General features: G+C 43.4%; 5 protein-coding genes across 7 annotated transcripts in view; 3 read left to right on the top strand and 2 right to left on the bottom strand.

The window, feature by feature from the left end:
• Nucleotides 1-1,823: 1,823 nt before the first annotated feature.
• nt5c2b (5'-nucleotidase, cytosolic IIb) lies at nucleotides 1,824-29,034 on the bottom strand. Of its 2 annotated transcripts, XM_079999131.1 has the most exons (18): nucleotides 28,905-29,034; nucleotides 26,719-26,838; nucleotides 20,796-20,869; nucleotides 14,330-14,447; nucleotides 13,100-13,195; nucleotides 12,585-12,676; nucleotides 11,911-11,968; nucleotides 11,157-11,250; nucleotides 9,768-9,821; nucleotides 9,548-9,631; nucleotides 9,364-9,405; nucleotides 9,164-9,271; nucleotides 8,987-9,053; nucleotides 8,638-8,808; nucleotides 6,956-7,007; nucleotides 6,540-6,600; nucleotides 5,747-5,923; nucleotides 1,824-4,967 (listed from the first exon to the last, which is right to left on the bottom strand). In XM_079999131.1, the coding sequence occupies exons 2-18, from the start codon at nucleotides 26,817-26,819 to the stop codon at nucleotides 4,728-4,730; spliced, it is 1,689 nt and encodes a 562-aa protein (XP_079855257.1). In that variant the 5' UTR covers nucleotides 26,820-26,838; nucleotides 28,905-29,034; the 3' UTR covers nucleotides 1,824-4,727. The 2 variants fall into 2 exon arrangements, with proteins under 2 accessions (XP_079855257.1, XP_079855258.1); XM_079999132.1 differs by lacking the exons at nucleotides 12,585-12,676; nucleotides 13,100-13,195; nucleotides 14,330-14,447; ... (1 more) ...; nucleotides 26,719-26,838; nucleotides 28,905-29,034 and having other exon boundaries at nucleotides 11,157-11,434; nucleotides 11,911-11,952.
• Nucleotides 29,035-31,215: 2,181 nt separating this feature from the next.
• inab (internexin neuronal intermediate filament protein, alpha b) lies at nucleotides 31,216-33,431 on the top strand (the record flags this gene model as incomplete). Its single annotated transcript, XM_079999911.1, has 3 exons — nucleotides 31,216-32,262; nucleotides 32,864-32,988; nucleotides 33,149-33,431. 3 exons carry the CDS (start codon nucleotides 31,216-31,218, stop codon nucleotides 33,429-33,431), a joined length of 1,455 nt encoding a protein of 484 aa, XP_079856037.1.
• A 17,256-nt stretch (nucleotides 33,432-50,687) lies between these two features.
• taf5 (TAF5 RNA polymerase II, TATA box binding protein (TBP)-associated factor) lies at nucleotides 50,688-55,737 on the top strand (the record flags this gene model as incomplete). The annotated part of the gene is made up of 11 exons (XM_079999910.1): nucleotides 50,688-51,117; nucleotides 51,548-51,776; nucleotides 51,905-52,220; nucleotides 52,395-52,558; nucleotides 52,710-52,845; nucleotides 53,399-53,519; nucleotides 53,665-53,794; nucleotides 53,970-54,134; nucleotides 54,220-54,397; nucleotides 54,663-54,840; nucleotides 55,069-55,737. The coding sequence occupies 11 exons, from the start codon at nucleotides 50,688-50,690 to the stop codon at nucleotides 55,281-55,283; spliced, it is 2,262 nt and encodes a 753-aa protein (XP_079856036.1). The 3' UTR covers nucleotides 55,284-55,737.
• A 145-nt stretch (nucleotides 55,738-55,882) lies between these two features.
• atp5md (ATP synthase membrane subunit k) lies at nucleotides 55,883-57,279 on the bottom strand. Its single transcript, XM_079999918.1, has 4 exons — nucleotides 57,203-57,279; nucleotides 56,319-56,423; nucleotides 56,098-56,191; nucleotides 55,883-56,009 (listed from the first exon to the last, which is right to left on the bottom strand). The coding sequence occupies exons 2-3, from the start codon at nucleotides 56,403-56,405 to the stop codon at nucleotides 56,102-56,104; spliced, it is 177 nt and encodes a 58-aa protein (XP_079856044.1). The 5' UTR covers nucleotides 56,406-56,423; nucleotides 57,203-57,279; the 3' UTR covers nucleotides 55,883-56,009; nucleotides 56,098-56,101.
• Nucleotides 57,280-57,454: 175 nt separating this feature from the next.
• The window catches only part of pdcd11 (programmed cell death 11), an 18,592-nt gene continuing 17,155 nt past the window's right edge, over nucleotides 57,455-58,891 (top strand). For both annotated transcript variants that reach the window (XM_079999908.1, XM_079999907.1), the window contains exon 1: nucleotides 57,455-57,527. The gene's annotated coding sequence lies outside the window, so the exon portion shown is untranslated. The remainder of the gene's footprint in view (nucleotides 57,528-58,891) is intronic.

Here is a 58,891-nt window from a genome sequence, read left to right as displayed (position 1 = left end):
ACATACTGTGTGTGTGTGTGTGTGTGTGTGTGTGTGTGTGTCTATAAAAGCATCTGCATGTGTCTAACACTTCATTAAATTACATCCAGGTCTTCACAACCTTAGAGAGGGTTTTATTTGTCTTTTCTGCTTTTCTGTTTTAGAACTGGCACAAACGTCTATTTACTTAGTGTAGGTTGTTCTTTTTGATTTGACAAAATGTGACTGACGCAGTGGTCAAGTGTTGACTCCGATCATAATTCTAGCTTGAATAATAGTCAATTCGGAGAGAATCTGTAATATCTCTGATATCTCTTTTTTTCATGGCTGGTACTGTAGGAAACTGTTAAAAAAAAGAGAAGTCTCAAACCACCAAGAAATTTAAAAAAAAGAAAGTTTCCACACTTGCTTAATTACCTCATATATAAAATGGAAATGTGTTTAAGGAGCTGTGCCAATGCTGGAAATATTCCTCTAGGATAAATGCATTCCTGGCATACCATACAATGAATGTTTACTTAATTGAAATTGCAGCAAGTATAACAAGTATTTCAAAAATTTCATTTTTAAAGAATAGACACTGAATATTCAGTGTCTATTCTTTAAAAAATGAAAATTTTGATTGTTAATATTATTAACAATATGTGTGTGTGTATGTATATATATATATATATATATATATATATATATATATATATATATACATGAATCATTCTTCTAAAAGGATTTGGACTACTTTTGATATTCTACTGCATTTAAATGTTATTGCATCTTGTAACCACAGGAGGTCGCTGTTTTCTGACTGTCTGTGTAAATGTGCATAGAGAAGGTGGACTGGCAGCCTCACTCACTTCAGTCATGATGGGGGTGTCCTTGTTTTATAAGTAGTGATAATAATCCACTGGCCATGTTTGCAGTTGTCCTTCCTCTAGTTTGATGTTTACTTGTAAGCGTTCCTATGCATCAGGTGAACTCTGCTCTGCAGGGACAATCATTTCAGAGATAAGCAATTAATTCTGTGTTTTATTCTTCCTGTGTACTTTGCTTCACTCTTTAGTTTTCTACCTACTGGATCTCAGTGCCTGACAATGAGAAGCAGAGAATATAATGTGGTGACATTTCAAGAAGGTCTGCATGCACAGAGGAATACGTATGTGAAAAAGCATTAAGGGTCCTTTCCGGCGGCCGGACCCTGACACCCAGGGTCGGCCCGGTACTAAACTGTGTGAAGGTCTTTTCTTGTCTGTCCCAATGCTGCTACTGTATCTGCAGGTGTGTCCATGATGCCACCGTGTCATTCTTTCAGCCTAAAATCCACATTTCCTTCCCCCAGTGGTACAATAAAAAGTGAACGATTAACAAAAGGACACTTGGCAGGATATAGATTTTTCTTTCCTTTCTAGCACCCCCTCCAAAAAAAGGCACGGGTTGTTGGATCGTTTGGTTCTGATACAGCTACAGGTTGAGCTGCCTTCATGTTCAGTTCTTCATGCGCTACTGCGAATGGATTTTATATACTAAATATAAACAGAATTTAAAAAAAGGTGCCGAGACAAGAATAGGAGCAGGGAATCCAAATCATGGCCCGGGGCCTGTGGAAATAGGTCTGGCGCAGCGATTAGAAAGATGACACTGATTCTGTCAGGCTTTCCAACGTGTAAGAGGTCCAGCTTCAACCAATTATGAAAATCTAAAGGTAATCTTGAGAAACAATGGATTGCAAGCTTAATTTAATTCAGCCACATACTGTATACTTTCCATGTGAATCATCAGGCCTTATTGACGTATTAATAGAATATACCACAATATATGTAGTAAAAAAAATCTACCACATACAATACACCTTTATGTAAAATTAACTTTATTATTCCATTTTATTATAATCTCAGAATAAACATACTGTTGAACAAGTCTGTTAAAAAGAAAAAGAAAATCATATGATGTGCACAACACAAGATGTCACCGTAATTACAACAACTCAAATCATAAGCGTTTTGGCACTCCTGTCAATATGGATGGATTTGGGCATCAGCGTCATGGGAAACACACCTATCTGTCCCTGGGTCTATTCATCTTTCTATCTTTCTGTTTCGCTCGGTCCTGTGTTACCCCAAAAGAAACAAGTAAACGGTATGCTGGAAAAAAAAAGAACACGGAGAGGATTTTTTTTTTTCTTTCGTCGTAGAAAAAGTGAAACCAACACCATGGCTGGTGTGTGTTACATGCTCTTCACCTTTCTCTCAACTTTACAGTATTTGCTCCGTGCGTCCCCCCCCGCCCCCGCACCGTTTTGCGGTGAAGGGGACGCGTTCTGGTGAAGGTGGTCTCCAACGGACCCACTTGGCTTCTTGCATTAGTCGGGCTCTGGAACTCGGACGTGCATACACAACGCGCTCGGTTGCAAAAATAAAGAGGAGTTGGACATTCACGTGGAGGAATCTCAAACCTTTTTACACTTTAAATTTTTTTTTATAAAATATGATTTAAAAAAAACACACACACACACTAAACATTTATTCATTAGGACAGCTAGTCACATAATCATATGTATGTATGTATATATACTGTATATACAACGTGTGTAGAAATAATTGATATAAGCAAAAATAACTATTCTGAACCGTTATAATATCTACTAGATACCACTGATTAAATGAGCATTCTCTCAATCTTCTTGGAAAGTCAAACCAAAATAATGTTTTCCACAGTGGACGTTGTTTTTTTTTTGTTTTTTTTTCTTCCCTTTTTAGGCCTAACGTCGAAAAAATCATTTGAACATCTGCATGACAGAATCACAACAAAACAGGAAAGTGAGTAATAAAAAAAAACTTCGAATGATTATCTATGAGAATGATCAAAATCATGGTAAAATTATGCAAACGCTGGATAATCTGAAAAGGAAACACAAAGAAAACAAAAAAAATAACCATAAGGTTTCAACTATAGTTTCTGGCAGTTCTCTTGTCCTACAATATTGATATTTTAACACGCACGCAGGCAGGCACGCACACACACACACACACACACACACACACACACACACACACACACACACACACACACACACACACACACACACACACACACACACACACACGTGTCTGGACGAGCTGCGATCCATTCAAGCCTCATTAAGCCTCTAAATTCTCCGTGTGCAGAGCCGCTCAAACCACGTAGAACCAAAACAGTGGCGATCTGTCACCGTCAAAGCTCCGACACGTCACACATCCTTCTTCCATCCCTCCATCCTTCCATCCCTCCATCCTTCCATCCCTCCACCCTTCCATTCCTCACTCCAGCTTCACCAGCCCCTCAGGCCAAAGTCAGTCTGGGTCCTCAACACATAAAAACATACCAGACGATTTCGGCCTCAACTGAGGCTTCGACTGGAAGAACATCTGGCTCATGTCGCAGCTGTATTGGTGTATTTTACGGAGATGTCCTGAAAAACATTCACCGTAAAATGCAAGAACACATCGCGCTTATGTCAAAATAATCACAATCACAATCGTCTACTTTGCAAAACGAGGCCACGGGGGTTTTCCTTTAACCATCCCGTTGTGAAATAAATTAAAGAAATGATGGTAATAAAATGGAAACCTCTGACTGGTCCAACTGCGCACATCTTGGAATCCCAGATGTCGCCTGAGCTGACATGAATAAAATATCCCAAAATGTAAAAAAAAACAAACCCAAAACAAACAAAAAGACCCCAAAACAAACAAAAAAAACCCTACAGTATATGGTTTAAAATTTCAGGATACAAAGCGCGATGGATGCATGTGAGCTGCGCACGGCGGAGGAAGCGTTGGTATCTAATTTGGCAAAGGTTGACGTCATGAAAGGCGCGCGATGCTATTTACAGTAACAGCACTGTACTTCCAGGTTGCCGTGGAGACGATCGGCACAGCGTTGCCTAGCAACAACAGTCCGGTCGTCCACGCTCCGACTTGTGCTTGGCGGAACTCGCTGTGCTTTTCTCAGAAAGGGATCCTCAACGCACTCGGCAGTTCTTCCGGATGCTGGAGGGTTTAACTTTGGCGGAGAGCCGACACACACAACGCGCGTGGAGCTGCTGAGGCCGGCAGGAGCGAAGTCAAGCCTCCGCTCTGATGAGGAAGCAAAATAAAATGGGAGAACGGGGCTGCGTTTCCCACGGGGCGAGACAAATCAACCGCTTGTTCCCGTGTGCATTCGGCGCCGGGGCGGAAAAAACTCTTGAGAAGCGTTTGTCACCACGAAAGCGGTAACATATGGTGTTGGATTTCGACATCCAAACTACAGTATAAACCGAAAGAATCTGTGAGAAAAAAACAAAAAACAAAAAAAAAAAAAAAAAAAAAAACTGAGAAATGAAATGTTGAACCCGAGTTGCTGATTGTGCAGAGCTGAAGAGAAGTCCTGAACGACGACGTGCAACATTTCATTCTGCATGTCGGGGAGAAGAAACCAAAACCATAAGAATGTAGCAGGAAACATCATTTTTACCCTCTCCCCCCAAAAAAAAAAATAATAAAAAAAATCGAATAAAACCATTTTGCATAAGGATGATGGTTTGGGCGGGACAGGAGGGCGGATGCAGTTCATCATGCAAACAGTAGAGCAGTTGGTCCTTGGTCCGTCTTTATCTTCAGGGGAACAGTAATTATTTTCATTTGAACCACATTACCCCCCAAACCCGCGTCGTCTCCTATTTTCAAACTTTGCATCTCGGAGACGGGAACCCGGTGACGTCCCTGCGTTTCGGCTCACTCCTCCTCCTCCTCCTCCTCCTCCTCGTCGTCGTCCTCGTCGTGGCAGTGGGTGATCTCCTGTGGCGTGTGGGGGAACAGGTTGGGGGGCTTGATCTCGCTGATGGAGCGCGTCAGCTGGCTGCGCTTGCTCTCCAGGTCCTTGCAGTCGCTGCACTGGCTGCGGTTCCGGGTGGCGAGCGGCGACTCGGTGTCGATGTCCACGTGGGAGTGTTCCACTGTGGACTCATGGGGCATCTGGGAGGGGGGGGGGGACAGGGGTGGAGCGGCTGAGTCGTTTATTTACACTAAAGCTAAGATCTGATCCCAGACAGATGATTGTTGACAGTTTTCTCTTAAACTCTTTGTTTTTCTTCTGCACCCTGCTGCAATGCTCCGGTGAATTCAGAAAAGCAGATTCTGTCCCAGGCAGCATCGGGCGGTAAGTAAAAATATCACTTTCGAATAACTAATGAAAATGTATTACAGTAATAATATTACGGTTACCCCCCGAAAAAACCTGAATCGTCACGTGACGTTCACACTGTTAAAGCTCAGTTTGACCAGAGGACCTGGTCTCTGAGAAGGATATCCAGAGACTCGACCTAACCGCACGAGCTCAATATTTACTGCAGGCACCACTATATACTACACACACGCAGGGGCACATGCAAAGTCTGGATTTTTAGGAGAAAGTACGCAATTACCAATTATGTGGGAGGTAACGGAAAAGTAATATAACAAGTAGTGTAACCAATTACTGTTGGCAGGGCGTAATAAGTTAAGTAATAATATTACAACTTGTGAAAAGAGTAACAAGTAATGAGTGATAAATTACATTTTTTGAGTAACGAGCCCAACACTGGTCCCAGCAGAAGGTAAAGGTTTTGCTGTTTGATTCAATATGAACTAACAACTGCATCCGTTCCTCCGTGTTAAATTGTTATACGGAAACGGTTCCTTCATACGCAGGGACGTGAGTCTATTTTCCAAATCAGCGGGCGATAAAAAACTCTGCGGAGACGGCGGGTACTGACCAGGACGTGCGCGGCCCTGAAGAGGTAGCTGAAGGGGTAGTACAGCAGGTTGATGAAGGAGGCGGCGTACAGGTCGGCGTATCTCATCACCTGGGAGGCGAACAGCGTCTGGCGGGAGCCGCTGCGGAACAGGCTTCCCATCATGCCGTAGCACATGTCCATGTCGTGGGTCACTTTCTGAGAGCGAAGCAGACGGGGGGAGGTTGACCAGAGTGAGGATAATAAACACCGGATCGTCTCGGTGGAGGTTAGGGTTAGGGTTTTTTTTTTTGTTTGTCAGCGCCATCAAGTCTTGATGTGCTTTGATGATTAACAGCATGTCATGCTATAGTCAGGGTATGTTCACATATCAGTCATATTTAAAACCTTAAGACCTTTTTGAGACACATTTTGACAAAGTTTAGGACCGATTTTTGGACAAATTATGGCTCTCTTCTTCAGTAAAGCCTTTCAGGTAAGAGGGCAGGTTATGAACGAGATGGTTGTATACAGTATGTAAACTGACTTTAGGTCAAATAGCAATAAATCCAACCATTCAGGTTCATCTAGAGTGGAGCAGGTAAGTATGAAGGCAAGTATTAGCTTAGGGCTTATAACATCAGAAATCAGAAAAAAGACTCATTTAGAATGCAGAATAACTAACTTTAACAAAAATAAATATATGGATACATAGAGATCTGACAATATGTTGATGTTGAAATAAAGGCATTACAATTCATGGCTATTTAATGACTTTTAAGGACCCTGCAGACACCCTGTACATTAAGGGAGAGGCCATGACACTAGACCACACCTTCACTCTCCTCTGGATCGCGCTGATGTCTGGCCTCTCGTTGCTGCTGCTGTCCAGATGCCTGGGGGAGGGGGCGGGTCATCAGTGTTATTAAAAGGAATCAGTGGGAGAGACAGTGACCGGGCCAAAGTATAAATAGGTCCCTTTGAACCCGGTTATCAGGCGTCCTACGGGATAAAGTCCTTTAGACTTTACCACAAAATACACACACACACACACACACACACACACACACACACACACACACACACACACACACACACACACACACACACACACACACACACACACACACATACACACACACACACAGATGCACATACACACACACACACTGCTGACACAGCAGAGGGAGGGGGGGGTGGAGGTCCGTGGTCCGTGGTGGGATCTAGCGTGAACATACTGAACGTACTCACTTGTAAAGCTCGGCTAGAAAAATGTCCAGGCCCTGCAGCTCCTCAAACAAAGCTGAAAGAGAGAAGGAAGAACAGGGTGAATCTCTGAGCGAGAGTGTGTGGTTCACAACCTCCATTACCGAATATATACACACATATATATACACATACTACGATATATATACATATATTATATATATGTATATATACTGTACACACACACACACACACACACACACACACACACACACACACACACACACACACACTGATCAGCCACAACACTAACACCACTGACAGGTGAAGTGAATAACATTGCTCATCTCGTTCCAATGGCATCTGTCAAGGGGTGGGATATATTAGGCAGCAAGTGAACAGTCAGTTCTTGAAGTTGATGTGTTGGAAACAGGAAAAATGGACAAGCGTAAGGATCTGAGCCACTCTGACAAGGGCCAAATTGTGATGGCTAGACGACTGGGTCAGAGCATCTCCTAAACGGCAGGTCTTGTGGAGTGTTCCCGTTATGCAGTGGTTAGTACTGACCAATAGTGGTCCAAGGAAGGACAACCGGTGAACCAGCGACAGGATCATGGGCGCCCAAGGCTCATTGATGAGCGTGGGGAGCGAAGTCCAGCCCGTTGCGTCCAATTTGCTGAAAAGTGTTGGCTATGATAGAAAGGTGTCAGAACACAGTGCATCATAGCTTGCTGCAAATGGGGCTGCGTAGCCGCAGACAGGTAAAAATGACCTCTGACCCTTGTCAACCACCGAAAACGCCTACAATGGGCATGTGAGTGTCACAACTACACCATGGAGCAATGGAAGAAGGTGGCCTGGTCTGATGAAACATGTTTTCTTTTACATCATGTGTATGGCCGGGTGTGTGTGCGTTGTTTACCTGGGGAAGAGATGACACCAGGATGCACGATGGGAAGAAAGCAGTGGAGGCAGTGTGATGCTCTGGGCAATGTTTTGCTGGGAAACCTTGGGTCCTGGCATTCATGTGGATGTTACTTTGACCCGGACCACCTACATAAACATTGTTGCAGACCAAGTACACCCTTTCATGGCAATGGTATTCCCTGATGACAGTGGCCTCTTTCAGCAGGATAATGCTCCCTGCCACACTGCAAAAATAGTTCAGCAATAGTTTGAGGAACATGACAAAGAGTTCAAGGTGTTGACCTGTCCTCCAAATTCCCCAGTCCCAATCCGATGGAGCATCTGTGGGATGTGCTGGAACAACGAGCCCTATTCATACGGGCCCCACTTTGCAACTTACAGGACTTAAGGGATCTGCTGCTGACACCATGGTGCCAGATACCACAGGACACCTTCAAAGGTCTTGTGGAGTCCGTTCCTCCACGGGTCAGAGCTGTTTTGGTGGCACGAGGGAGAGCTATATGTGTGGGGGTGGTGTAGTTTAAGCAGCCACACCTGTCTTGGGTGTAGGTAATGTAGGCCCGTGATCAGGGTGGCTGTATGTCTGTTGCACGTTAGCGCAATCAACAAGCAACAGGTAACCACCCATTCCCACACACACACACACAGGTAGAGCCTTTGTCATGACAATGTGCCATCTGCTCTCCGCTTGTTACATCTTGCCCACTCTCTACAATAAACTGGTGTGTTTGCAACATCTCTGCCTGCCTCGCTGTGTCGGCCACACACACACATGCACACACACAGGCATCCAGCCTCACAGCTCTTGTCCGTCCAGACGTGCAGCTCCTGGGCCAGCTCAGGGATCACCAGGAAGGTCCTCCAGCCCTGACGCTTCTTGGACTTGAGGATGTCTCCAAAGATGTGGTCCCCGATGTAGACAATGTCCTTCCCCTTGGCCCCGAGTAGGTCACACACGATGTCCGATGAACCTGGAGACGGGTTCTATTGTACTTTGATCTGTTTGTGCTTGGGTTTTGTCTTTATTTTTTATGTGTATCTCTGTACGAAAATGTGCTTATAAATACATTTATTATTATTATTATTATTATTATTATTATTATTATTGTTAATTATCCTATAAAGATAAATGATGGGCACCAGCCTCACCTCCAGAGTAGACGATCCCGTGCTGCAGAGGTCCTGTGTAGGTTCCAATCTTCAGACGTCCAGTCGTCTGAAATATTGAAGCAAAGCTTATAATTGCATGGGGGTTTTTCCAGAGGCAGCAAATAACCTTTGACATAAATGATTACTTTCCTGTAAATGTCTTCCGTTTCTACTCACCGTATCGACTTGTCTGAGCACCGTGCCCTCACCAAAGAACAGCGGCTTCCTGGCATCGACCAGAATCAGGTCAAAGTACGACTGCCACGGTCGATGGGGGGTGCCGTGCTGCCACAGGAAGAAAGACACAGGAGACATTTGACTTTTGCCAATTCGACAAACTGAAAATGACAAACAAGCCAAGTGAACGGCTGAAATACCTTTGGGCCGTGGTGAAAGTCAAACAGGTAGGTCATGATTTTCTGCGTAAAGATGTCAAAGGTTAGCGGAAAGGTTCAACTTATCTCGGCTGAAATACCTCAGGATTTGAAGAACTACACTGTTGAGTACAACTGTATATCCAAATGTAGTCTATAGATAACGAGTCAGGGCATAAATACCCACATCAGTATATTTGTAGTCGCTGTTGGTAGCTAAGAACACTTTGGCTACTTCATTCATTCGGCTGAGGAGGAGTGGCAGTTTTCCCTGTATGATGGAGAAAGACAGTTTAAATGGTCGAGCGTAACTTCTTGATACAGTAAGTCCTGAGCTGCTAAATAATAAAGACAAAAGCTAAGCAGAGACACAAGCGCATCAGTGTGGTAATCCATGAGGTACTTACATCTCTCACTACATACTTCTCAAGGTTCTCTACAGTCTTCTCCTTCAGTGTGCCCTGTTTAAAAACACAAAGACACAAAAAAAACAGGAAAATCACACAATAGTAACAAGCTTCTGATAGTAGCCTGATTCAGCTACGTTGAGCTGCAGATGCCTTGTGTACCTCTATGAACTTTGATGACTCTCACCGTGCGTATTTTGTGTCAGCAGTATGCTATTTTATGCTATAGGCTAATTGTTATGCTGTTTCACTTATTACGACTTCCATTCTTTAAATATATGCTCATTCTGCCCAAATGCGCATCCTGCCAGTTTGGAAGGGGAAACTCGCTTACGTGTCCCTTATTTGGAAGATTTTCCTTGCCCATCTTGAGGGTTACCTTTAGGCAGTGCCACCAAACTGTCCTTTGAATGCAAAGCCCTTTGAGACTGCAATTGTGACAAAGGGGCAAATTCACAAAAGGATTCCCAATCGGCACTAAGGGGGAGCTTGCTGGTCCTATAGCCCAGTCAGGATTTGACGCAGCGCCAGCGCAGCACCCCCAGCGCAGCACCCCCAGCGCAGCACCGCCAGCGCAGCACCCCCAAGGATTTCCTTACAATTTTACATTTTCATTTAACACTTTAAAGTACACAGAAGCTTTAAATAACTACTGTCTGACAATTATTTTCAGTTTTATATTTATTTAGGACTGATAATTCATTAAACAGGCAAGTCTAGAGCAGTGGTATAGCAAATGTGTAATGGAGACTCTTCATTAAGCATTGACTGCCCGTGCCCGCTTCCCGTTTCTCCAAGTAAAAGCAATGTGTCATTATTATTTTAGATGTATTTATTTTACTCCTTTTCCTAATTGGACGAAACAAAAAAAGAATGTCTCCTGTCAGACTCCGCGGAGCCATTGACCCCGCCCCCCCCGATGCACAGATTATTTACTTTGCCAAATGGATCATTGCGATCAGATGCAGAGCAAAGGCAAATTGCACTCAGCAGCAAAACTTTTTGGCCGTGTTTGCACGTGCACGTTTCAACAGCGGAATCCGCCACCGCCATTGCACACAATCATCTATGCCCTGTGGCTGTGGGGAGAACGAAATTCTGCCCTCCAAAAGGTGGGGTCAACGGCATGAACGTTTGCAATATTTAATATGAAAGTGATGTGATGAAATTATTTGATGTTATTATTTCTGCCATTTCTGACATGGTCGCACTGTGTCTCTTTAAGGCTAATTCAGTGAACTAGGCTACGAACGATATAGGAATTTGAATTGAAATTAAATTGAATCGTCAATGGGCCCAAGCCTAGTACACAAGTATAAATCAGGCCATTATTCAGAAGGAGTCAGCACGCTCTGAGTAAGTAAATTGGTTATATTCAACGGCATCTACCTTGAAGTGGACCCAGTCCACGGCGTCCCGGACATCCTGGAACATGCTCTTGAAGGACATGAAGAGGTCGCCATCCTTGAAGCCCGTCTCACAGCTGGAGGAGAGGAGGGAAGACACAGACACACAGACACACACAGCCGTCGGACAGGCCACATCTTTACAAAAAGGGTAGCCATTGTTTTTTTCAAACATGACATTTTGTTTTTTTGTTTGCTTTTAAATGGGATAGCCTTCCCTTGTTGGAGGGGTCCCCAGCCAAACAGGAAAGCATTCTCCCCCTAAAAGACCAACAACCAGGTTCAGAGGACAAAAGGGACATGCAGCCATTCCAGATTACAAAGCAACAAAATGTAACAGGATATTATATCTCCTCAGAGTAATACTAAAGAGATTACATCAGAAAGAGTATAATAATCACTTCATGTTCTGTGATTAGTCTGTAAATAATCATGTGTCGTCCTATCATAGCAAACTCATGCGTATTTAATATAATTAGTTGGAGGATATGAATTAAACGTCATCAAAGGGCAAGGTGAATTAAAATGGTTCTATGATCGAACTGATGTTCATCAGGAATACACTCCATTTCCTTTCATGTTATATTAGCTAAGATTATTGCTGAGACCGTCGGACCCTCCCATGCCGCAGGGCTGGCTCTTGGTCCTGTTCGGTTTTTAAACTGACGACAGGTCACCATGCCGGAGTCCAAAACTTTGTTAGGCAGTGCGGGCAGTGTGGCTGCGGGGTTCCTTACCTAGCATATCTGTCACAGTTGGAGAAGAAATCCACCAAGCAGGCAAAGAGGTAGGTCTCTGTGGTAAAAAACAAGAAAAATAATAAATCAATCAACTCATTTGGGTCTGCTGAAAATAGACAGCTGTACCTGACTATAATCACCCAGCTAACCCAAATAGAACCTAGTGTGTTTCTTTTGTTTTCTGGGTTTTTTTTACTTATCAAGACTGCCATTTGGCGCCACTTAATCCAAAAGATAATCAAGATTTTGTTAAAATAAACCATGTCATCATTAATTTTTAGCAATATCATCAAATCAAACAACAAAAAACGTATAAAATGATATCTAAAATGAAATGAATGGACGAAGAATTGAAAATCATAATGCAAAAATCCTGGTTGGATCTCCTAAGTCCAACCCCTACTGCTCAGAGACACACTCAATCAGCTATTTAAAAGAGAGGAAAAGCAATTTGTGAGGCGCTGTTGAGTCACGTTCAAGAGTTAACGTCAGTTCAATTGACAAGGGGCATGTTTTACACTCACATCACTCATTCCTACACCTGAACAGCAGAACCCCACCCACTTTCCGAGCATTTTTTTTTTTTTTTTTTTTTTTTTACGAATCAAAGAGGAGGCTGGAGAAACTGAATCTTCCGCGTCGAGATGTGTTTTTAAATGCACTGGCATTACCTGGCAGGTTAAAGAGGGTGTTGAGGATATAGAAGCGCTCCGTATCGTCTCGCTGGATGAACTTGTTTGGGTAGAGCTCGCGGATCTCAGGGCTGGGGAGAGAGAAAATTATATAAGATAATCTTGGGGCCAAGAACAAGAAAAACAAAGGATGAATATAACTTCAAGCTGTGGCTGGGTAACAGCTTTGCTGTGCAAACAATGAAGTTCCGTGAAATAAAATGGTGAAAGGTTAGGCATACTTAATTATAAATTATGAAAAGAAAAAAAACAGTGATAGACTTTAACATCATCATCATCATCATCATGATCAACCTTTGTTTTACCACACAAGTTAAGAACAAATTCTGTTCCAATTTTGTTCATGGGAAAAAGAAGATCAATTACCCAAACAATGGGATACAATTACACACACACATATATATATATAATGTAATAGATATATGAATACAAACATGTAAACATAATAAATATAAATATTGAATGTGCATTAGGAAGTTACTGCTGACACTCACCCTCGAAGGAAGTTGAAGCCATGGACACAGACTAGGATGTTGCCGTAGGCATCGACCTTCAGAAGGTTCCCGTACATGGTATCAAACACAAGGCCCCTGAACACAGGAAAGAGGAATATGACAATGCTTCTCAGAAAATGATTTTGTTGATTTATTATGAACAAAAATAAAATGTCAACAAACTTTCACTTCTTCTATTCTTGACTTAAAGGTGCAGTGTGCAGAATTTACGGAACGGACTTGGCAGCAATAGAATTGTATGTTCATAAGTATGTTTCAATTAGCGTTGATTCCCATGAAAATAAGAATCGTTGTGTTTTGGTTTCCTTAGAATGAGCCGTTTCTATTTAAATAGGGAGAGGGAACGCTTCAACGGAGGCCGCCATGTTGCACTGCCATGTTTCTATAGTAGCCCAGAACGGACAAACCAAACACTGGCTCCAGAGAGGGCTTTTGGGCTTTTTCGCAAGTTTTTCCCCCACTGTCTATTCTTCCGCCGCCATGTGGCACTGCCATGTTGCACCGCCATGGGGAGGGGTATTCAGTTGGTTGAGATCTGCGACCTCACCGCTAGATGCCACTAAATTCTACACACTGCACCTATAATATCAGGATTTTTCATTTGGACAGAAGAGCATTCCCATCCATTGCAGAAGATATTTCAGCGTGATAAAAATTCCTTCTGAATTTCTTCCTCAGTCTTTGGACGTACACAATATGAAGTTTGCTCCCGAATCGAACGTCTTCACTTGGATTTTGAAGGCCGCAGAGATGAAGGGGTTTAACTGTTGACAAGGCATCGATGCATAATTTTAAGAGGGGAAAGCTATGATCACATCCAAGAGGTGGATGAAGACCTCTCAAGTGTGGCCATCTCCATCTCTTCACTCATTTTTGTTTGCAAGTTAACGTTGGACTTTTTGTCTTCGTGTACGAAGGAAGTGTACATCCACGTGTTGTTTTGGGTTTTGGTTTATCAGTGATGTTACGTAAGTTAACAGCTGCACACTGATTTAATCAGCAACCAACAAAATCTATTCTCTGCCGATACAAATGATCCAGTCCAGGGGTACCCAAACTTTTTTTTCTTGCAAGCGCCCCCGTCAGTGGTACAGAAAATAAATAAATAAATACTATGTTATCATCATCATGATCATCATCACCATCATCGTCATCATCATCATCATCAAGAAGTTTCTGTGGCCTCGTTTGTTTTCCAGTCGATCTGACCTGGTGGGGAAGGACGGGTCATAGACGAAGCTGAGCAGTTCCTCGGGGTATCCGATGGAGACCAGACGTTCCACCGTCAGCTCAAAGCCCAGAGACTCGTACTCTGGTGACTTGTACACTGTATACAAAAAAACACACACACACACACACACACACACACACACACACACACACACACACACACACACACACACACACACACACACACACACACACACACACACACACACACACACACACACACACACACACAGAAAGCAGAGCAGTATTACAATGCGTACATGTACAGTATGGTAATAAACAGCATTTAATTATGACACATTTGACATAACACATTAGCACTTTGTGCTTCAATGACAGTTTTATTAGTGCCTACGCTTTCGACTTTGTCCCTCCGAAATGATGAGTCTTATACAAAGCATCATGGCCAACAGTTGGGGTTAAGATTCATCCATAGCAGTTATGCTTAAACTGGCCTGTATACAATGCACCCTCATCTGAAAAGGTATGGATAAATCCCTCCCCTTTAAATCTAAACTTGACAGCGCACTTCAACCCATATCCACGCTAACGCCCTCATCCCAATCCTCCGAGCTATCAACAAGGATCGGAATGTCCGTTGAGGTAATCCACAGAGAAACCGGATCCAGTGTGAGAAACATAGACATTGCTCAACTTTCAACTGCAGCTCTAATGAGCCCTGCTGAGACGAAAGATATTTCAGCAACAAAGGGCCAGCCGACCACAGCCAACTGATTCAAAACTCAGTAAGACAGACACTCTGTGAATATGTCAGATGTTATTAATACAAACATAGAATGTGGAATGTAGTTGTTGCACATGTTCTACATACATGGTGGGGTGGAGGCAGACCTTTGGGGGGAAAAAAACATTGATGCTGCTCTGAGAGAGGGCAGTTGGAGCGGGAACAGCGCTGGAGGACACACAGAGGAGTCTCTGCTGTGCTGAAGTGTTGTACTCTTGGAGCCATAAATAAGATCACCTTGTGTGCACCTTGTGTGTTAAATTGTCGTGTGCAGGGTGTGTACAGTATGGTCCAGTCCAAGATACAGTATGTGTGTATGTATACAGTGTGTGTGTGTACTGCGGGTCTTTTGCTAGGATATATCCCAGACAACGTTGAGCCAACAAAAGTGTTTAGGTTGTTTATAGCGTAGTGCTGTACAAGGTTGGCCTAAATGGCTAAAGATAGATGTTTGTATGTCCAGGATGGCGCAACCATTAAAGCCTGGGCCTATTTCTGCACAATGATCACGTCTCTCTTACTGGTTAAACCCTTGTAGTCCCCCTGCAAGCTGGCAGGAGGCTTGGGCAACATGCCCAGAGGAGAAGCATGAACCAACCAGATTCCTTCATTCACATATTCCTCCCTCCTCCTTCTTTTCTCCTTATGCCCTGCTAAACTCTGAGCTGCTACAAAGCAGCCTCTTTCAAGAGCAATTTTCCCTCAGTCATTTCGGCTATCATCGCTTTCTCCTTTGTATGGCTTGTTGGGAAACTCTAACCACATGTTGACTTTGATGGTCCACCCCCTGGCCCCTATACTGGTGCACAGACGCACAAAATTATAATCAGACAATTATAATTGACAGTGCCAACCCAGGTGCGATCGGCACGCCAAAACAGTGTGTTTTTATTTTAGATGTAGATAATTTCATTTCACTCCGTTTCCTTGTGGAATGACACAAGCACTGTGCGCAATGGTGACACGGGAACGGGATAACGGCACTTTCTGAACGGCACGGGGGGAGCGAGGGTGAGGTACGACGGCAAAACGAAAAAAGCGTAATGATATGCTGCTACGGTGATGTAAAAAGACTGCAATAAAATATATTTAACTAAACTATTGTGTGTCTGTTGTTATATATAAAAATTTATAGAAGTAATAACCTGGAGTAGCAACTTCATCACCGGACCGACCGCGCCACGTGTTACCATCTTGTCCTTTTATATCAAGCCACTGTTTTTATTTAAGCCATTTAACTGTGATATTCCAGAGATAACAGCATCTACCGGCTACCGTAAACTCTGGAAGCCGAAGCAGACATGCACAGTAGAGCTGGCTCCTCCCTTTCTCCGTGTCTCTAATGTAGCTACGAAACATCCGGCTGTAATTCCATCATGTAGGAGGGCAAAAATTGTATTATTTTAACTTTGATTATTGATTGATTATTTTGACTTTATTGCTTTTCTAATCGCTTTTACACTTACATTTAATTTAAGTTTTCCAAAAATAACTTTTGTTTGGCTATGTCCGTAGTGAAGCATTCTTCATATTGAGTAGATAAATGTATGGCAGGATAAAAGGCTTTTGTTATGTTTTACAAAAATAATCTTTGTTGTGTGAAAGAAGGTAATATTAAAGGTTGTTTCACACATTTGTATCATTGAATTTGTGCTCATTGAAAGATAGTGTAATGAAAGGCTGAAAGACTTTACGACAGTTCAGTTATTTTTTTATAATGAAGATTTCTTTGTCTCCCTGGCACAAAAGGGCGAATTTGTAACAAAAGAAAACTAAATAAACAAATCTAACATCGGTATCCGGGCAGGATTTCACAATCAGTGCATCCCTCACTCTAACCAAAAACCGCAAAACTCATTAAATTGACTTCCAGACGACACTGTTAGGCTGTTCAGCAAATTTAACTACTAAACTACTTGAAACAAAGAATCAAAATATTCATTCAGTCACATATCTAAAAAACATTTTAGATACGTGACAGTAATTTAAGTTAGGCCTTTCACAGGTGATTCTATACATTTATAGAGCAAGAGAGTGCAGGGCGGTAGATTGAGGTCTATAATTGTTCAAAGTGACAAATGCCATGACAAGGCATGGGTGTTATGTGAGTCATCTAGACAATGTTAAGTTTCAGCGTCGCTTGGCAAGTGCCTTGGCTTTGTATTATATTGGAGAACTTGCTTTGCGACGATATAATTATTCTGTCACTATTGGACCCAATTAATATGCACACTCAAACACACACACACACCATCTCTCTTCGTAACTAAACAGGCAACAACTCAAGCTTCAAGGATCACTTATACCATATCTGTGACAAGTCTGTTGTCAAATCATTGTACTCCTACAGGCCTAACAGCTCGGGTTATGGCTTGATGTGACTGAGTGGATAATTTATGGCTCAAGTCACCTTAGCAACCAATGCGACGCAACCCCTGCACCACAAGGGAAACAACCCCCTCTCCCTGTTGACAGGATAGTAAATCTAGTTCAATGTCCCACATACTGTATACGAGCACACCAAGCGTTTGAGGGTCTTTTTCTAAAATATATCACACAGCTATCTCTAATAGAATCCCTCATCTTACAGGTCCTAATTTATTGGTAGCTGCCAATGTAGGTCTTCCATCAGATTGGAAACCATCAAGCACATTGAAAGTGAACTAAAAAAACAGTACAGCCCCTCCTGGGTCCCTAAATACTGGCAAAAGTTTTACAGAAAACTAGGACAAAACTGTGTGTTATCTCTCAATGCTATCTAAAAGTAAATGAACGTTTGAGCAATGTGATATGTGGGTTAGTGTGGGCTCCCTTTCAAAACGATATGTCAATGTTTCCTCATTGCAGTATGAACTTTCGTACAGTATCATTGATGTGTGTGAGCTGTGAGCAGCACCTGAGTACCAGAGAAATATTAAGAACGTGCACCAACCATTGAGCTTACAGAAGCCCTCATCATAATCGTAGTACATCACGTAATAAAGGAAAATAATAATAATATACAGTTATATAATATAAAAGATAAAAGATAAAAGAACACTGATAAAAACATGATAACCTGCTTGCAATGACGTACATCGCTATAATTAATTTACAGATAAAATTACAAGTTTTCATAAACGCTGATTATGCTGTTACTAGGGGAATAACACATTTTTGGAAGACGAATGTAATGATTATGTACACACAAAACATAATGTACACATAAAGCATTACATTTTTTAAATTAAATTAATCTGTGTTTCCTTGGACTCTCCAGTTGCATACACACACCGGCATCGCCAAGTAATTCCATAATAAGGAGAATATTCTATGCACTTGCTTTTCAGTTTTTATTTTATCAATTCTCAGAATCACCCTAGCCCATACATACATAACATAAAAGGCTTTAAATATAACAGAAATAGTAAATATAACAACAACAATAATAACAATATGAAATTTTACATTTCATTTCAAGAACTGAAACCAACAATGGAAGAAAGGATTGAGTCCTTTTCGGTGACATTTTAGCTCCCGACGACAATAAGTGGTTGCCACTGAGGTTAAAACCCACACACAGTGCAAAGAGACACAGCCACGCTAGCCACGCCTTTTTGTAAATATTAACACTTGGTTATGAGCAGCCATAAAGAGAGATATGTCAACAGCTGAGCGTCCTTGACATCTCCTGTGCCAGGACTGTAGGCGGAGGGCCAGAGGGGGACTATGGGGAATCGCTGTCTCTAGGGATTTATCAGTCGTGAATGCGACAAAAAGGCCGGACAGATCAGACATGACCCACTTCTCAGAGAAGAGAAGCCGTTTTCATGAGTGATGATGACCTTTGAGCTACAGTAGGTTGTAAAGATCACAATCATGATTTGTCCTTTATGTGTCAGTCGGGGAAAAATAAAATAAATATGCAACAAAATTTGGCTCCAAAAAAGCTATGCTTACAAACAATGTGTTTATCTCCCAGTAAATTGAAGCAACACTATGTAAATTCTTTACCTTAAAATAACAGCTTCAAAATCATTTCGAAGATATGCTGACTTGTAATATGGAGAATGGTACCTCTTTCATTCCCACCCCCACGAATGCCTGTATTTTGCACTATGTAACTTTGGTGTTCGGGTTCAAAACCGTGGGAAAAGTATGTTACGCTTTATGGCACTACGTCACTTGCTTGATGTTTGGCTCTGGTAATTATCGTTTTTTTGCCCAGTAAAATCCATAAAAAAATAACTAAAAATTATAAACTTGCCGGTAAAAATGTCCGGCAAAAATACAAAACATATCCGTTTCACCTCCCCGACGGTGCGGATGGCGGGCCAGTGATGCTTTCATCACCTGTGCACATCAGCCCTCACTTTCATTGCGCCTCAGGGTTTGTTTGACCCTCTGACTCGCACTTGCGAGCCGATCTGCCAGGCCGAGCACACCTGGTACCTACACCGGTAGCAGGGCTCCAGGGGAGCCGCAGAGTGCTCTGAGTGCTCACTGAAGCGGCGAGGTCAGGAACATAGACTGTTATTGAAACATGACCGATAAGGTTCAAATTAGTCCAGTAAAATAAACTATTTTCAGACACCAGACCGGGTTTTACGACAGCGGTGTAAAAGTGCAATTGCACTCAGAAACTGTAGGGGCTCTGTGGTGTGGGGATGGTGTGGTTTGAGCAGCCACACCTGGACCTGGATCTAGGTAATTGGGGACCCAGGATTAGAGTAGCTGCACACCTGTTGGTTGGTCTAACGAGCAACAGGTAAAACCCCCATCCCCACACACATTGAGGAGAGAGGAGCCCTTGTCATGACACATCTCTATCTGCTCCTGGGCTAATACCAACTCGCCCTTCTCTCTACAATAAACTGGTGTGTATTTTCTACCCCTTCGTCTATGTCTCTGTGTCGGAGTTCCCTGAAAATGCCACTTGGGTAGCGCGTGGTAGGTGAAAATGCCACAGGCTCCAAATCCCAAATACCAAAAGTTACATAGTACTGCTTTAGAGCAGCATCTGCGGCGCGGTCAGTGGAAGAAAATGCTTATGAATACTTCTGAGATTATGTGTGTGCACATTTCCACGCTCCTCCGCAGGATCGAGCACTCTTGTCACCTCCCTGCTCTCTGCGGCTCTGCGTGGAGGATCACACTAAAACTGACATGGTTCTTCCTCTCCCTGAATGGGAGCTGACAGGATAAAATCAATAACAAGGGCTGAGAATCCATCCACCCTCCCCTCCTACTCGCGCCGTCCCCTGGCGATTGGATCACGTATCGGGGACCTCGAGTAGCCACGATTGGACGATATGAAAATAGCAACGATTGCCCAACCCTAATGATAACAAGCTGCAGCCATATACAGAGTAATGTAGAAAGCCAATACCGTCGTTTTTACAACCAAAAGCATACATGTGAAGTCAAATGCTTTTTAACACCCAAGACTGTGTTTTCCAATTTGAAAAGATGACTTATTAGTAACTAAATACAGCCCTCCTTAAACCTAAATATGTCCTGCCATTCACAGAATGTGTTTTCTTCTTCACCTGATGGACGGATCCACTTTTCATTTGGCATTCAAGACATCACCCTGGATTTATCAAGTGACATACGATTCTTTATTGGCTGTCCTGTATTATCAACACCACGAAATGTGGGAAAATCCATCTGGGCTAAGCACACTGCCATTCTGGGGTGGTTGATACATGAACCACTTACCTGCTAGAGTGTAATCCATATCAAAGCCGAAGCACTTAATCTTCTCCATGGCCAAGCTCCTGTTGACAAACACCCTGGAGAAAGAACAAAATATTTACAGTCAATCACAGTTAAGGATAAGAAATTTCTGTATCAGTTCAATTTATAGAAGGACTATAGAAACTAAAGCTAGTTTCTATAGACTTTAACCTCCTGCGCACCTCTGCCTCATACAAGGACACTGATTTTGGCTTTACTGTGGCCTCTCCTAATTTCAAATGACTTAAAATTGTATCCTCAATTGAAAACTTCATGTCGGCATCAGGTGTTATAAGTCCCATCATCTGCAGTAATTTGCGACAACGAGGTGGCATCAATCGCTGTAAAATCCTTTTTTAGTAGAAATCCAGCCTAAAGTCGACATACTAAAAAACTGCATCAAGTTTTGACATTTAAATTTGTATATTTATAATTTGTGAGATTTGTTGTTTGGTCTGACGTATTTGTTTGGACACTTTTTAGTGATAATCAAGAACCAGCACTGCCATTTATCCCGCAGTGCTCATACAAGGACAATCGTGACGCCATTCCCATGACGTTTTGCATAGGGTGTAATAACACGCCCAGGGATAACAGGAAAGTTTCCGCTTCACATCAGACGGTCAACCTGAACAATCAAATGCATTGAGATAAAGGCTGCACTGGCGGATCGTGCATACACTGTATGGAATGCAACATCTATCTGTACAAAGTGAATGCAGCAATTCACACTAGTTTCACACTAGTTCAATTGTTAGGGAGGACATTTTAGTGACTGACTATGAGAACTCAGATAAAACAAGCAGGTGATACACACAGGTGACTTTCTTGTGCTTAGCAATGGAAGGTGATCTGAAAATGTTATGTGAAGATAAACACATTGTGCTCATAGGCAGCCGCCACTTTTTTACCACAAACCACTTCCTGTTTAAAGACAACGCATAATTTCATAGTTTCCGGTGTCACTAGTTACAAGTGGCATGGTGTGGGGATGTGTGCAATTAGTCGACTAGTTCCTCGCTAGTCGGCACCAGAAATACTAGGCGGTTAACTTATAAGGCCCTATTATTATTTTATAAATGTACAAATTTAATTTACATATTGACAAAATTTGCGCTGTGGTGGACAATGTGGTGGACAATGTGGTGTACAGAAGATCATTTTCCCGGTGTCTGCGTTCCCTCATTAGGGCCCGCTTGTCAGACGCATTTACCAGTGCGCGAGTGCAATATACCCCAAAGATGGTGAACGAATGCTGCTGCCTGACATTAAAAATACTATTTGAGTATTGAAGAATGTGATTAATGGTTTTAAATGGCTATTATAATATACGCAATTTTTTTCATAATATATGCAATATTTTCTATAATATACATAATATTTTTAAATAATATACGCAATGTTTTCATAATATACGCAATATCTTTTTCTGACTTTTAGATTAGTCGACCCTCTAAGTTTAAACTTCCGTTTAAATGTCAGGGAAATTAGTCAGGGAGGAAATAATAGCCAGGACTTCTACTGTTCTACAATTAATTCTATTATATTATTATAGAACCCAGAATCGCGATTGTGGCGCCGCCCCCTGCGGCCGCCTGTGCGAGCACCTTGTGTCGATCACACACATCTACAATTTTTAGAGCTTAAAGAGCATATTCTGCGTAATCACCAGGTGTAATGACATTTCACTACATATATGTATGACAGTATGTATATGTATGTGACAAATAATCTCTTGAACTTGAACTTGAATAAAACAACTTAAAACAATATAGTCTGGGTCTTAGTAAGTAAAGTAAGCGGAGCTTTTCTAGGTTTTAAGATAAATACATGCTATCAGCCACTCATAAGATAATATTTCGATTTTCTTATTGACATATTTATACCAAATAAATAAAATGTTATACATGCCAGTATTCTATAGTTATTTTTGATATGATTAATTCTGATACATTGGAGAACTAAAAAGACCGATTAGACTACAATACTTCAGAATCCGGTGCTGCTGTCTGGTACTTTCTAACGCCCAAGAATGCTCAGAGAACCAGTGTTATAGAAGCGACCCCACTGTCTTGTCTCATATATCAGCCTGGGTGCTTGGGGACCAGCATGCAGGGGCTGGCAATGTTTATATCCTACCGAACACTTCCTGGGAACCAATAGCACTCTGCTTCCGTCTTTTGGACCGAATGCTTTGTTAGGCCTCTCTATGTTAGCTTCACTCATTTTCATTGTAGCTGGGTTAGAGCTGGTAGATATGCTTAACAGCCAAAACAACACATCTGTTTCAATCACCGACCCTAAAACACGAAAAAACAACAAATACAACATTTTTTCTACTGCACTTTTCTGATTCAGAAATCCCAAAAATAATTTGCAAATACCTTGCCGCGGGTCCATAGTGAACGAGTTCCCATTTGGATCTTTGCCCAGTGAAGGTTTGGCGATGCATTATGAGTGCGATTAACCCAAATTTGACTTGCTGTTGATCTTAGCTTGCTCCAGTAGCACATAGCAGCCGTGAACCAAAGTGAAGCCCCACAGCTCTCTTTGCTTACTTGCTATTCAAAACATTTTCTGAATTGTTGCAAAAAATGATTGTGGCCATTCTGCGTCATTCTCTGTTGTTGTCTTTTGTCAGTCAGAGTTGTTGTTTTGTAGAGTGTTGTTTGCGAGCTCTCAAAGACATCCAGAACAATCACAAGTCAGGTAGAATCACACCAGCCCTAGTCCTAAGCTAACGTATGGTATCTATCATTCCCAATAAAATGATTCGTCTTTGTAAGGATCTCATCACTCGAGTACACACACCATCCAAATACATATTTACATGGAAGACCATAACATAAATAATTAATCCTCGTTAAAAATCATTACAGAATCACAACTAGCAAGTTTTACAGTGCAAAGGCCATTTTCCGGGTGTGCAGATATTTTATTAAAAAGGAGCCATAAATGTTACTCAAGTAATATCATGCCTTCCCTTGTCCCTCTGGTATTGACTAAGAGGGTGGAGGGGTTTGGTAGGGTGGTGGTTGTGATAGTCAACCTTGACTTTGGCCCTACTGACAACTGTACTGCCTCAAATAGCTGACATGGGTCAGCCCAAGCCTACAATATAGTTCCTATACAGCTTAGTTCAACTGTGCACATCTGTGAAACAATCTGGCAGATTTTTTCCACTCGCCTGTTGTCTTTTTGAAACAGCTTATGTGGCCTCTTACAGTGAAAGCCCATTGAGCTCTTACTATGGGACAAAATGGTCTCAACTGTCTTTTAGTGGTGCCGGTGGCTTGAGAAGTCAAAATAAAATTTACAATAAAGTAAGAATTTTGAAGATAATTGTGGTAGTAGGGAGTGGTTTTGGCACCATCTGCAGGTGGGGAGAGCCAGTTCTGGCAACAGGATGGGGACGCAGCTGCAGGAGATTGAGGTAATCATGAGAATCTTGAAAAGCTGCTGTGGTTTCACCGCTCCCTCTCCTGACAGCGAGGCTGGCTTCCATTCCAGAGCTTGACTTTGTTTGAAAAGATACTTCTGTGAAATAAATGCCCAGAAAAGGCTGGTTTTCATTCGACCTGCCTTCTGGTCAGTGTGCTCAAAAAGTGTCATTTATTACTGATTACTTGTTACATCCCGCAAAATTGGTAATTGCGTCCTTTCTCCTCAAATTTCACTTTGAGGACTTCTGTGTGAATGTCAGGGTAATCGCTGTGGTCTATGGCAATATTTTACATCATCACAGTGCTTTACGTTATTTGCACGCGGCAGAGAGCGTAAGCAAACATGGATGGAGGAACGTGGCGCTTCGGGAAATTGCACATTGGATGGATCATGGATTATTACAACATTTGTCCGTCTGCTACCGCTCCACTATAACATAAGGTGAGTGTTGATGGCCGAGCCGAACCCAAGCAGATTTTTGTTTGCCGATCGCATTTTAGTACATGTAGAAGACACAGGTAGCGTCAGTACAACTTAATTTGCCTTTTACTACCAGATTTTGCCTCTGGCAAAAATAACATTGTTTTATTTTCACAATAAGAGCGATTAGCTCCTTTTACTGTCTTTTAGGCAACTTCCGATATTGCTGATTCTGACCATCCGATCATGACTATTTGGGTACATTATTACTGTAAGGCGCTGCCCAACACTGCTCCTGGTCCATCTATGTACCCCGCAAAGGGCAAGAGACGTGTCACAATAACCTGAACACGTAGATGTTTTGGAGAAATAGCACAGGCCTTACAAATAGGCCTTTGCATTCATTTGAAATTAAAGTATAAAACAAATACTTTATCAATGACAGTTCAATGATGCTTTGTGTGATGGTATACACAAGGGAGAAGCTGGTACCACACTGTGTAAAGGACGTGTCCATGCAGTGGACAAGGACAAAGGCTGAGTGACCGGCTCGCAGCTGTTGTTAACCTGGGGGCACGTTATGTAATGGTGGGGTATTATAGAAATTCCCTGCATACACAAACTTGAAAGATTGCACAACAACAGTCCATTTATCACACTCACGTGGATATCTCTTCATCAACCATTAGCCAGCACCACCATTGGGCTTTTCCTATCAGTAGATAAAGGCATGACAGTGCAACACGTAACAAGTGCATTGTGGAAAATGTAATCCAAGAAGAAAAACTGGTTACATCAACAGAAATTTACTTGCCCAAGTGACATTGTATACAGCCAATATCTCCAATGGCTTGGTAAAGTGAAAAGGTAATACTTTGATAATTCATGAAAGGGGACCTATTATGCAAAACTCACTTTTTCAGTGCGTGTGCACACAAATTTGATGGGCCTCTGATGGGCCTACTAACACACAAACTGTGAAATAAGACAATCTAGTCAGTTTTTTGTGAGCTGTCTGTTTCAGAAAAGATGTCCTAAAACGAGCCGTACAGCTTTGTGTCCCAGGACTACCTAGCATTGATACACATTCGAATTTGAACCTCCCCCCATCTAACTCCACCCACGGCTGGAGCGCGACCAGAACCACTAGGTCCTGGTCCCAAAGGCTGAGAATTAAGCATGGGAAGTCCTCTGTTGTTGGCTGCACAGATCAGCACAAATCTTTTAAAAAGAAAGAGGAATTACTACCAACTGTCCGTGACAAAATTGCAGTCAATTGCATTGTATTTAAAGTACTTAAAAATGTATTCTGGTGTGTGTTTCTTTCTACGTGTGTGTGTGTGTGTCCACATTAAGTTGACTGTACTGTAGGCTGTGGTGCAAGATCTGCTCTGGGTTTTTCCAAACAAAACCATAGATGTATTTATTTTATTTTCTGGCGTTTCTGTAATTAAATGAAACAAAAAAGCCCCAAGCCCCGCTGTAATCTCCGCACTGCTCTGGACACTGTGGTGAAAGTCAGAACAAACTTTTGAATGAGGCCTTGTAGAGCTAATATGAGTGAAGATTCAGCAACTGGGTTGCTTATTTCTGCTCAAATTTGTTCAGAAACAGATTTTAGTGAACTGATAAGGTGAAATCAGTGAAAGTTTACCGAGTAAATAAAACAGAGCCCGGGGTAAAGCTCAAACCCCATTGGCTCACAGAACCCAGAACTTGTACTCAAACTCCATTGACTCAGAACTACGGGCTTGGCTGCTCATTAACAATTAAAGCTATGAACACAGAAAACTGCCTGTTTTGGAACACTATGGTATAAAGGTACATTAGAGTGGCTAGAATGCATAATCTCAGTGGTATTTTCAGCAAAAACTTCAGAAGATGTTTTGGGAACCTAAACTTGCGTAAAAAGGAGCATAATAGGTCCTCTTTAAAGATATAATACAAAGTGGTCTAAATAGCTGTGGCTACAGGAAATCACCAAAATGACCTTTGTACCAGTTCTTTCACGAAAGGCCCAAATTTGTGTCTTAATCCTTACCTATGGTACGGCTCTCTTCTGTACTTCTTCATCGCCAGTCCGTCCATGTTGGCAGGCAGGTCTGCATAGTTCTGCAATCTGTCACTCCATGAGGTGGTCATGATTGCAAAGTCTCAAAGCCTGAGAGGGGGACAAGATATGCACATAGACAGGAGCTGAGTTTAGAAATAAATTACAACCACACATTCCACCAAATACTATTAACTACTACTAACAATTGAGCAACTAAACAACAAATATAACGTAGTTGGATCATGTTTTCACTCTACAGAGCACAGCAATCTGATATCCCACAAACACCAATTTAGATTCCAAATCCCAGCAGAATTTGGAGAGTGGGGCCACTGGGGTAAGCAACGAGGTCAGCCTAGGACACTCGGTTCATACAAGAATACAAAAGTAGAAGAAAAAAAAAATCACCCTGCTGCCTCCCTGTGAAATAAGCTAACAAAAAATAAAATACATAAATATATAGGATAAAGAATATGTAAAATGTGTCAAAATAAAGGTCAGATGCAAGACTAAAATATAAAAGGAAAAACCTGCAATTCACTGCCACAATATTTAACATGTGTGTTGCAAATGGAAATGAAGTTGTTTTTGTTTTTTCTTGCCACAGTCTGCTTTTTTTTTTTTTACCACCCACATTGACATTTTGGGTTTTTTTCCACTTCTAGCTTAATGTTGTTAGTTTGGTATTATTATATAGTAATGGATGGTTGTGACATATGGACCGAATATATCATTAATATCATGGTAAATTTTGACACCACCAATACTGTTCTTTGTCAATTGTAATCAGAATATGTAATAAGAAAGGGTACAATAGCACAAGGCTGTAACGTATTATAGCCAAGTATTTAACTGTCAATAATTTTCATACATTTTGCGGCAAACATATATACATATTTACTCCAGTAGAAATGACAATGTGGTAATTTCACTTTTACGAGACTCCTTTTGTGTCAGTGTATTTGCACTTTCACTTGGACAATTCCTGAGCGCTTCTTCCAGCCAACAAAATCCGGTGATCAGGTACTGACTGCAAGGTGTGTCAAAACAACATTATCTTGTTTAAACGCATTTGCATCTGAAGACGTGTCACTGAGGACCAGCTGGGCCGGCGGAAACAGACTCTGACTCTACCACTGCTGCAATGGCTTGACCTGGGTGACCCAAGCCACACAGGGGGATGTTGAAACTTCCACCTGATTACAATACTGTACACACAGCATTATACTATTATAACCATTTTGTTTTACACCCTGGCACACACATATGTACCGATTTGTTTTACACAAATATATTATAGCATATTTTATTACAATATTGTTTTTCTTTTTTTTTCCGGTTCATTTTTGAGTTGATGGTATAAAGCCATTTTTAAATTTTAAGCTAAAAAAAATGATGTTTTTGTATATTGCCAAATTTTTTTTGTCCATTTTTAGGTTTATTTCTATTGCCAATTTCTTTATACTGTATTTGTATTCTTATTACTTGATTATTATTACTGCCTAATGTTTTGACATGGGCTTCTGTTACATCTGTCTCTGTCTGTCTGTCTGTCTATCTATCTATCTACCTGTCTATCTGTCTATATAACATCTATCTGTCTACCTATCTGTCTACCTGTCTATCTATCTGTCTGTCTGTCTGTCTATCTACCTGTCTATCTATCTGTCTACCTGTTTGTCTATCTGTCCATCTATATGTCTACCTGTCCATCCATCTATCTATCTGTCTATATGTCTACCTATCTACCTGTCTGTATATCTATCTATCTACCTGTCTGTCTGTCTGTCTGTCTGTCTGTCTGTCTGTCTGTCTGTCGGTCTGTTTATCACAACGTAGTATTCCACCGTGCCTGATCTTAACAGAATAAACACCTTGTTTACAGTTTAAAGTCTTCTCCTCAGTCTAGAGACCTGAGGGTCGTTCACCAACAAGCGCCTTGTTGGCACAGGAGGCTTGCTAGCATTCTGTCATTCTGCCATTCCTCCCTCCTGCTCACAAAGCTCTCCCCTCGGCTTCCCCGACGTTCCCCCGGAGGAAAGCCAGGCGGCATCAACCGCGTTGGGCCAGACGGACGGCTTTCTTCATTTTCGGCGATGTCTGCTGTCAGGCAGGGAACAAAGCGGAGTTCTCCTTCACATTTCAGTGGCTGTAGCTAACAGGACTGTACTCACCCGCTGGTCTCTGGATGGGATGAAGTGCACCGTGGAAACGGGGCGAAGCGGGACGGGGAAAAAAAAAAAATCAGGGGAAAGTAAGTTGTCGGGGAGGCGGGGGAGGAGAGTGAGGAGCGGCGCAGCTGCGGCGGGAGCGGAGTGGAGCAGCGGCCGCGGATCTTCGTTTTGTCTGCGCCCCGACGCCTCGTCGCGCTGGCTGTCTGTGGGCTTCGCTGATTGGCCGTTCCTCCTGTCCGTCTAGGCTCGGGGGGGGCGGGACCCGACCGTCCCCTGCCAGGGGAGACTTGCGTCGTTGCGTCACGCGAAGAGAACGTTCCCCGAGGCCAGCGATTGTTTTGGGAATTTGGCTTTTTTTTTTTTTTTTTTTTGTTAACTTTTTTTTCTTTTTTTTTTCAATTGTGATTCAAGCCAGGTGAACCTTTTTTTTAATTTTTTTTTTTTAAGTTTTTCATCCTTGTATGACTTTTGCGGTCGCGCAGGGTTTTGAGTTCTGCCTGTCTGTCATGTTGCAGGGGGGCGGGGCTAAGTACCATAGTCGACATCGAGAGATTTGTGTCGTTTTTTTATGGATAATGTTTCGAATAATTTTACTTTATTTTAGAGATACAGTACGTATTTCTTTTTTTTTATCGTAACTTATGCCTAGTGAACCACCTTTTGTTTAATTAATTTCACGATATATTACATGTTTATGGCGAAATTATTCCTACATAAATTAAATACAGTAGATATTCATCAACTATTTTGAATTCTACTAACCAAAAAAATCTACGAAATGTTGAATAGTGTAAAATATTTCTGTAATATCGAGCCCCTCACTGTTCTGTTTGTGTATTGTTATGTGCTCCGCTTCATTTGATTCAGGCCATTCACATACAGAACTATTCCGGCATAAAAAATAGAATAAATGGGATCTGCTGGTTAAGTGACAGAAACGTGTTCAGTAGCGGTAGGGGTATGAAAGTAGGATTAAGTGTTTACTATAAGAGGCCACGATAGGTTTCCTTGGAATGGCATTGTTCTCTCAGCATGGCTCTTTGTAACAAATATGGGGATCGTTGTGACAGTGGTATTGTTCTTTTATGCTAATGTGTGATTTGTGTGAAGAGAATAATAAACAATTTACACAATAATATTTACATACATACATACATACATACATACATACATACATGCATACATAAAATTATCTATCTGTGAAATATTTACAGTATATATGCATTATTCTAATGTACCAACAGAGGGCAGCATCAGCCTGTTATCACGATGCTTTTCGGGGCTATGACAGCCTTTAGTCTTTTCCTTAATACCTGTGGACATATTATATATTATATAGTATACATCACATTTCATATTCTGTTGAATAGTTAAAAAAAAAATTATGATCCACTTTCAGACTGCTTTCGAGTGTCAGACAAGATCTTGAAAGGAGTTCTCTCCCTCTTTTACATCTTCATCGTGTTACTTTTATTAATGCGACGTCAACTATCGCGTGTCAACACTAATTTTGTGCATTGTTTGCTTCAAACGCCGGATGACTTTAAAAACTCAAATCAAAATCTCATGAAGAAAGCAACAATGCCAATACATTGCAGCCAATGTGGTCGATTCGTTTATTTAATCAGCAAAAATAACAACTCCTCGCGTATTAGACTTCGCAGCATTACAATGTTAACAAAACATGTTTTAGTGTTGCGGGAAAGGCCCGATTTCTTTCGATACGGCAAATATCTTGTCAGCCAATCTATTATCGTATTACTACATCTAGTTTTCAGGGAAATAAATGATAGGGACAAACCAACCATCGAATAAGTCGACATTTGTAAAGAAACACGATTAGCGTTCTTCTCAATATCACAATTAAAGGTTTGATGTTGTTGTTGTTTTGCGTTTTTATTTTTGTGGGGGTTTTTTTTGTTTGTTTGTTTGTTTGGTTTGTTTGGTTTTTTTTTGCAGCAGCAGCAGGTGACATTGGCACTGTGGCTCAAACAGCCGTTGAACGTGTTTATCTGTTGACGCGTCAGCACTGCGCCAAACGGACAGTTCCAAGAGGCGCACCGTGGACGGGGACTCGCCTACAACTCCACTTTTGGAGGTTTGGAAACTTTATCCTGCGTTTAGATGAGCAACACAGATTTATAACTGAGCATAATTATTTATTAAGCTTGCCTTCGCCGCAATAGATCCTATGCAGGCTGGAAACTGCGCTCCGAACGCCACCACCAGGAATTAATTATTGATCGTGACGGTCCCCCTATAAAAAGCCGGCACACCCTGCGCACGGCTCCCTCTCCTGAAACCAGCCAAGATGAGCTACGGATCTGACCTCTACTCCGCCTCCTCCTACCGAAAGATATTTGGGGACTCTCCCCGCTATTCCTCCTCTCCATCCCGGATGATGACCAACGTGTCCTCCCGCAGCGGGTACCGCTCCCACTCCCAGTCCCGGAGCGGCGCCTCCTCCATGGGCTCCTTCACCAGGAGGTCCGGCCGCTCCTTCTCGGCCATGCCGCTGGACAACTTCGACCTGACCCAAAGCAGCGTCCTCACCAACGAGTTCAAGATCGTCCGCACCAACGAGAAGGAGCAGATGCAGGGTCTCAACGACCGCTTCGCCATGTTCATCGAGAAGGTCCGCAACCTGGAGCAGCAGAACAAGGTGCTGGAGACCGAGCTGGTGGCTCTCCGCCAGCGGCAGGCGGAGCCCTCCCGCCTGGCGGAGCTCTACCAGCAGGAGATCCGAGAGCTGCGCTCCCAGCTGGAGGAGGTGAACGGGGAGAAGTCCCAGATGATGATGGAGCGGGACAGCATCGAGGAGGACCTGCAGAAGCTCCGGGGCAAGTACGAGGACGAGTTCCGCGCCCGCGAGGAGGCGGAGGCCACCCTGAAGGCGTACAGGAAGGACGTGGACGACGCCACCATGGTGCGCCTGGACCTGGAGAAGAAGGTGGAATCTCTCCTGGACGAGATCAACTTCCTGAGGAAGGTCCACGAGGAGGAGGTCGCCGAGCTGATGGACATGATCCAGGCCGCCCAGGTGTCCGTGGAGGTGGAGGTGGCCAAGCCCGACCTCACCTCGGCCCTGAAGGAGATCCGCGGACAGTACGAGTCGATGGCGTCCAAGAACCTGCACTCCGCGGAGGAGTGGTACAAGTCCAAGTTCGCCGACCTGACGGAGCAAGCCAGCCGGAGCAGCGAGGCGATCCGCACCAGCCGAGAAGAGATGAACGAGTTCAGGAGGCAGCTGCAGTCCAAGACCATCGAGATCGAGAGTCTGAGGGGAACGAACGAGTCGCTGGAACGGCAGATCCGAGAGATGGAGGACAGGCACAATGCGGAGATTGGAAATTACCAGGTAGAGCACATTCTCTTTTTTTTTTTTTTTTTTAAACAAGTCACACCTGTAGAAAATTGAAGATGCTCATTTGAAAAGGAAATAAAGTCTATCCTTCTGTTCTGCATAGAGTCGTATGAGATTTAAAGTAAACGAATATCCATCACTAAACTCTATTCTAAAAGTGAGGGTTAAAAATAGAAACCGTGTGTGATCATCAGGCCCTTTCCAGGGTCCTGAAACTGATGTTGCAGCTGTGACAACGCCCAGTCACGAATTGGAGAAATACATTTGTTAGTCGAAGCCTTAGCCCCTTGAAGCTACAAATATACATTTTTGTGCTTCGGTAACCCTCACTGAAGATTTTTCATCCCTTTCGTTTAGTGCTGAATTACGACAGCACATACAGCCTGTGATTTGCATCAAAGGTCTATTATGTACAGCGACATGTGAAATATCTCAGTTGCTCATTTATCTTCGTGGCTTCTGCTAAACTAACCACACTCCTGTTTTGTATGCAAAATGTCACTGACAAGCCATGAAGTCAAAATTTGAGCTATTTGCCTCTGTGAGCGTTTTGGTTTTCTGAACGCTGGCATTGCATTGTGTCCTTGAATCTTAGGACAACATGGCCCAGCTGGAGAACGAGCTGAGGACCACCAAGAGTGAGATGGCTCGTCACTTGAGGGAATACCAGGATCTGCTGAATGTAAAGATGGCACTGGATATCGAAATTGCTGCTTACAGGTAGGCCTCTCTCTCCCCCTCCCTCTCTCTCCTTTTAACATGCACTGCGACATGGGATGAAGACTTAATGTTAACTTTCTCTTCCTCATTAATCCCTTTTTTTTGGTCATCTCCATCTCCTTATTTTTGCTGGCTTTCCTTATCTTTCCCCTCTTGATAGGAAACTGCTGGAAGGGGAGGAGACCCGCATCAGCACCGGGATTGCCTACTCCACCCCGAACATCGGCGGCGGCGGCGGGCATAGCTACAACTACCAGGCCCATATCTACTCCGGCTCCGGAAAGGGCTCCAAGAAGGAGGGCAAGGATGAGGAGCAGGAGCGGCAGATCAAGGCCGGGGGGAAGGTCTCCCAGCGTGAGATGTATGAGGAGACAGTGGTCACCACCAAGAAGGTGGAGAAGCAGCAGGAGTCCGGTGACATCCCCACCAACCAGAAAAACTAGGAAGTCCACACTCACCACTGAGCCACTGTAACTCCCACTCACCCTGCAAACGTCCGTCCCTCTCCTGCCAAAGCAAACCCTGGGCCTCAAGGTTGATACTCTATGGTGTGTGAAAACAGTCTGGGAATCAATTGAGATTGGCCTTGAAAGGTTTTCCAGTATTTGCAAGGTATTGCCCATTAGATATTAACAGTTAGAGTCAACTGCATAGAGTCAGAGGCTGCAGAGGTTTGTTTTGCGTCCATCCAACCCCCTCTCCGCCCCCCGCCTCCCCGCTCCTCTGCAGGGTTGCTTGACTTAACATGGATTCGATTCCTTCAGCCATGTTAACTCTGCTATCATTATCACCATATAACAAACCACGTCACCCTTTTCTCTCTCTTTCTCTCTCTCTGGTGCACTCCTCGTCAAACAATAACAGGCACTTCTTCTGCATTCTCACGGTGTTAAAAGTACACTATTCAACAAGTCCTTCCACCAATGGTGTGCTTTTCGCTCTAAAAAGGGAGAACGTGTTTGTGAGTTTCATTGTTCATAATAACAGGATAATACGACAAGATATAATTAATGGAAATCACCCAATTACATTTAACTGTACCAGCACTTCTACCACATAAACATAAGCACTCTTCCTAATGTGAAACTAATAGTCACATACTGAACAGGGCACTGCTTTTGACCCGGAGACAGGAGTTCATGCAGAGCGATTATATTTCATCAAACTCCGCAACAGCACGTCGAGCGTTACTTCCAGGTCCATTAACGGGAAAAAAGTGGTTTTCGACCCAAATTTTCCTTTGGCCTGGAAGTCGTCTCACACGGTTTGTCACAATTCGCATCCGTAGGTGTTTGGCTGTCATCCACTGAGCCCTGCCTTGCCAGACAGATACTTGAATCAAAATCATGGAATTGTTCATCCCAACCTGCATGGTGTGTGACTGTGATAGCGAGGCGGCCGAGCGGCGACTCGACGGGCCCCGTACGGTAGTTCGTCTAGATGGATGCCGTAGAATGGCTGTAGCCACCGCATCTTTTTCCTTCTCTTTTTTTTTTTGACATTATTCCACGGAAGGCATTACTTGCGTTAGAGTGGTATGTGCATGCTAGGCGGTAGGCTCCATTTGAGACTTTGTGCTATTACTTACTGTAATCTTAGAACGTGACTTTGACGCGGCGGAGATCGCCGATGTCGGCGATATCGTTGTGACCATAGCTAAAAGAGGAGGGAGTTAAGCGGGAACTGTGGGGAATTTAAGAAGAAAAAAAAAAAAAAAAAAAAACACAGGCGAGAAGGAGAGAAGATGATTACGAGTTTAAAGATCTCTGATACGTTTTGATCGGTGAGCCCGAGGCTGCTTCCGTAAATGACGTTTTTTTTAAGCACAAAAGCATTGGCCGACGACCGAGCCGCGTGGGAGGGAGGGGCTGTGCGCCTGCGTGACATCCATTCTAGTGTGCCATCTGCGATGCCTTAAGCACATTCGAACGCCGGACTCCTGCGTCGAAACTTCATGTCAACAACGTTGAAAACGACTCAAAGCTTCGACGGACACACACGCGCGCGCGCTCACATCAGCCTGCAATGCATTCCAAACAGTGGAACTTGTTTCTCCAACTGTGGCCATGACTGAATAAAACGTCTGTTGTAGACCTCACTGCTAGGAACTCTTTTTTTTTTTCCCCCGCCCGTGTGCACTGCCAGTTTGAACACACCTTTCTTAATCTTCTCGTTTGCATGTTGTCCGGGCCGGCCGCCCGGACGCTGACTAGCTGTTTCTCGCATAAAAGTAACGATGATTGTCGGGCAGAATGTCTTGGGAGTTCTTGGAGTTCTTTTACTTGGGGCTTGTTATCTATATTTTAGAAGTGTAGTACGTGTATGTTTATATCCAATACACAGTGGCCTATCATAGCGTTGGGAATGCACAAGCGGGAAGACGCGGGGCAAGTCTGGAAATTTGTCCTTTGTTTATCTGTATTCTTGAATTTCAGCAGCATAAAGGAAAGTTGTGGATGTTTCGTAAAAGTACAAGTTGAGGTAGAACTAAGGACAAGTACGACAAAAAGTTGTTTATAGTTAAAGACTGCAAAGCGGGGCCTTTCGCCTTTTCCACTGTTCACCGTACGCAGAGTTTTCAGGAGAGAACGGAAAACAAAAGAAAAACAAAACAAAGCAAAGCAAAAATGTCATAGCACAATGTTACGGAAAAACAATCCTCACGAAAAAAAAAAAAAACCCGTTACGACTGCAGCACTGCCAACATGTACTTCACTCGTTCAAAAGTCAGGAAAAAAAAAAAGTTTCAAACCGTGAAATTAATGCTGTAGGTTGGTGAATGCCTTACAAAAAGACTTTTCTTCTTTTCCGGCTGTGTGTAAAGTACATGTTTCTGTTCAAAAGTGTGTTTTCTCGTCACCACTCAAGCATAGAAACTGAATGTTGCTATATTCTCTTTATTCTATATTTTACTGCTGTATGACACCGTTCCAATAAAGACTTGACATAAAGATTTAACATCCATTTCTCTCCGCCTTTTTGTGAACCACAATATTCATACGCAGGGTTATTGACATTGACATGACATTGACTTCATTTTCAATACCTCGGACAATCTCAGTGAAACATTTTTCAAATTCTTAATTTCTCTCTTCATTCACTCGGTCAATGTGATTTTGACCATGATGGCATTCGTTAGAGTCAGTATGACCATTTTCATCACAATGAATAAATGCGATGTCCGTTACCCTGTTATATGTTTGAATGAAAGTTTTCAGTCAAAAATGATTCTCTTCAGAAACCACACGCTATGAGTCAACTCCAATTTCCTTGATATTCATTTTAGCACTAATTCACAAATTAGTGAACTAATTCAACTAAAAGTGTGTTGAGTTGACCAAACCATGAAAGGGAAAAAAAAACAAAGATGACTGGTACTGGTATTTCAGGGACAGAATATTACAAGTGAGAATTCTGTGTAATTATATGTGTTGGTCAAGGTGCAGCACAAACAGGAACCAAAGAGCTTCAGAAGTGCACTTTTGTGGCAACTCACCAGAACGCCTGATTCATTTGACACAAAGGCTGATACGGGACTTTCATTCTGGGCAACATGAGTAGAGTTTTTTGGGGTTTTTTTTGCCTTTATTTCCGTATAGAGGTAGATGGTATAGATTCAACCAAGATAAATCAAAGCAACCATGACCCAATTCTTTCATGGCCGAGGTGTAGATGTTTCTCGAAGCGTTATGATAAATTGCCTGCTGTGTTGCCCTTGAATCTCCTTGACATCACGGCACGCACACACGCACCCACACACACACACACACACACACACACACACACACATCCGTGCAGAGGCTCCTCCAGCGGGCCATGGTTCTTGGTGGATCATCTCGCGTGAGCCCACCAGGCGGGCGGGTCAACCTCGGTTCTGCTCGGCGCTGGCGTGACGCAGGTTGCAGTTCGTCAAAGATTTATACCCCTGCAATGCTGTTAAGGGAAGGGTGTGGTGAGAAACTTCCAGGGACACGGCAACGCAAGAGCCCGGTTATGAAATAGCCCTCCCTCCCTTAGCTTGCCATTTGAAGTTTCTCCATGGAAACCCTGTGCCCAGTCATTTCCAGTCGAACATAAGGGAGCGTGTGATGGGGGCTTTAAAAGCATGGGAGGGACAACGGCATCTGTTTTTTTTTTGGGTTTTTTTTTTATCGACAAGCATATTGAAAGGGAGGAGCCACTTGAAATGGAATTCCACTACGACCGAGATCAAATCATGGTCTTTAAACATATTCAGCGTACAGGCATCAACACGAGAAGAATTATCACAATAACAATGATTACCCCCAAAGACCAAACATCGCAAGTGCGCCAGTCAAAAATAGTTCTGAACCTCAAAGTCCCGAGACACTCGTATGCTGATACGGCAGAGGAAGCATGGAGCATAAATGGAGCGGTCATGAATATGTGAGCACAACGTCTCCTTTATAACGACCTTTTGATCTGAGCTTGATCTTGTTTCTCATTTCACAAATTTCATCTTCCCCACACACACACACACACACACACACACACACACACACGGTCCGCCATTCCTCAGATGACTTCAGGTGATGAGGGATGCCGTGTCAGAGGATAATCACAATAATATTTCATGTCTCCTCTGGACTGTAATTGCGGGAAGCAAGAAGCAGGCTGCAAGTGGGTCACGGCTCTTAAACTCCATCAAGTCGTCACTAACCCAAGGATCAGATCGATCGATGCCTTGCTCATTGGTAGTGGGCGGGGAGCTGCGGAAAACCACCCAATGTGCGTAGTTACACTTGTAAATGCAAAGATAGTACCAGTGTGTGCGATTTTCACGTTGCTATGGCGCCTTGCAACCTGCGGAGTCTCACCGGGAAATCTTGAACTAATCTCATACCGTCTTGACTTTGACCTTGAGGTTTTTAACTGGACCTCCATCACCATTCTTGCTACAACAGCCTATTTGCTCTATTTGCAGACAAAGAAACATGAGAATCTATTTATGAAACACAATGTAATGGCGCAGGATGTTTATCCGTTTTGCAGCAATCAGGCGCAATCATGATGTGAGAGGGCGCTGTGGGTAAAGCGAATGATTGGACACACACACACACACAGACACGCGCGCACGCACGCACACACACACACACACACACACGCACACACACAGAAGCTTCCACCACAGCAATATTCAGAGGCTCACCCTCTGACCCAAGGTCATCTATCACCAACTTAAGATGGATAGGGTGCTGGGGGGAAAGACAGCGTGATGTTTTACAGCTTTTAATATCGCAGAGCTACACGTTGAAATGATGTCACGCAAGGATCAGCGCAACTAAGTGTCCGGTTGTCAATGTCATGCAAGCAAGATCAGAGGTTAAATAGTTTTGAGTAAATTTATCAAGCATATCATCACGCATTCAACCTCTTAGACGATGTTGTGAAAGCTCCATGATCCCCGAAGAGCTGCTGACCTTATCAGCCCATTGAAGGAATGAAGGACCATCTACATATTTCAGGGTTTATCCCTTCCGATATTTGACTCGGCAACATGTAAACCAGACTTTCTACGACAGAGGTTAATTGGTCCGTGATCTCCTCCCGTTCCTGTCAGAATCTGTTGCTAATTCCCTACAGAGCTGCAGCAGCAGCCATGGGGAATGACCTCCCTCACATATCGATTCTTTTTGTCAGCCAGAGGAGCTTCGAAATAGGTTTGATTAGAAGGGCAATTAATGAAATACTCAGAAGAGAACGGGATCATAAAGAAACAATATGCAGAGAACAGAGATTCGGGGTTTTTTTGTTATTTTTGTTTGTCGGATTTTGCATTTGTTTTTTCCAAATGTCCACCAAATCATCTTCCAGGGTCACCTTGAGACACAGGACCTCTGGGAACGAGCCGTCTTTCTCGTCACTTCTACATCATCGTTTGCCGGCCCCCGTTTATTTGGAGCGCTCCCCTGGGAAATTGTGTCGGGAAGTCATGGAAACAGCACGAAGCGGCCGGATTAAGGAGAACGGCAGAATTAGTCTCAGCAGCAACAATAGCTCAGGATGGTCCACCGAATGTCTGAGGAAAGACTCCTGCCTTTCCCCCTGGATGCATCGCCGAACACTCACCTTGGAGAAAGTGCTGTGTCACCGTTGGCGGGTGTGTGCGATGCTGAGCAGGAAAACTGTGTTTCTTCCGATGCTAATAATAGCAGAAACAGAAGCAGGGGGCAGGCAGAAAGGCAAAAACACTGATTTAAGGTGACGTGACCACATTGAATGTCTAACTAACAACTGATAACCCCATTGATCTAACCCCCATTCTGAATGGCTGGATTTCTTATGAAGCATACACATTTTGAGCATTCACCCAATTTGCATTACCAGTACTGACATTTTTATTTAATGGTAATGAATTGGATTAAATGAATTCACTAATTATAAAATGTGTGATTTTTTAAATTTTATTTATAATGGTCATGTATTGTTCTGTATTTATGTAATTCCAACAAATTTAACAAAGAATTTATGAAATGCAGATGTGTTTTCATGGTTACTTAAGGCAAGCTTGCTATGTCAGTGTCAATTTTACCAATTTTTATGTCATGTTTTCAGTAATGACTAATGACACTGACACAGGGGCCCCATAGCACCAAAGTTATCATATTATGACATGACATTTTTGGTTTTCAGAATATGAATATTAGATGACTTCGACTATATTAGATGAGGACTTTGCGTCCTTGGCAACTTGAATTTCGCAGCACCCCAGCTTACAGCCAGCCAGCTGGACAGTGTAAAACATAAAGTACTGGATTGGACATACTTTTGAATAAAAAAGGAGAGTACATATTTTCCTTCCCCTTTCATGAGGCAGCGAAAATTTGATTCTTCACTTTCCTCCTCTAATGTAATATCTAGCAAAAAAAAAAGGAATCTGCTCTGCATAGAGAAATGTAAGAAAATGCTCATTCTTTTAGGAAGGCATTAGGTCTGCAGTGAGGCTTCTGCGTGTGAGAAAAATAACAATTTGATCAACTATTTTGGGCATCTCCAACAGTGTCTTCCCCAGAAGACAAAAATAAAAAGAAGAAAAAAAGAAAACCTGGATCAAAGTGAAAGACAACAATTGTTGTTCTTGGGGCAATATTGTTACAGCAGATCCACTAATCCAATAAGGTGTATTCATGACCACTAAAAGTTTTAAAACCACTTAAAATGTTGTGATTGTGCTTGTTTTGTTTTAAAAAATCTGCTTCATATTGGTTCTGCAATTTCCCACAGGGGTGAATAAAGTATCTAGCTATCCCTCTATCTATCTATCCCTCTATCTATCTATCCCTCTATCTATCTATCTATCTATCTATCTATCTATCTATCTATCTATCTATCTATCTATCCATCTATCTATCTATCTATCCATCTATCTATCCATCTCTGTATCTTAAAGCAAAATAACTATATACAGTACATTTAGGGTTAGTTATTTCCATCAATGCCATACATATCAGTTTTCATGTATGCATTCATTCTGTACATTTCCAGATACCTAATCCAAAGGCTCCTAAAAGGCCGTAACTCATAGATCATTCTGTAGTCTAGTAAGACTGCTGCAGAAAATGATTAATAATTATAATGAATAAAAGATAAGCTGGTGTTAAAGGCTGGCACCGTTCTCATATCCGCAAGGCGGCTGCTGTGGGGCCAGAGAATCAGGGACGGAGACGGGCGGTTACATCCTCATTCAGATGGGGCTCGTTGCCATGGAGCGCTCGGGAGGGAGCAGTGCAGCAGCAAAACAAGCTCGACCCGCGGGGACGTGTCTGAAAGGGTATTATTTTGGTTAAGAGCGCGACGCCTGACAGTACCAACAAACGCAATAATGAATGAAGACACATTAAGTTTGTAATGTCTTGACAGCGAATCTCCTAATGAGGGCCTTCCTCTTCCTCTGCTAATTCTACACATCCACATATTAAAAAAAAAAAATTGACCATGCAAAACTATGGGTGGTTGATGGACATTTCTGTGGAATAGACGACTCTGAAGGACAGTAAGGGCATCCTTCTAAACTGAGTTCCTCCAGCTACCGATGCGTAATCTTTTAGAGGCAGCGCAAAGCCATCCAAGATTCAAGACCGTGCATCTAACTTCCAGTCTGTTAACCATGACACAGCATTCTGAGACAGAGCGGGGGGGAGAAACAAACCAAAAAAAATACAAAACGGATCAAAACTGAATTGAAATCTCACCCGGTCCGACCTCATCCAAATCCGGATTAACATGCGCATGGACTTTCCCTGGTTTATGATGTCACGTCCCTCTGCTGCGCGCTGCATCCCGCTCCCGCTTGAAAGCGCAGAAGGCCAAAAGCTTGTGATAACCGCCACTGACCATTTTGAGTCTATTTTTCTTCGAGAAGCTTCTCGAATTCTCTGCCTGATGCAGAAGACTCAGAATTTCATCTGCTGTAACACGGACAACTTGTGTTACAAGGGCTTGATGATGAGTAGCATTATTTCATGATCAATTGAATAAAATAGAATGGAAGAAGAAGAAGAAGAAAAAAAAACTGAAAACTAAAAATTTCAGAAGCTATTCAATATTCCACTTCACAAAGGGAGAATTATGTGGAAGTTATTAATAACGAATACATTCTCTGCGCACAAGAAAGATTGCCGGGATGCAGCCTTTGAAATGCTGGGAGGTGCATTTCCCTAATTCCTCAGGAGCGAGGCGAGTGGATCCCCTCTGCAGCCTTGCACAGTTGGTGTTCATCATGGTACTGGACACACAGGGATGAAATTGGTATCGACACCGGAGAATCGAGAGAGTATCCGGGAGGAAGGACCTTTGTTTTGCCGCAGTCGTTTCTGATATGATTGGCTGTAAAAAAAAAATGTTTTTAAAAGGGTTTTGTTGCCACCCCTCCATAGTTGGCTCGTTGCCTACCATCGCTATCATGAACTTCACAGCTGTTACAGGGTAATTGTTTTGTAAGTAGATCGGCGGTGATAAACGATGGAACACTGCGGTGACGGCCGTCGTATTTCTCCTCCGTGTCCGGCTGAACGGCAGTGTCTACCTCGACCTTGAATCACAGAAATCCGGAAATCCCATAAAGGCGGAGGGCCTCGTGGGGCCCCCATAAAAGAATCACACAAAAGACACTTTGTCAGAAAGGGAGGGGTTGAAACTCACCTGCTAAGTCGCGGGCGAGCACAGAATAACGGTGAGATCTTTTTTTTTAATAGCACAGGGCAAGCCATGAACAATCTTACGGTGTTATCATTTCCCCGGATTGCTGTGCCGTGGAACAGCTAGAGTTGGGTGGAGGTTAATGGAACAATAACTGTCTTACCGTAAGCCATTCATCATAAAAATATTGCCATAAGGTCTTCTCCATCGCTCAAATGTCATCAATAACACTCCATACTCTATAATATAGTTGTTTGCACTGACCTGAGAAACTTTCAGTGCAACAATCACAGATTAATGATAATTAAATAATAAATATATATATTAGATTCAACTAATTGTCATTGCGCAGACTACAAGTACTGAGGCAACGAAATGCATTACTCTGCATTTTACCATCCTAGTAACTGAGGTATCGAGGAGCAGTGGGCTGCCATAGAGCGGCGCCCGGGGAGCAGTTAGGCGGTTAAGTGTCTTGCTCAAGGACACATCAGCACGCTACCAAGAGGAGCCGGGGATCCAACCGGCAATCTTCCGATTACTAGACGACTCGCGCTATATATATATATATATATATATATAAAATAATTAATTATGAAATACTATGAATAAATAATAGAATGTTCAGTAGCATCTCAAACTGTGGTCAAACTCTCTTGCTGCTTCACACGTTGACACACTGTATGGAAATAAAGATTCCTTCCCCTCTCTCTCCTGATTCCACCTTCGTCACCCTATCTCTGTCCATTTATTCATGCCCTCGCAGCAACAGTCGGCTTTCAAATCAAAAAATACCTGACTTATCCACACTTCAACACCCGAAGCGCCGCCTGTTTGTACGTGTGCACAAACTTGGCATGTCCCTTAGCCAAGCCAACAGAGCTGAGTGGCCCCGCCCACCTACCGAGCGCACGCGCACACACACACACACACACACACACACACACACACACACACACACACACACACACACGCGCACACACACACACACGTACACGTACCCTCTCCTTCCTCGTTCTCTCACATCGCCGAAAGTGCTGACTGGACGGATTCCCAAGCAGCTGGCCGTCTGCCCGGGAGCCAGTGATAGAGCACTCACTGTACACACATAAACAGGTATTGATCAGAAACCTAAGACCCAGGCATTCCATTATCGCAGTAAAGCCATAATTAAAAATGTCCAATCATTTTCTAACCTGGGGGGGCTTGAGGATAAACACCCACTTCAGCCTTTACAGACTCTTCCTGATTGGATACTAAAATATTTAACACTTGCAGAAAATAGAATGCATTAGGTTGTTTGGTGTGGTGTGGAGCTGTGCACGCGTACATGACTTGGTGCATTTACTATGCTGGTGTGTGTAGCACTGTGTGTAAGCCTGTGTGCATTCGATTCTTTATGCATGCGTCTGTGTGTGTGTGTGTGTGTGTGTGTGTGTGTGTGTGTGTCTGTGTTTGTGTGTGTGTGTGTGTGTGTCTGTGTCTGTATGTGTGCTTACGCGTTGGGGTGGGGTTGCTGATCTGCTCGTGCCCTATAATTAGAGAGCAGATCAATCAAGCGAGACCTGCTTGTAATGAATGACATGTTTAGGGCTCGTTCCGTGGACTGGTGGGCCAAATGAGAGACTGTGCATCACCCGGTCTGCTTATGTCTGTCTACCTTCTGTGTTGGTTTAACTGATCTATTCTACCAGTGTTTTTGTGACTTTCTTGAGAATTTGACAGTGAATGTCTTCATTCACTGAGGCCGCCCCACAATTTCCACCTGTTTTGCACTGGATTTTGCTGCAGGCTGGACTGTTACACTACTACTTACTCTTATGTTTACACACTTACTTTACTGTACTGCTATGTATAATGTTGTGCATTATACTAATGCCGTAAGAACGTAACTGCTACTTTCATTACTTTTATTACCTATATTATTATTATTTTTGCATTATTGCATTTTGTGTGTTCATTTGTAATTGTATTTGGTATTTGGGATTATTACCTATTATGCACCTATTTCCTCTTGTGTATTTCTCCAAAAAAAATTGTTTTATCACATCTTTGAATTGATGAATTGGATTTCCTCTTCACTCCTACTACACATTGGCACTTGTTACAGCTACAAAATTTTAAATGAATATGATAGTATAGAATGATAGTGTTTTCATATGTTTTTGTATTACACATACATTTACATTTATTCGTTTGGCTTTTGTCCAAACCTTGAGAGGCTGGAAACGATCAAACCATCCACCATTGGAGCAACCTGGAATTGAAGTGCCCGAGTACCTGTTTCTAAATCCAACCACATGCAAGTGCAAGATATCTGTAAGGAATCAGAATAAAAGTTGTGTTATTAGTGACTTGTATTTATTTATTTATTTATTTGTTTGTTTGTTTGTTTGTTTATTTATTTATTTATTTATTAGAAGTGCTATTCAAGAAAAAAATAAATATCACAAACTTTTTCTTCAATCAAGCTGTTGGTTTTGAAATCTCGATTGAATCCGACGGGTTTCTCGTCTAAATTCACAAGTCGAGCTTGAAGTCAAAACATCAGGGAACGCCTCCCACACCGAATCTATTCGCGCTCGCCGAGCTCGCTGAGGTGTGATTCCGCAATTAACACGCCTCCTCGTGTTAATTGCAAAAAAAAAAAAGAAGAAAAAAAAAGAAATAGCAAATAGGATTTTGTCTTGACAAGTTGTTCATAACGGGCAGAGAGAAACGGGCAGCTTCTCGCGTCGGAAATGTGACGGAAGGGTCCCAAGAACCCCTCAAACAGCGCTTTAAAAGCAGATCATCACAGACTGTATAACACAGGTATAACTCAAAAGGCTCCATCTCTTGATGGAAGAGAATCGTGGCAAGGAGGCGTTCATTGTGTCATAGAAAAAAAAACGAAAAAAAAACGCTACATACAAAGGAATACATATGATGATGAAACATCTGTCTTTACTTTCTCCTCATCGTGGATTAAGCCTTTTCCTCAGGAATATACATAAAGAGCAGGAATCTGACCTTTCACCCTGTCATTCCAAAGGCCATCTTTTATCTCGCCTTCACAGCGGCTGTCAGTCTGTGTGTGTGTGTGTGTGTGTGTGTGCTCGCGCGTGTGTGCGCGCGTGTGCATATGCGTTATCTGTGGGCCGCACGAGCGTATGCATACATGCATGTGTGAGCAGGTGTGCCCCTTTGTGTTTGTGTCCTAATCTGAAAGCATGATCACTGGAGCGCGGAGTGGGATAATTTGGAGGGGAAGTCATTTAAAGAGGTTGTGATTGTCCGGGACAGAAGTGATTCCCGCTGGATGATGTCGCTTGTAAAAAAACAAAAAAGCTGCATTGTACAACGTCTCACTCAGTGTGGCGTTTATGGCTTGGAAGTCGCGCACTGGGCTTATTCGCGTGATGGCGATGGAAACGCGTCTCGCTTCTGGAGGATTGGTGAGGAAACACGCTGCGAGAACCCTGAGCGACAGAAACAAGCGGCGAAACGCACCAAAGCAGCCGTTAGGGTGTCTCGCCGAGGTTCCCGTGAGTTGAGTTGTGTGCGCTCAACCTTGCCGTGAGGTCCTGTCTTCGTTTTAGACGGGGCTTGAAATATTCATAGTCACAGAGAAGCTGCGGGTTATAACAGTGTTCTCCTGGAGGACCTGCAGTGTGTGTGTGTGTGTGGGGGGGGTGTCTAGCTGAGTTCTTTGTTAGACCTCTGCTGACTGAAAACTTGTGAAGGGAAATAATGCAAAACAGGCAGGCAGAGAAACAAAAACCAGGTATGCTGCTTTAAATGAGTTAGTCTTGATTTACGTTTTTTATTTAATTTATACCCCAAACAGTTTTGCATGCAGTCTCTCTATAAACCGAGTTCAACCAAATATGTTAAGAAAGAACCCACTGAACGTCCGGTCGTCCAGTAATCAGAGGGTTCCTGGCTCGACCCCCGTACCTCCTGGCAGCACGTCGAAGTGTCCTTGAGCAAGACACTGGACCCTGAAGTGCTCTCGATGAGCTGGTGTGCACCTTGCACGGTTGCAGCTGCCATCGGGTGGATGTGAGGCGTGTGTTGTAAAGGGCTCTGAGTGGTCGCAAGACTGGAAAAGCGGCATATAAGATGCAGTCCATTTACCATTTTAGGACAACACGCTCGTCTTTCGAGGTGCCGGTGGTTCTTTCCTCCTAAAACTACTTCCAAGCTTCCGTTGACCCGTTCCCAGTGCCGGTGTAGTCGGCTGCCGCATGCAGACGTGGCTCCAGCTAAGTCGGGATGGTGAATAATGCAAACCCAACATTTCCCTTCTCCAAAGAGAGGGGGGGATCTGAAGTCCCTCTGCTCTGCCTTCACAGCCATTATCACGCCCGACTGGCCAAAATGCACTGACTGGGCCGCACGCAAGCTCGCAGGCACGCACTCACACACACACACACACACACACACACACACACACACACACACACACACACACACACACACACACACACACACACACACACACACACACACACACACACAGGCACTCAAGATAAGAGCTGCCAATGAGGGAGGAAAAAAGCGCAGGGCAGGAGCTCCCCGTCCAAACTGAGCTCAAGTTGGACGGGGAGCTATCAATGTGGGGGCTTAATGGAATGCGCATAACTATTTTTGACTTCTCATATCAATTTTGCAATAAATGAGTTGGGGAAAGGATCCTTTAAACGATTGTAGAGCCCGTGCAAGTTGCCTTAAAGCCAAGAAGGCAGAGGGCAGAGTGTGTGTGTGTGTGTGCGCGCGTGTGTGTGTGTGTGTGTGTATGGGTATTTAATGTTAATAGGTGCTGGATGAGATTTGCTTAAGCCTGGCAGCGAAGGTCCTGCGGGGAATTTCCTTCTCTCCTTCCGTCCAATTTCCTTCATTTCCTTCGCCTCCACTGCCTGCACTATACACAGTATGCGTCTAATCTCGCTCTTCTACCCAAGCTCCACTTGGCTTGTTCCGTTCGCACTCACATTTTCCTTTACTTTTTTAATTTCCACCTCCCCACTCTCACCTTTGCGCATCTCCCCTCACCTTCTCTCTCTCCGTCTCTCGTTTCCTCCCCGCCCACCATTTTCCTGTCAACTAGACAAGACAGGCAAGCTGTAAGTGCCTCCCTCCTAACTCGCCGCCCGGCCCCCGTTCCTGTTGCACACACCCCGCCTTTTTCCCCACCTTCTCTCTCTCTCTCTCTCTCTCTCTCTCTCTCTCTCTCTCTCTCTCTCTCTCTCTCTCTCTCTCTCTCTCTCTCTCTCTCTCTCTCTCTCTCTCTCTCTCCCCTCCCAAACATCTCTGGGGGCATTTTCCGCTTCATCTGCGAGTCTCGCCCCATGAATTATTGAGGTTGTGCATCTCAGAGGGGGATATTCCTTCGTTCTCTCACCATTTACCGCTCGAAGACGGTGCTCAGCAGTGCCCTGGCATCCTTGCCGGGCGGAACAGAACTCTATTAAATGCTCAGGTAAGCACAACGCGGTAAACTCTGACTCTTTTGACGGTCACACGAGAGTCTTTCCCGGAAAAGCAGCAGAGTCATGGAAGAGAAAGAACATTTGTTTCAACAGTTTTTCTTTCTAGATTAGTAGATTAGCACACCACAGGGTACACAACAATGGAATCCAAGGTTTAAAAGAAAAAACAACACACACACACACACACACACAGTTAATTTGCTTCATTATATGGTCAACGATTTGATGTTTAAAGTGTTGGCCAACATTAACTTCACAAAAACAGAACGTTTCATTTCGCCACACGCACATGAGGGTGGGTTGCCGCATTGTTGTCAACAAGGCCCAGCGAGATTGTTTCAGAGAGATTGTTTTTCTTCAACTCTCAAAGCTGTTGTCCCTTGTCCTGCCCCTGCAAAGCTCTCTCTGTTTGCAGGAGCCACACCCAGTGACCCCCTGAGAGGGAGACACGCAGGACGAAACCTGCAGGGCGGTGGGGGTGGCCAGATGGGGAGACAGAGAGAGGGAGGGAGAGAGAGCGAGAGAGAACCAGGTACCGGAGCACTGGGTGGCTCACGTCCTCACGAACACGAGGACGGATGTAAAAGCAAGCGTCTCATGAACCTTCTCGACAGTTTTGCACCAAACACTCAAAAGTCCACACCCGTCCAGCCAGTCACCGGCACAGTACATCTGCATGGAAGACAGACATACAATCTTGTCACCTGGTAGATACATAACATAATGTTTCAGAGAACTGCCGAGAAAATCTGTGGGTGTGGATTGAATGAATAATTATATCCCTCGCTGATATTCTCCTGTGAAGAACAGCCCCCCCGGCGTGTATATTCCAGCTGTTGCAGTGGTGCTGCAGCCTCCACCACATATATCACAATAAATGGTTTGCTGAAAATGAACAAATGAGTTTACAAATTGAAAAAAAAAAAATAGAAATAAGATAGTCGCTTATGTGTTTAATTTAGCGAAGAGGGTGGCACATGGGCTGACACAGTCTGTTCCTCACAACCTGTCTGAGATGTTATCGCTCAATTCTATCACGTCTGAGCGACCCAGTGCCAGTAAGCTTCTTTTCCTTTTTGTCCACTTCATTTGAGTGCAATGTCACCTACTTTCACATCTATTTTCTGACAGGAAAAAATAAATAAAAAAGGTGCCCCTTAGAGATAAACCTTCAGACAAATCACACAGGTCTTGCGAAATGCAAGCTCATTAGTTCAGCTGTAATGTGCTTTACTTGCCTTTAACATCGCAAACATCCATCTGGGGAAGCAGCTTGTATGAATTAGGCTACAAGCGATTTCTTGGTTAAGTTTTGTTTTAAGTCCAAACCAAACAACGACTAATCTTAATTAATCCTAAAATCAATAACCTTCCATGTGTTTTCCTTCGCGCTCACAGATCTTAACTGGAACAGCTATTGGTTCAGGGAATACGCAAACGCAACACCACTCGAACATATATTTCCTTTATAGATGTAATTATTATTATATTTTATTTTTTCAATATATCATTTATTTTATTACATTATCGTAATCAACACTATACGAGTACATCCTATTTCACGTAGAGAATAAAATCCCAACTTAAAAAATACATTGTAAATATAAGCATATTATAAGAGTGGCTTTTGATTTATTGCCACACCAATAAATCAACCTGATTACCTCGTAGTGGAGCATTACAAAAAATAAAAAAAATGTTCCACCCCTCTCAATGAGCGCCTACCTTTTTTTTTTTCTCCCCCCCCCCCCCCCCCAGTGCGTGTAAAGTGTAACAACGAGTGCGCACAAAGGGGCCGCACCCCGAGCTGGGGACGTTGACGCGCGCCTCCTCTCGGCCGCCGACCCCCGTCCCCGCCGCCGTGCCGCCTCCCCGCCGCCGCGGCCTCCCCGCTGCCGTGCCGCCTTGCTGCAATGTCAGAGGACGCGCGCAGCAACGGTCGTTTGCTCTCTCTCTCTCTCTCTCTCTCTCTCTCTCTCTCTCTCTCTCTCTCTCTCTCTCTCTCTCTCTCTCTCTCTCTCTCTCTCTCTCTCTCTCTCTCTCTCTCTCTCTCTCTCTCTCTCTCTCTCTCTGGAATGGAATGCATTCCATTCTTTATAAAGTAGCTTTTTGTGAATCTATTTATCTCCCTCGATTTAAAATCTAGCATCCTCAGCGTGAGAGGGTGATTATGAAGGCTTGAAAAAACAAAGCTTTTTCCTTATATCGATATGAAAGAAAAAAAAAGAACCATGCCCCCCCCCCACCTGGTACATGCGTTTTCATGAATTAGTGACAACACTGTTGTATGAAGAGTGTCAGGGCGTGGCTGGTAAAAAGCAGGCCATAAATAGCGATATATAATCACACAGCTCCTTCATATATTCAATATACATGTCTTATATAAATGGCCAAGCTCCGCAAACTGCATTGCAATATTATGACATTGGAAGAATATAAGTACAATATATCAGGATCAACAAAAAAACACACAGAAATCTCTCACACACTATTTCGTTTTAGTACCTATTGTGCATAATCTCCGGGTGCGTTGCAAAGACATTTCACTGTATGAACGTATGTATATGTATGTAACAAATAAACCTCTTGAATATATATATATATATATATATATATATATATATATATATATATATATATATATACACACACACATATACACACACACACACATATATACACTGTATATGCTGCACACACACACACACACACACAACCACACTCACATTATTACACTGGGTTTTATAATATGAGCGTTTGTGTTTGACCAAAGCGCCACCATCTGGTAGACCGTGGCAAGTTCACTTGAATGAGTGTGATGACATTTCATATTTACAACAGTAAAACTTTCAGAGCAAAGCATCCATTTTACAGTGTTATTTTTTTTAATTTAAAAATGCATTGAAATGACTCAAGTGACATTGAAAATAAAACAGTTTTGTGTTTTGTAAGGCTATTCCGGTTCCCACTACGGTGCAGTGAACTACTCTCCACCAATCAGATCGCCTCGTCTTGCGCGGTAGCCATTGTTTAATTTCCTACGCGCATGCGCAATTCATTTCAAAAATGGCGGCCGTACAAAGTGGTCCGATGGACACGAACGAAGAAAAGGAAATAAAAACAGAAGAGCCGAACGATAGTTCCAGAAATAATAACGCAAACGATGTTAGACCGCTTTCCGTGTCCCCCGGGACGACCTCTTCGGGCGGATGCACCAAACCTGTGGCGGGAACGACGGAGGAGCAGCAGACGCTGCTTGCGGTCCTACGGTTCCTCAAGAAGAACAACCTCTCCGAGTCCGTTGACATCCTGCGTCGGGAAGCGTGTTTATCGGAAGAAACAGAAGATTCGAAGGGCGGCGAGCTCGGCGGGGCGGGTGCGGGTGGCGGTGCCGGGAGTACCGACAATGGAGGCGGCGATACGAGCTCTCTCCTTAGCCGGGTGTCCGTCGCACCGACCGCCGGATCGACCAGTGTGGCTCCAGCGCCATCCAAAGGTCCCAAAAAGTGCCGCTTTATGACCAGTTGATTTACGTAATAATGTATATGTGAAGAACTTCAGCCGAAATATGGATAGTGTTCTTGTATAATTAATACAAATGAAGTAATTATGATTATTAATAATAATAATAATAATAATAATAATAATTGTAATAATGCATGTATATAACACCTTTCATTCGTGAAATACAGTTTGAAGTGCTTCATATTGACAAGGGAAAACAAAGAAACTATTTCTGAGGTGGTTGATAAAATACGGTTTAAAATGATATCAATTCCAAGATACTTTTCTTTGTCACATCATTGTCCGAAGTTGACCGTAGTTCCCCCTCATCAGATCTTAGGAACGACTGCGATCAGAGCTACCAGCTCAGTGTTTGTGCCGATGTTCTCTACACGGGTGTTGTTGTTTCCTTCCACTTGCAGGAGCTGGAGATGATCAACCGGACGTCAACGTGGTGCTGTCCGCGTACAGCCAGCAGGGAGACCCGCTCCTCTACGACGTTTACTACAACAGCCTGAAGAGGTTCATTGAGTCGGTGCTGGACTGCCATCGGGCGGAGCTCTCCCAGGTCTTCTACCCACTCTTCGTTCACATGTACCTTGAACTGGTCTACAACAACCATGAAAATGTGGCGAAAGCATTCTTTGAAAAGTAAGTGTATCCATTTTTTTCCCCCACATAATAATATAACAATATGCTATGAAAAATGTGTAAGAATAGTGATTGGTAGAAGTTAAGCTATATTTTTGATAATAACAGTACATCCCTCCCAAATTTAGATTCAGCGGGGACCAGGAGTGCTACTATGCGGAGGACCTCCGCATTTTGTCAGGCCTGACCAAGAAAGAGCACATGAGGGGCAACGAGACGCTGCTGGACTTCCGCACCAGCAAGTTCGTCCTGCGCATCTCGCGCGACTCGTACCAGCTCTTGAAGAGGCACCTTCAGGAGCGTCAAAACAACCAAATCTGGAATATCATTCAGGAGCACCTCTACATCGACATATTTGATGGGATGCCTCGCAGCAAGTCCCAGATTGATGCCATGTCGGGCAGCCTGGCTGGTGAGGCCAAGCGAGAGGCCAATAAGGCTAAGGTATGTTTATTATTGTGTGTGTGTGTGTGTGTGTGTGTGTGTGTGTGTGTGTCAGTGTGTGTGTGTGTCTGCCCTAAATTCTTTTTCATCCTCATTGTTGTGATCAAGACCCCGGGGCTCGATCAAGTCTGTATGAGACGTTGTCATTTCTCCCCGACCTTCTTGTCGCGGTAGGTGTTTTATGGGCTGCTGAAGGAACCCGAGATTGAGGTGCCTCTCGATGACGAGGACGAGGAGGCGGAGAACGAGGAGGGCAAACCCAAGAAGAAGAAACCCAAGAAGGACAGCATGGGCTCAAAGAGCAAGAAGCAGGACCCAAACGCACCTCAGCAAAACAGGTGTGGCCTTAGCACACATGAATATCTTCAGGGAAGAACTCTTTTTGGGTTCCCGATTTGCAGCTCAACCTTGGTGCTCCGGATGTGGAGAGACTGGGAATTACCGTGAATGAAGTGTGATGTTGATGGCTTCATTGTGTCTCGTCCGCAGGATGCCTCTTCCGGAGTTAAAGGATTCCGACAAGCTGGACAAGATCATGTACATGAAGGAGGCCACCAAGAGGATTCGCCTGGGACCAGAAAACCTTCCTTCCATCTGCTTCTACTCCTTTCTCAATGCGTACCAGGTGAAGCCCAGGTGTAATGTTATTGGCAGAATCCTAAATGGATACAAGTGGGTAACAACATATAAAAGAGAGTGACACAACTAAAAATACATCACCTTTTTAAAATGTAAACATACATAATTAATCATTTGTGTGCATTTTATTATGTCTGCTAAACTAGCAAATGGTGCCATCAACAGAATTCAAAATATAATGGCCCTGTTAAGAAATGTGGTCGGTGCTTAAAGAGATGGTTAGATATGGTGGGCAAATATAAATGTTATTCATTGAATATTTTTCTGTGCCTATATTGAGTATTGCCGTTATACCTTTTGGAAAAATGCAGCCTTTGAAGAACAACCACACTGCAAATATTTTCATCATTAATAATGAAATCAAAAATATCCAAGTTATTTTTATTTATTTATTTATTTTAGTTCTGTTGTTTTGTTTTATCTGAGCCGTTTAACTGAGAAGTGTTTCTTTCCAGTTCAAGGCTGGCTGCCTTTCTTGTTTTTTTTAGTCTGCATATAAAGCCAGAATCCTATTAAATTGTGTTCTGGTGGAACTGTAGGGCTTGACAGCAGTGGACTTCACAGACGACTCCAGCCTGATTGCCGGAGGCTTTGCAGATTCAACCGTACGAGTGTGGAGTGTCACACCCAAAAAGCTCCGCAAGGTCAAGTCTGCCGCAGGTACTGAGACCCAATGTTGACCACTCGTGTTTGGCCACGACCACAAAAAAACGTAGTCATCCTAATGCACATCATGTTAGACAAACACAGTTGTATCATATATAACCTGCATGACAGTTGCCCTTTTCTCTCCCCCACTATCAAGACCTCAGTCTTATTGACAAAGAATCTGATGATGTACTGGAGAGAATAATGGATGAGAAGACGGCGAGTGAGTCAAAGATCCTCTACGGACACAGTGGCCCAGTGTACGGCATCAGCTTCAGCCCAGACAGGTAGGGCAGCCGCGCTGCTTATCAAATGCTGCATCACACCCAGTGTTGCATAAGTCACACACTATTATCTTGTAATATTTGCAATGGCGGACCAGTCAATTTTTCTGTATCTTCAATATACATATAATTTCCTTCAGAAAATTATCACTAATTATCCATCTTTCTCATGCTGCAGGAACTACCTTTTGTCTAGTTCAGAGGACGGCACAGTCAGGCTGTGGAGTCTGCACACATTTACTTGTCTCGTAGGCTACAAGGGCCATAACTACCCAGTGTGGGACACTCACTTTTCCCCTTACGGATACTACTTCATCTCTGGGGGACACGACCGTGTTGCGCGGTAAGAGTCTGCAATGCCCACTTGAGTGCATATTCATACTGAGACATTGTGACTTTAAATGGGCTCCTCTCCGTCTACACAACAGTCTTTGGGCGACGGATCACTACCAGCCTTTACGTATGTTCGCTGGTCACCTGGCCGACGTGACCTGCACCCGCTTCCATCCCAACTCCAACTACGTAGCCACAGGCTCATCCGACCGCACCATCCGTCTCTGGGACATCATCAACGGGAACTGTGTCCGCATCTTCACTGGTCACAAGGTAAGTTGAGTCGAGTGACCTTTCTATCATTTGGCCACTCGAGATATATATTTGTCTTTAGTTAAACATTCAATCAATTCTCTTCGCTTGGCATCCTACAGTGTAGGCTGTGAAGTGCATTTTTGGTCATGTTCTATATGTCTAGTTGCTTTAACATTGCACTATTAACACCTGAAGGGCACAATAAAGACACGATCAAATTTGCATATAGAGGAACTGCAGCACACCTTAACCATTCTCTTTTTTTTTTTTCCTCCACTCACAGGGCCCTATCCACGCTCTTGCCTTCTCCCCCAACGGCAAATTCCTTGCTTCAGGGGCTACTGATGGCAGGGTTCTTCTTTGGGAAATTGGTCATGGTATAATGATCAGAGAGCTGAAAGGCCACACAGATACGATCTACTCCCTCAAGTTCAGCAGGGATGGGGAGATTCTCGCATCTGGTGGGTGGACCACAAAGTCCCAATAGCAACCTGAAAACTATTATAGCGAAGTTAACAAACTTAACTATAACAATATTAAGCTCTGCCATTCTGGCTCTAACAGGACAGGAATTTCTATGTTTAATGATTATATTTTTGTCTAAAATACATGAAGAGTGAGAGTGTTGTTGGCTGTTGCTGTTATATGAGAAGCCAGCAAGATCACATCCATCCTTTTTCTTCCTCTAGGCTCCATGGACAACACAGTTCGTTTGTGGGACGCGCTGAAAGCCTTTGACGATCTGGAGACTGACGACTTCACAGCGACTACAGGGCACATCCATCTACCAGAGAACTCCCAGGAGCTTTTGCTTGGCACTTACATGACAAAGTCGACGCCGGTTATACACCTGCACTTCACCCGGAGGAACCTGCTGCTGGCCGCTGGGGCCTACAATCCATGAAGACGGTTTTTTAAAAGAAGTCATCCGCCAAGACCCTCTCAGGCTAGACGGACATGAGGCGTCGGGAACGACAATTGCTTAGTTTTACCCTCTGAATTATGACATTTTGAAAGACTACATATGACGGAACGTGTAGCATGTCAGAATGTAACCACACGCGACAAGTTCAGCGATGTCAACTTCCTTCCCGATCTCCACGGTCCTCTCGGTCACTGTTGCGGAGCAGTGTCTGACAACCAAGAGTCGAGCTGATCGTCCAGTTTGACTTTTATTTCAAGTTTCAAACAAAGTGTCGCCCTGTAACTTTGACATACAAAATGTTTGCTCCTGGAGCTCGACGAGTCTACAACCACCTGTGGGAATGTATCTTTGGATAATGGTTCAAATTCGAGAAAGATAATATCTGGCAAAGTGACATCACTCTGAGGGTCTGTTAAGATGCAGAGCCCAAGCAACTTTGTCGGACGGACTTGCCTAAAGGAGTGCCATTTATAATCCTTAACCTTGTTTGTCACTGCCATGAGTTCAGCTGTATTCAGCTCATAGCTGTAATGTATTATAGTCATTTTATACCGGTGCAAAGTGTAAATAAAATGGGGTTTTTTTTAATTGATTTTGACAAATCTTTATTGTTGTTTACATGGGGACACCAAACAAATGTTCACACTACAAGCACATCCAGCTTCCTCCACTCTCCGCTAGGATAAGTTATGGACAAGGGCACGCCTAGTAAAAAGACAGAAAAAGGGTCTGTAAGTTAATTGTACCAAATAAAAATCCAAACAATATTATTACAGCAAATGTTATCACTTACATCATCACTTTTCTGTGATGGCAGCCTGTTTCTTGGGCTTCAGTTTGAAGAAGAGAGCAATGGCTGCTATGGTGGCGTACGTGGCCAATACACACTAAAGGAACAAAAGATTGGATGTCATGAAACAGGTTGTATGATCACACTGGTATCAGGCTTCACACTTAGATGATTCAGACCAAATTAAAGAAGGTGAGTTAAAAGCGAATCCTTTCCACACTCACGTTTCTCCTTCCTGTGATTGTGTAGGAATTGAAGTACTTGGCAATCCCAGTAAACTGGTGCTGGGATCCGGCATCGTGTCCTCCCATGATGGATTGTAAGTGGTCCTAAAGAGGAGAACATTTTTAGCCTATTAATGTTGACTAGTGGGCAACGTTTGGACAATTCAAGGTTAAGAAGCAGTTGAGAAATATCGTTAAATAAATACAAATTGAAAAAGATGAATGACCACTTTAGAATTTGGTTTGCGGAGGGGGGTTGGTGTGAAAACACGGAGTGCATTCGATTTTTTCTTTACCATAAAAAATTGTGTGTGTATATATATATATATATATATATATATTTTTTTTTTTTTCTTAACTTGTATTTTTTCTATACAAGTTGTGACAGAAGCCTCCCATATATCAGTAACCCAATTTACATTACGGTTATTCTATGAAACAATATTAAGACTATTAATGACGCTCCACCATAACAGATACAAGCTACGGCCAAACGATAATACTCAAATTGGGGACATGCTGTCACATTTGGAGTTTTTTAGAATGCCACCTTGGTTTACACTGATTTGTTCTTGTATGTTTACACGCTCGATACAACATGTTTGCCCCCGTTATAATAATATGTTGCTCGTGGTCGAACAAGTTTACATGCACTCATTCATTCATTGATTCAACACGGACACTAAACTCAAGCAGCCGCTGGTTATCATTAGCTTGTTAGCTAAAAGGACCTAGCTAGCCGTTCGAGCGGCCCAAGTCACTTGCACAGCTGAAATAAAGCCGTTTTGGAGACCGCGAGGATAGTAACTGGGATGCACGCAGTTCGCTCGAACCACTGTTGTTGTAGCTGCTGTTGTTGTTTTTAATCCACTGCGCCGTCTTACCTCTAACACCCGAACCCGGCGAATACAACGAGACGAGTGCCCTTCAACGGAGTCCGCGACGCCAAATGTGCCCGGAAAATCCCGCCCTTCCCGGAAGTGCGGGGCACCGGCGACACCCATAGGCCTATATTAAGTGTCAATCGAATTTCCAGTCGCTGACTCGTCGAAGCACGCGTCGGTCATCCGCGGCGGCGAGCGATTGGACGGGCTTCGGAACGCCCCGCCCCCACGCGACTCCCTCTTCCGGTTTCCAACCATGGCACGCTAGAGGGGTCGACACGTGAGTTTGGGCGTCAACATACCCGTAAGAACACTGGCAGTACGGGTATGTATCCCGTACGAGTGCGCCGATGTTTTCACGGGCTGCGCGGAGCCTCTAAGCCGATGTTTGGTTTTGCTCCTTTTCTGTGGTTTGTCTGGCTCCTCTCCATTTGGCCTCGCTGACTAACCTCTCGCCGCAGCAATTTCGCCGGATCTCTTTTACGGCATTCGCGAACTAACTCGGAAACTTGGTGTTATAACGTTATCATTTAGATAACACATGTGAATTACTGTCGACTGCTAGATAAATACAATCCACGTGTAGGTATTTGTTGTAAAAACACCGAGCAGCGCGGCTGCTGGGGTGTAATGACACGTCCTCTCCACCGGGTGGCGCTTTATTTCCAATCCTCTTGGCATTTTTCGGGCTTTAAGTGTCTGGAACACGACAAACGCCGCACCCACGGACACGGCTGAGGTCTCTTGGGACCGGGGCGTTTCAGACGTCCTGTGGTGCAAGCGTTATCCGCGTCGATCTACATTTGTGGCAGGAATTGGTGGATAAAACGTTGCAAATTCACCGGACGTTGAAGAATGCTGCTGTATCTTCATTAGTTTGTGGAGCAGGGCGCTGTGCAACATCACGAACGGATGTTTTATAAGTCCAGGCTTGGTCTCCGGGTGCGCATTTGGAGAGTTGCGCTGTGTAGATCGGGTTACTTCTTGTAGTAGCTACGCTTGTTCGGGAGACCGACCGGTGCGTTCATTGTGAACTCGGAAAGTTGTGACTCTCGGAAAGTTGTAACTCGTGCTGCGTTTCACAGAACCCGGAAAACTGTCATACATACCTAACACGACTTGTATTGCTGCCTGCAGCTTTATTTTGGGGTCTAACCCGTTGGGCATTGAATTTTTTTTCTCTTCTTTTTTTTTTTTCGGGCTAAAACTGTCTGTAACAGAACAACTGCAGACGCTCGGTGCCGTAAGAACCAGGAAGTCGCAAACATCTCGTGGTTCAAGTTTCATCCATATCGATCCACATACGAAGCAGAAATTTGTGAAAAACGGACAAAATTTGACCCAAAGTCGCCGAATATGCATCACCGACGCGGCAACGTTTGAAAACGAATGGAACGAGATGGGTTTTAAAGAAAGACGCTTTGTGACATCATCCTCTAACTTGCTATAAATGTGCGGGTTGTGGTTCTGAATGTTCATTTGCGCGGTGCGTGGTGTAAACTGCAACGCTCTGTAATGGTTAAAGATTACAAACTAGGTGTGTGCGTGTATTTATGTACCGTCTTACCTGGTAGATGCCTGCGGGGCTGTTCAATTGATATTTTATCTCTTTGTTTTTTTTGTAAATTAAGACATTTTATTCCAATATAACTCCTTGTTACATGCGCTGTTGTAGTCTTCCTTACTTTG

Source organism: Zeus faber (assembly GCF_960531495.2).
Source record: "Zeus faber genome assembly, chromosome: 4".
Lineage (NCBI taxonomy): Eukaryota > Metazoa > Chordata > Actinopteri > Zeiformes > Zeidae > Zeus > Zeus faber.
The sequence above is the reverse complement of the archived record's forward strand: the minus strand, read 5'-3'. Positions and strand labels throughout refer to the sequence as shown.

What these genes read in the sequence shown, in the direction of transcription:
- nt5c2b (XM_079999131.1), bottom strand. Translation starts at nt 26,819, where the DNA reads ATGACCACCTCATGGAGTGACAGATTGCAGAACTATGCAGACCTGCCT. An exon ending in GGCTTCAACTTCCTTCGAGG is followed by an intron (nt 12,677 to 13,099) that starts GTGAGTGTCAGC and finishes CTCTCTCCCCAG; the next exon opens with CCCTGAGATCCGCGAGCTCT. An exon ending in TGCTCAGACAAGTCGATACG is followed by an intron (nt 9,054 to 9,163) that starts GTGAGTAGAAAC and finishes TCAATATTTCAG; the next exon opens with ACGACTGGACGTCTGAAGAT.
- atp5md (XM_079999918.1), bottom strand. Translation starts at nt 56,405, where the DNA reads ATGGGAGGACACGATGCCGGATCCCAGCACCAGTTTACTGGGATTGCC. An exon ending in CAATCACAGGAAGGAGAAAC is followed by an intron (nt 56,192 to 56,318) that starts GTGAGTGTGGAA and finishes TTGTTCCTTTAG; the next exon opens with TGTGTATTGGCCACGTACGC.